Here is a 72,089-nt window from a genome sequence, read left to right as displayed (position 1 = left end):
AGAATATATTAACTTTGAAATATTTTTCAGCATTAAGCCTATTTAGTCTTAATCCTGAAGGATGGCAATTATTATATTAAAATGTATATATATATATATCTCGGAATCTATTAAAGTTAGAGATATGAAATTTACTATTTGGACTAATCATTTAAAATAATTAAAGCCGGGTTTCAGCGTTTCTAAAAGTATTTCGCATAGAAGGAAATAAAAGAGGCTGGAAGAAAACGAGTAGGGGTTGCAATTGTTATAATAAGATAGCCGTATCTTCAAATCACATAAGGATAGAGATTTGAAATTGGGTATTTATACTTTTGATTTAAAATAATTGACTTTGTGGTGGACAAACACCGTGTGCGTGGGTTTTCTCGTGATTCTTCCGCTCCGTCCTATTTTCTTCATTGCACCATTTCATTCTTTCTCATCACTTTCTCCTTTACCTTCACAACATAATTATAGGACGTAAAACGGATAGATTTCACGTAATATTTTAGCGTTTTCTGATATTTCCCATTGAAGGGAAGAAAAGTCTAAGTAAATGATGGGGTTGCAAAATGTAATAAGCAGTGCAGTGCCGTGGAAAATTAGCGCCAGGGCGATAGTGTACGATAGCGCACCCATACATATTGGGTGTGTTCAACAGACCAGTTGCCAAGCGTCATTATGGTTGGTGTGAAGCGTAAGATTTTCAAAAATAAACCCTACTTTTCCTACTTTCTCCTTCCATTTTACATATCTTTTCTTTTTTCTCCCGAATATTGCGCCCCCTTACTTCGGTGCCCAGGGCCGTCGCCCCGCTCGCCTCCCCCACGGCACAGCACTTATAATAAGATGGTCATATCTCGAAATCCCTTAAGGTTATGGATACACTGCGGGCTTTAAATTTGATATTTGAACTCCTTATTCAATACAAGTGAGTATTTGACGCAGCGTTTCCGGAAATTCCACTTTTAATGGAAGAAGGGGGATAAGTTGTATTTTCTATCAACATATAAAAATAACTTTGAGGTTTGTCCGTCTCAACATCACGGCAGAACGGGTGAACCATTTGAAATGTATTTTTGAACATAACACTTGAGTTGACATTTTTAAAAAATAATGTCATTTTGAAATGCGTATTCTAAGTGGAAAAAGGGTTTAAATTTTTCGCAAGAACAATGGCATAAACGCACGCTTTCCATGCAAAGAACTGATATTTTATATAGCCAGATATAACACAACACTAATAGTCAGTCTAGCGCTAAGCAGTGCCTTGGTGCTTGATTACAGAAATGTTATTTTAAAAACAAACGTATTTTGTAATAAAGTATACTTAAATGTCTATTAGTTTTTTTTACCTTGATCTCAAGAATTCTGCCGTATGAACAGTTTACTCAAATCTAATATTTGCGTGACCACCCAATTATGCGGTATATAGTTTGAGAAAATAACTGGCATTTGTTATGATTTGAAAATTAAATACTTAGAATCTAAGTGTATTATAAAGTAATTTGTTTTCATCATATCCTGCTTTTTCCGTGTCATATCACACTTTTCCTTTCTTATAAAATAGTGTAAGGTCACCTAATCATCAGTCACTAAATAGCAGTAATATATGCGAAAATAAGTCATATTCTTACTCATTCAAATTACTGGTCTAAACATTTCAAAGAAAGAGGCATAAGTATTTTTTTTTCAAATGCACTGTTTCCCAAATTAAATTGTACAATTGCAAATTACCCAGTGCACTGATGAGGTGATTGCTACTTATAACAATGACACATATATGGTAGGTTACTTGTTGTGATAGATACGGCCTGGTAGATAATCTATTACGAGGATCTTCAATAACCACTTTCCACTTTTCCATCATCTTTCTGAAGGCAGCCACGGCTTTATTGAAAATTAAAATACATAGTTTGGTTAGCCTTCACTTATTTAATTGGTTTTTGCTTCATGTGAGATATTTAGTTCATTGCATTTATCATTGTTATTTGCAAAATAAATTCTTCATAAAAATAACATTTCAAATTGATCTTTGAATATTGAAGGTGACAGTTGTAGAAGGCCAATGTCCTTCTCCATCATCTGCATATCAAAATGCAGATGAGGGGCACATTTACATATCAATATGTAAATAGATTATTTTGTGATATAATTAATTACTTGAATATTAGCATACTTATTGAATATTATCTAGGTATTATGATTAAAGATGTGTAAAACACCGAGCGTAGTACGGAAATATTAATACAATATTGTATTATATTGTATTTATTCATTTGTGTTATTTTCCTTTATAAGCTAGTTATATTGTATTTACCGCTTGCATCAAATTACTGAATCATTGTATAATATATAGCATAAATGGGGATGAAGGAAGAATGATATTAAAAGCCTCTACGATGGACTAATTAATGAAGAAATAGGCAGATTCTATGGAAATCTTGCATTGATTTTTGAACGCTGGAAGATGGAGCGAGCGCTGACAGAAGTTTTTTTTCTTTCTCCGACTTCTCGTCGCCTAGACTTCTATATGTGAGGTCCTCACAACTCACCATGTAAAGAAATCACTAGAGAGGGACTAAATAAGACTCATTATACACAGGAAGGATCCTACAAACTTCCTTAGTGGAACAACACTGACTTTGAAACAGTGGGTATAGACACACAACTTCTATTGTTTAAAAAGTTGTAAAAATTTTAGCTTCTACATGTGAGTTTTTAGATTTCTATAGGTGTGGTTTCTGTGCAGCTAGCTCAAGCGTCTCTTCCGCCCCCCTCTTCACCCATGACCGGTACGGTCTGCTAGCGGACCTATAATATTTTCCCAAGATGCAACATCAGTTTGAAATGTTTTACTCTATTTTGACTTATTTTCTATGTAAATTATTAATATTAACGTATTACGCTCAAATCGTTCTTGGAAATACCGTACAAAATTCCTGATTAATTTTATCAGCGTGTATCCTTTTCGTACAAGACATTTGGATCTTGTATTTGTCAAAAGTAATAATAATCAAAGATGTTTCCTCTAGCCCTCTCCATAAAAACATGGATGCCATTAGTAGCAGACAGCTTGAAGGACAGCCGCAGGAAATTGGGCTTACGTCTGCTTCTGAGAGAGATGACAGTTTATGTATAGCATAACAATGTATTGTATGAATATTGTTCTTTATTTCTGTGTATCATAACATGTATTTCTCCTATTTATCAGTGTGTTATAAGTGAAGATATTTATATTGTTTAAAAACTCTCATAGACTTCTGCTGGGAGCAGAAGGTTCCAAGTTGACCGTCATTTTCAAGGAGCAGCACCTGTCAAAGGGGCGAGGGTTGAATTTGCAACTCGATGCGGCTGAACTGGTGGTTTTTGCAGAGAAGACCACCCGGAAGATTGCCGGAAGGCACAAAACCTTTTGTTAGAGACTCGAAAGGGAGCGAGTTTCTTCCTTTCTTGGTTTTTGTGCGATAGATATACTTGTTTCAGTGGTGAACAAGTTAAGTTCATTCTTGTATCCGGAAGTGAGAACACGTTAAATATCGTCGTAAGGAAGTCGTCTTGACTTCTCTTACCTATCCGTTACTGCTAACCCAGGAAGACGTGTGGACATATTGGTCCCCGTGGAGATTCCTGTGAAATATCAGAAACTCGAGTGTGTAGTGAACTTTACTTTTACATATCACCTTCGAGTGTACATTGAAGAATGTGTTTAACCGTGCACGTATCTACAGTGTGTGAAACTAAGTCGTGCAAATTAACTACACTTGATACTGATTGCTAACCGTCACTTATAGATAAGTGGACATCTTATCAAAAACCCACCAGTATATATGGGGAAGCATTTACACTTCCAGTATGGCAGTGAAACACGTAAAATGAAACATCTCTAGTTGAGATATTGAAAAGGCCTGTAACGTCTTTTAACACAGTGCCTTCCTTGGACTTTTGTACAAGGTTCCAAGCATTTGTATTTGCTTGCGTCCATGGACATACCATATGTCCACTTCGAGAAACATTATTATCCAGCCTATTAACATTGTGAAGAACACTTATCCTCTGCAGTGAAATGGGAATGTGGAAGGACTTGTTGACGTTGAACTAGAACTGTGTGCATGAACCATTTGTCAACTATAGGAACTGTGCCACGAAATAACTATGCTATTTAATCAGTTAAATTTTGTTTTTTTTTCTATTAACGTGTTGATACAATATAAAAATTTGTGTGATATTATTTACTCCTCTCTGAGACTGTCAGAGACCATGAACTCATCGAAAATGAGGAGTTGAAGAAATCTGTATATCATATATTTTTTTTAAGGTCAACCAGACCTATATAATCAAGTTTTCGTCCTCTCCTCTTTTGTTGTTTTTTTTAATATAGTAAAGAAGCGTTGTATATATATATATATATAAATATATATAATCGTGTATGTGTTTTAGTAGTGCACTACCGAAAGAAATTAAAGTATGAGTGTATTGGAGTGTGAATATACATCGACAGCTCCCATCTTAATGTGTCATTATATTGGAAATAAACCAACATCTCTAACCAGAATATGTGTTGAACTCAATTTGCTGCAGGGTGAGTACCTACTACTAATGAAAATGTTTGTTTTCAGGAGTGTGAGACAAGGAAGCATTTTTCCTTGTTGTGTGTACGTCTGACCGGCTCTCTGAATGGGGCCCAGAGAGAGTATTTATGCCCAGAGAACCATTAATAACAGTCATGAGTATAGTGAGTTCTAAAACAGGCTGCTACCTGTTAAATTTAAACGTATAGTTTTTTTTCTTTTAAACCTTTTTGGTATTTCATAAACAACTCACTATAGTAGCATCTTGACCATGACTGTTACACAGATATCCCTGAGATCTGTTGTTCTCATTAACTAGACACTTTTATGCTCTACCGACTTACTTGTGGCAGTGGCGGCTCTTACAGGAGAGTATCCTTATCTCCAAGAAGGGAAGTAATTATACAGATGTCTGAAATTTGCATTTTATGTGAATTTCTCTGGTTACTTTGAATATTCCCAGCCACTCCACCTTATTTATTTTAATTTTATTTGTGTTGGTGTTCCTTGGTAACCTTAGTTTCGGCTCTGGCTACCCGCACCTCACAAAAAACTTGGCGCCAGCAGCGTTAAGGGCATAGAGTATGCTTCATATACTCACTAGTCAGAATACTGTTTATGTAAAATTTTCTGTATATGTTTGTTTATTCCCCGAAATTTCCAAGAACGGCGGTGTCTTGTGTTTTGAATTTATTTTGTGTTTTGAATATTTCGTATTATCAACATTGTGTTAGAGAATTCAGGTTTTTTTTAACTTAGGGGGAAGTAACCTTTGTAACATTATTTTATTGTGGTAAATGGTTGAAACAAGAGCACAGGCTCGAAAATTAGACAACATGGACAACGAGTTCGTAATTGAAGATTTCGCTCAGAGAGCTGACGAGCTTTCAGAAGAGAGTAGTGTTGTAGAAGCGCAGAGCGCTAACGAGCGCACGTTCAGCGTAGTGGGAGACGCTAACGTGGTGGAAACGGTTCCGCCAGTTACCGGTAGGGAACCGGAAGTGCCGTTGCGGGAGGAAAGGGACGAAACTACTGAAACTCCGGAACATATTGTTAGCACAGCCAGTAACAGTAGTAGCACTATGGGAAATATAAGTAATGAAAATATAGCAGCCATGCTAAGCGAACTTTTGCAAAGTAATAGGAGACTCGAGGAGAATGCTTGGAATTTAGAGAATAAAATGGTAGAAAATGCGACCCAGTTAGAAAAGAAAGTAGACGAAAGCTCAAAGGGTTTAGAGAGAAGTTTAGAACACGTCCGTAATGAAACGAGACAGAATAGTGAGAGGTTAGAGCAAAGAGTAGAGACTGGCCTGGAGCAGGTACAAAGAGAGACGAAAGACATGTATAAACGTCTCGAACAGGCTATAGAGTCCAGTAATGCTCGTCTGGAACTCCAGTTGGAGACTGTGAGTTCGAGACTCGAGCACAGTGAACGTGAGTTGACTGAGCGGCTAGAGATCACCACAGTAGAGCTTAGGGGGGAGATCGAAGGCGCTTGTGAAGAACTAAACTCACGCGTTCAGGAAACAGCAAAGACGTTCGATGAAAATTACTCTGATCTCACCGAAAGTATACAACAGGTCTCGTCTCGTGTCGAACAGACCACTATCCAACTAAATAATCAGGTCAGGAGAGTGGAAGTGAGTTTCGCTTCCCAACTAGCCAGGCTTAGGGGGGAAATCGAGCAGGAAACGCCACTCGAGGAAATTCGATCCGAGTGTAACGGTAGCATCCAGCAGATGCAAGATACCGTACAGGATGTGTGTACACAACTAGAAAAGAAGATGGAGGAATGGAAGAACTCCATACAGAAGGAGACAAGTGAGGTGATTGAGGGGAGACTCGCAAACATCTCTGTCTCCGCTACCCAAGAACGTCCTCCATCACCAAACAACACCTCGAGTCGCGACTTGCCCGGTTCTCAACCTGGGAACCTCGCTACTGCCCACGAGACAGACCCTGTTCCGTCAACGTCTCGCTCATGTAATCATGAGACGAGACAAAATCTAGCAACTGCATTAGGTCTCATACACAGAGATGTCACCCTGCCTGTGTATATGGGAAAAGAGACCGAAACTGAAACTTATAATTTTCTTCAAGATCTCGACCGGTACTTCGAGGTCACGGGAGTACCGGATGAGATGAGATTAAGTTTCATCCCTAGAGCTGTCCGAAACACCTGTTACCAATGGTTCCAGGTGAACAGAAGCAAAATTCACACGTATGACGATTTTGTGTATGAATTTAGGAATTGCTATCTAAGCGAAGAGCGGTTGGCTAACTTAAGGGCAAACATTCTGACATCTCACTTCGACAGTCGTGTGCACAAATCCCCTGCAGAATATCTGCTGGATTTGCTGCACAAAAACAGCATTTTGGAGCCACGCATGTCAGATGCGACGTTATTGAAGGTACTCCCACGGCACTTTCCCAATTGGCTATTTAGGGCAATAGTCTCGTCTCGCCCTAAAACCATAGCTGAACTCCTGAATTTGGTCCAAGAACTGCAGTCGTCGATGACGAATCGCGACCAGTTCTACCAACAAAACCCAAGGAAAGGGGTCAACATGCTCCAGGTGAGCATAGACGGCGAGGATAATAACCCCTCTGGCCTTAGCGGTAAGCACGTGGTTCGTAAGAAAAACAGAACACGAGAGAACCAACGTCCTTACCAGAGACGGAGACAAAACAACACGAACCAAAACAACCACCAGCGCTCCCCGCTCGAAACCAGAGCAGCGTAAGTGGTTCGTCTGGCTGGTCACGTGGGGGGAACTCCCACTCCACCCACAACAACGGTCGTGTAGCCCGCGGTAGGAGGGGCGGAATGCGCAGTATGGATGGACAACGAGGGAATTCCTTCCGTCGAGAAGACGAAGAGATACAATTACTCGAACGTTATGACCGTGCGCCCCCTCCTCCCATTCAGAATACAAACAATACCAGGAGTAACCAATCCTCATCTCCTTCTTCAAGGGAATGAGGATTGTCCGCATATGCTTGGAACAACGGTAGGATGGTCACGGAGAGAACTTGTACACCCGAGTTGACGAAATTAAATTCCAAGTATGTGCGAAATACAGAAAATAGTTTAGAACCTGAAAATTATGATAACTCTTGCGAAACCGCAGTGAAAGGAATTTTGGAAAATGAAGATGGAAAAGAAGAAGAAAATTGTAATTTATGTTTAGATATAAAATCCAAGAAGCATTTTAGTGAAGGCATGTTTGAAAATAAATTAACTTTACTCAGTAGGAACGGAGAACATATTGATCTAGATAGGGAAATTTATGAAGAAGCAAATGGCATATTTAAGAACTTGTTTGATTCCTGTAATGATGAATTACCTACAAATAACGTCATCTCACTACCAGAGATAAAAGTGTGTTTGTTTGGGAAAGAAGTAAATTGTTTATTGGACACAGGGGCAACTTGCTCTGCAATTTCGAAAGAAATTTGGGACACTCTCTCAAATAGCCACCCCCCACCCGCATTTTTGAGTGCGAAGAATATACGGGTTACGTCTGCTTTTGGTAGTAAATCAGCGACGATCATTGGCCAAACGCTGTTAGTCATTGAGATACAAGGGAAGGAATATCATACTCTAGGTATTATAATTTCAGGCCTGAACAGGTCTTTGATATTAGGATCCAACTTTTTTACCGAATCTCGTGCCGTGTTAGACTATGACACCGGCCTTCTACATCTCAAACATCCTTATGATGTAGAAGTGGTGTTTAGATCAGTAGATTGTGAGACCGAGGATCTAGTAGTTCGTTGATTGGAGTTGAATGGAGAGTGCCAAAAACCTTTTAGTATTATGGACGAAGTAGATAATTTTGATTGTAATTTTTCCCCGTCAGACGAAAGACGGAAGGCCATACGGGTTAGTGCACAGAATGAGCCTAAGACCTACAGAGAAAAGGCAGCTCGTGCCCCAAACTTGGACGATGGAAGATTCCCAAGTGCCCAAGAAATGGCAGTTCACGTATTCCCACCAGAAGAGTGGATGAAAGTGAAAACACGCGCCTCCCATTCAGAGATAGAGGAGTTTGTATCGAACTACTCAGATCTCTCAGCCTCCCAAAGAGAAAGTTTGAAAGCCGTGCTTCTCAAGCATCAAGCACTTTTTGATGTGAAGCCAGGTTGCATAGCTAACTACGTGCATGAGATTGGAGTAACGGACGAACGTCCAATCAAGACAAAACTCTATCCTTACCCGAAGAGATTTAGAAATTTGGTATCCAATGAAATTTCGAGATGGTTGGCCTGGGGGGTGATCAAGAAACAGCCTACGGCGTATATTAACCCTCTGGTAGTGACTCCGAAGAGCGACGGACGTATTCGGGTCTGTATCGATGGCCGAGCTCTGGCCAAAATATCTGGTGATCTTTCTGACAGACCAATGCAACCCCTATCTGTTCTCCAGGACATTTGTGACAATTCTTGGTTTAGCTGTGTCGATGCAACCGAAATGTTCTTACAAATCAAAGTTAAGGAAAGCGACCAAAAATACCTAGGATCCCTACATGAAGGCATTTCTTATGTCTTTCAGAAACTTCCGTTTGGGACGAAACAAAGCCTTGCTTCTTGCGTCAGAGCGTTAGATATGCTGATTGGAACTGAAGCTAGAGAGTACTGCGGCGCTTATGTTGACGACCTGATTTTAGCCGACAGGAGCTTCAATGCTCATATAGTACACCTCGACAGAGTGTTGGGTTTACTCACTGCGAGCGGCCTAACTCTCAGGCTGAAAAAGTGAAATTTCGCAAGGAAAAGCTTGAACATACTTGGTTTTCATCTGTATCAATCCGGTATCGGTAAAGATCCGGAGAAAGTGAAGTCGGTGTTGGATTTTAGAGCACCCCGGAACGTAAAGGAACTGCGTTCCTTCATTGGCTACTGCCAGTACTATAGATGTTTTAGTAGGAAGTACTCGGAAGTTCTCCATCCGTTGTTTCAACTACTGAAGAAGAAGGTGAGGTTCAAGTGGGAACCAGAACATCAGGCAGCGATGGAGAAGATCAAGCAGATCTTCCAGGAAGAAGTAGTGCTGAAGACCGTCCTGCCTGACAAACAGTTGATCTTAAAGTCGGATGCGTGTGACATTGCGTGTTCATCTCTATTGTACCAGCGTGATGATAATGATGATATCCGTGTCATTGCATTCACATCACGTGTGTTTAATGCGGCACAGAAGAACTATTCTGTGACAAAAAAAAGAATTTTTTGGACTGATAGATGGGGTTGTTAAATTTAAACAATATTTAGTAGGAACTAAATTCATAATTCGCAGCGACCACCTTGCGCTTAAGTTCATTCTATACTGTAGACTTACAAACCAGCGCATCACCCGGTGGGCGATGCTGCTCTCCAATTTCAACTTTGAATTTCAGTTTGTTAAGTCCAACGAGAATTTGAGTGATTATCACTCTAGGTACCCTCCTCACACAGAAGAAGACCTCAGTGTTGCACGGAAGCCTATCCTCCAGGAGTCGCTGATGTCCATCCTGACGGAAATTCCATGTGAGTTGAGGAAGATGATAGCCATACTACCGGAGATGCAGTCTTCAGATCCTGTCTACGGCAAGATCAAGAGAGATGTAGAAGAGAAGACGGACTCACCAAAGGTGAATGGTGCTTGTCACCGTTTTGAAGTGTTGAACGGGCGCTTATGTAAGCGTGACCGGGAAGGAGTCCGAATATGCATCCCAGAAGTGCTAGTAGTTCCACTGCTCGATTATTACGATACAGATCGAGGGCACTTGTCGGCTAGTAAACTACTACCACTTCTATCAGAATTCTCCGTATGGCCGAAGATGAGAGCAAGTGTGAGGAAATTTTGTGCTTCCTGCGAATTATGCCAGAAAAGCAACCCTCCCCAATGTTATCGTCCGGGACCACTGAATCCCGTCGTCGTTGAGAAGCCAGGCTACTTGGCCTGCGCTGACTGGTTAGGACCCCTAACCAAGGGAATTGGGGGAGTCCACTATATTTTAGTATTCTACGACGCATTTTCGAAACTCATTGGTTTGTATGCGTGTAGGAAAGCCAACACTACCACTGCAATTAGGAAACTTAAGGAGTACTTAAAAGTGAACCCTAGTGTGGAACTAGTCTTGACAGACAGAGGGTCACCTTTCCAGTCTAACCGCTGGAAAAATGAGTTGGCAGACCTTGGTATCAGGCACATCACTTCTACTCCATATTATCCGCAGGGTGAGATGGCAGAAGTGGCTGTAAAGGCGACAGTACGTTTACTACGTAAATTGTGCCATGATAACCAAAGATTGTGGCCCAAATACTTGGATAAAATTGAGAAGTGTTTAAATTCGGCGAAACACCTGACCACTGGCGTGTCAGCCTTTGAATGTCACTTTGGACAGTCTATGTCTAGAGACATAGCCAGGCTATTTGAGATCCCAGAAGTGGACCAGCGCCATGACGTGCAGTATTATATTGAGATTGCAAGGAAGAACCACAAAAAGAATGCTGCTGCACGAAAGCGAACCTTTGACAAGTCACACCGTACCGTAGAGTACAATGTGGGTGACCTTGTCCTATCTAGAGTGTTCCCCAAGTCGGATGCTCTAGCAGGTGTGTCGAAAAAACTCTTACTCCTATACTCTGGCCCGTGGAAGATTGTCGCTACCACCGGCAGGAATATGTACACACTAGCGGATCCAGTGAAAAATGAGGTCAAGATGACCAGAAATGCTTTTCTCTTAAAGCCGTATATTGCTAGAGAAGACACAACTCACAGTGGTACTGGTGCAATAGAGATGCAATCGGTCACACATTGATGTATCGAACCCCGGACTGGACACAAGTGTACATAGTGTTAGTGATATAGTGTTATTTATTTAGTGAACTAGTGTATTAGTGTATTTGTTTATGTATGGGAATTTATTTGATTCATGTTTATGTAAAGTTAGGGAATACTGAATTCTCTATATTTAGCTTTTGTGTACTGGTTTTTCAGCTATTGTATTTACTATGTGATTTACTTTGTTTTTTTAACCTTAGATATTTTGTGTAATTATATTTTCAGGAACAAAAAAATGTGCCCTCTTTATGATCTACGTCCTGTACTAGCAAGTACAGCACCTAGAATCATAGGGGGGAAAATACTGTAGAAGGCCAATGTCCTTCTCCATCATCTGCATATCAAAATGCAGATGAGGGGCACATTTACATATCAATATGTAAATAGATTATTTTGTGATATAATTAATTACTTGAATATTAGCATACTTATTGAATATTATCTAGGTATTATGATTAAAGATGTGTAAAACACCGAGCGTAGTACGGAAATATTAATACAATATTGTATTATATTGTATTTATTCATTTGTGTTATTTTCCTTTATAAGCTAGTTATATTGTATTTACCGCTTGCATCAAATTACTGAATCATTGTATAATATATAGCATAAATGGGGATGAAGGAAGAATGATATTAAAAGCCTCTACGATGGACTAATTAATGAAGAAATAGGCAGATTCTATGGAAATCTTGCATTGATTTTTGAACGCTGGAAGATGGAGCGAGCGCTGACAGAAGTTTTTTTTCTTTCTCCGACTTCTCGTCGCCTAGACTTCTATATGTGAGGTCCTCACAACTCACCATGTAAAGAAATCACTAGAGAGGGACTAAATAAGACTCATTATACACAGGAAGGATCCTACAAACTTCCTTAGTGGAACAACACTGACTTTGAAACAGTGGGTATAGACACACAACTTCTATTGTTTAAAAAGTTGTAAAAATTTTAGCTTCTACATGTGAGTTTTTAGATTTCTATAGGTGTGGTTTCTGTGCAGCTAGCTCAAGCGTCTCTTCCGCCCCCCTCTTCACCCATGACCGGTACGGTCTGCTAGCGGACCTATAATATTTTCCCAAGATGCAACATCAGTTTGAAATGTTTTACTCTATTTTGACTTATTTTCTATGTAAATTATTAATATTAACGTATTACGCTCAAATCGTTCTTGGAAATACCGTACAAAATTCCTGATTAATTTTATCAGCGTGTATCCTTTTCGTACAAGACATTTGGATCTTGTATTTGTCAAAAGTAATAATAATCAAAGATGTTTCCTCTAGCCCTCTCCATAAAAACATGGATGCCATTAGTAGCAGACAGCTTGAAGGACAGCCGCAGGAAATTGGGCTTACGTCTGCTTCTGAGAGAGATGACAGTTTATGTATAGCATAACAATGTATTGTATGAATATTGTTCTTTATTTCTGTGTATCATAACATGTATTTCTCCTATTTATCAGTGTGTTATAAGTGAAGATATTTATATTGTTTAAAAACTCTCATAGACTTCTGCTGGGAGCAGAAGGTTCCAAGTTGACCGTCATTTTCAAGGAGCAGCACCTGTCAAAGGGGCGAGGGTTGAATTTGCAACTCGATGCGGCTGAACTGGTGGTTTTTGCAGAGAAGACCACCCGGAAGATTGCCGGAAGGCACAAAACCTTTTGTTAGAGACTCGAAAGGGAGCGAGTTTCTTCCTTTCTTGGTTTTTGTGCGATAGATATACTTGTTTCAGTGGTGAACAAGTTAAGTTCATTCTTGTATCCGGAAGTGAGAACACGTTAAATATCGTCGTAAGGAAGTCGTCTTGACTTCTCTTACCTATCCGTTACTGCTAACCCAGGAAGACGTGTGGACATATTGGTCCCCGTGGAGATTCCTGTGAAATATCAGAAACTCGAGTGTGTAGTGAACTTTACTTTTACATATCACCTTCGAGTGTACATTGAAGAATGTGTTTAACCGTGCACGTATCTACAGTGTGTGAAACTAAGTCGTGCAAATTAACTACACTTGATACTGATTGCTAACCGTCACTTATAGATAAGTGGACATCTTATCAAAAACCCACCAGTATATATGGGGAAGCATTTACACTTCCAGTATGGCAGTGAAACACGTAAAATGAAACATCTCTAGTTGAGATATTGAAAAGGCCTGTAACGTCTTTTAACACAGTGCCTTCCTTGGACTTTTGTACAAGGTTCCAAGCATTTGTATTTGCTTGCGTCCATGGACATACCATATGTCCACTTCGAGAAACATTATTATCCAGCCTATTAACATTGTGAAGAACACTTATCCTCTGCAGTGAAATGGGAATGTGGAAGGACTTGTTGACGTTGAACTAGAACTGTGTGCATGAACCATTTGTCAACTATAGGAACTGTGCCACGAAATAACTATGCTATTTAATCAGTTAAATTTTGTTTTTTTTTCTATTAACGTGTTGATACAATATAAAAATTTGTGTGATATTATTTACTCCTCTCTGAGACTGTCAGAGACCATGAACTCATCGAAAATGAGGAGTTGAAGAAATCTGTATATCATATATTTTTTTTAAGGTCAACCAGACCTATATAATCAAGTTTTCGTCCTCTCCTCTTTTGTTGTTTTTTTTAATATAGTAAAGAAGCGTTGTATATATATATATAAATATATATAATCGTGTATGTGTTTTAGTAGTGCACTACCGAAAGAAATTAAAGTGTGAGTGTATTGGAGTGTGAATATACATCGACAGCTCCCATCTTAATGTGTCATTATATTGGAAATAAACCAACATCTCTAACCAGAATATGTGTTGAACTCAATTTGCTGCAGGGTGAGTATCTACTACTAATGAAAATGTTTGTTTTCAGGAGTGTGAGACAAGGAAGCATTTTTCCTTGTTGTGTGTATGTCTGACCGGCTCTCTGAATGGGGCCCAGAGAGAGTATTAATGCCCAGAGAACCATTAATAACAGTCATGAGTATAGTGAGTTCTAAAACAGGCTGCTACCTGTTAAATTTAAACGTATAGTTTTTTTTCTTTTAAACCTTTTTGGTATTTCATAAACAACTCACTATAGTAGCATCTTGACCATGACTGTTACACAGATATCCCTGAGATCTGTTGTTCTCATTAACTAGACACTTTTATGCTCTACCGACTTACTTGTGGCAGTGGCGGCTCTTACAGGAGAGTATCCTTATCTCCAAGAAGGGAAGTAATTATACAGATGTCTGAAATTTGCATTTTATGTGAATTTCTCTGGTTACTTTGAATATTCCCAGCCACTCCACCTTATTTATTTTAATTTTATTTGTGTTGGTGTTCCTTGGTAACCTTAGTTTCGGCTCTGGCTACCTGCACCTCACACAGTGAGAGACGAATTAATGGAATTTCTATTTTTATATTTGAAAATTCGATTCGGAATACATTTTCAAAATATATTTTTTTGCAGCCAATTGATACACCCCCCTGTATTTTTTCTCCTACCTGACAGCCCTAAGATTCAATTCCATCATTCAATCTGCATTTTGATTTTACGAAGCTGTGAGTATCTAGTGTCAACACTACAGGCGGAGGGCAAGGAGGCGAGTGCTTCCAGGTGAGTTTATGTATTCCCTTGATATGTTGTATTATACTGCAGGTCAAATAATATAAAACTATCCTTTTCGGTGTTCCAAACAAAAAAATAGCCCCCAGAATTTCCTGTGCCCCTCCACTGCCCCCTCGTCCATGTGAAATTGAAGCCAGCGTTGTTATCACTATGAGTGTCTTCCTAATTTATTCACGAAATTTGAGAAAACCTTATCCTCCAACCCCCTGACGTACTTGATTGAAAATTGCGCCGTAGAGCAGGGTACATATGCCAGGTAGTAATGCCGGATTTACAGTATGTATAAGCTATAGCTCAGGGCCCCTCTCTCTCTTTGGTGGCCCCCAAAAAATTAAAGGAAAGAAAACTGGATGTACATTTCGAAAATATAAGATACGAATAGTTACAAGAAAACCTTCCTAGCCTTACAGGAACAGTGTTTTGTATTCTGTAAGCTCTTATAATGTAAGTGATTGGAACTCCTCTTGCTAGCCTTCTTCTTAAAATATATCACTAGTTTGCTCAACTCTGTATATAGAGTGCTTACGTTCTGCATGGATTGGTTGCATGGCAACATGTAACATGCAGCTTAAAACTGTAGTGCAGTCAATTTGTCATAAATAAGGAAGAGCTGAACATTTAAAGGGTCCCCATTACCTTCAATAGCTTAGGGCTGCATCAAACCTAAATCCGGCCCTGCCACGTACAATGCTAAATAGGTAAGGTATATCTGATGTGGTGAGGAAATTTCCAGTACATTTTTTACAAAAAGAAATTAAATATTTCCATGTTGAAATGTAACATAGAATTGTTCCTATTATCAGCAGGAATGTCACTTTGTGAGAAGTGTTTTTTTTTTAAATCGTCACCAAGAAATTAAAAGATTCATTAAATAAATGTGATCAATACAACCTAATAATAAAAGTAGTAATGAAGATGTACGAAATGACAATTTTATCATCTCAACTTATAATGCTTTTGTTTTCTAGGATTATGAATTCTTTTGGTAACTTTTATCTAATGTTCTGAAATACGTTGAGTTCACGATTTATATGTCCATTATTCGAACCCACAAGGACGATCAAACACCAGTGTTCAATTTGATGTTATATATAAGCTGTTTTTCTTTTTGGATAGAAGAAGTGGAACAAAAAAAATAATAAAAGGAAAAGATAAAAAAAATGTTAGCACATTTCTGCAATACAATGTAAGTTGTGAAAATTATGACAACCAATGAGGGAATATGGAAGTTGATAGAGCAGAATTTTAGGAGAGAAACCAAAGTGGCAGACAAGCTTTTATGCAACCTATAAATCGCCGAAGACAAGAAAATAATTTTTTTCGGCGCCAAATGATTCTATACATTGCAATATTGTGGAAACATTTATCCTCTTTACAAAAACAATATAATGAAACTCAAAAACGAACAAAAGTAAGCAATAATGCAAGACAATAGGTTGTGGAACTAATATTTTTCTTCTTTCCCTAAAAAAAGAAAGAAAAAATAAATAAAATACACTCTAAAGTACATGTATCAAATACTGTTATTCTTTGGTGTTTGGTTCATCTTTTATCTGGAAGCTTTTTATAGCGATTTTCATGGTGTTTCCCAAAATATAATTAAACTTTAGATTTCACTGAATGTCCGTTCGCTAAATATTTACTCTATATATTGCAGGTCACTTTTACACCTAATAGTTCATCAACAAATGTTATTGGTAAAAGTCTAGTTTTTATTATCGAATAATAATAAAATACGCTTATCTTTGTACTTTTTCCAATATACTCTCAAGTGACAGAAAGAATCTATTTTTGGAGTTTTAGGTTGGATTAAGTTACCATCAAGGAAGTCATGACAAACATTACCGGTACAAGTAAATTTACTGTCAGTTTCAAATTTTTAAATTACGTTTACTCCAACTTCTTAGATCAAATCAATAGATTAACACAGTAAACAGTTTTTACGAAGTAGAACGTGTATTTTACCAACTTCGCGATAACACATGAAAATTCTATTAGGAGATTTGAATGCGTTGGTAAGACGAGAGGATATTTTCAAACCGATTATAGGAAACGAAAGTCTGCATAAGGAAAGTAATGACAATTGCATTAGACTCGTGAGCTTTGCAATGTCTAAAAAGCTTATTGTGAAGACCACGATGTTCCCACATCCTGACATTCATAAATATACTTGAACCTCACCAGAAGGAAAAACACACATTCAAATCGATCATGTTTTAGAAGATAGAAGAAAAGAGACTAACATAAATTATGATCGTCGTTTAGAGGAGCCGACTGTGACACTGACCACTACCTGGCAGTAGCGATTATACGAGAGATTATCGCTAACAAAGGAAATTTTCAGCATCTGAAACGAAAAAGCTTAATTTCTAGAAATTATAAGAGTCTCAGGTTAGAAGGAAATACCAGATTGAAGTGACAAATAGATTCTCGGACTTAGAAAGTTCGGAGTGTACTAGTGTTGAGTATACTTGGTTTAAAATTAGGGATAACACTAAATTCTCAGCAAAAAAAAAAAAAAGTACCCAGGGCCCGCGGAAATACCTAGGAAAAACAATAGTTTAATCAGAAATGCATTAAACTAGCAGAGAAGAGAAAACTAGCAAAACTGCGTTGGCTACAAAATCCGATCGATCAAACTACACAAAATCCCCTTGATATTAGGCGGGAAAGAATCAACCATTGTCTCTATTCACAAGAAAGGCGACAAAAGCGATTGTAATGATTATCGAGGCATATCTCTTTGGTAAAATCCTATAAAATCCTCTTAAACATACTGTCAGCAAAATTGATCTCATATGTATATGAAATTATTGGAGATTATAAGTGCGGATTTGGGAGAAATCGATCAGCTATCAACCAGATATTTACTATTCGCCAAATACTCGAAAAGAAATGGGATTACAACATTCCGGTATATCAACAATATATTGATTCAGAAAGGCCTACGACTCAGTTAGAAGGTAAACGTTGTATAATATTCTTACCAAATTTGCAATATCGAAAAACTTAGTTAGATTAGTTAATATGTGTTTAAATGTATATCAAAGTAAAGTTCAAGGAGGAAAATACTTGTCCACTTGTTTTCATCTCGTGAATGTCTTGAAACAAGGAGATACTTGTACATTATCTCCATTATTATTAATTTTTTTCTAGAATATACTATAAGGAAAATCAAGAATAGCAACCAGGGACTAAAACTGAATGACACTCACAAGGTTATGGCTTATATTGATAGAGGTAAATATGATAGGGGATGATATGAGAACAATGGAAGATAATGCAAAGGTTTCATTAAATGTCTGTAGTAGGAATGGCCAATTCCAGAACTTTTACTTTCCGGAATCCGGAAAGCAAAATCGAAAAAGATCCGGAATTCGGAAAAATTCCGGAATTCGAAAAAATCCGGAATTTAGAAGATTCCGATTTCGGAAAATTACTGAATTCGGAGAAATTCCTGAATTTTTCAGAATTTCGGATTTTTTGAATTCCGGAATTTTCTAAATGCCGGATTTTTCCGAATTCCGGATTTTTCTGAATTCCGAAATTCTCTAAATTTTCGATTTTTTCCGAAATCCGTATTTTTTCGAAATCCGAAAATTGAAATTTCCGATTCCGGAAAATACATTTTCCGCAATCCGGATTCCGGAAAATTTTGGCTATCACTAGTCTGTCGAGACATGGGTTTATAATTAAGTGCAAAGAAAACTAAAGGCAAGCAAGTTTGGCGAGACCTTAATACTGCAAATTATGGCTACGTGAAAATATCAAATGATACTTTCGACAAAGTGGATACTCTTAAGTATCTAAAATCAGCATTAACAGGGTAAAACCATATCCACGAAAGAATTAAATGTTCACTGAAAGCAGGGAATTCGTTTTATTATTCAGTCCAAAATCGTTTGTCTTTGCGAATCCTTTCGAAGAATTTGAAGCATAAAGTATATAAAATGATAATTATGTCTTGTACTATACGGCTGCGAAACTAATCTCTTACTTTAAGAGAAGAATACAAACTGAAATTATTTGAAAATAAAATTCTAAAGTTCAGAAGTAGCCTTCTTTGCGAATTCCTCAATATTGATCGATGTAGGTGAATAATATGTTTAATATTTGTATCTAAAATTCAAAATATATTTTGACTACTACATATTTTTGAAATTGTAGTAATTACTTGCTTTCTTAATGCACGAAGTTCCGAATTTAAGATTACTTTTTATTAATCTAACTATTAAAACGCTACAATAGCAGCCCCGGGTTCGATTCCCGGCGGGAGCTCATGTGGTTCGGATTCCACGTTAATCAGTAGGTCCACGTCTCACATAGCCTCGCTGCTGAAAGGGACGCTAAACTGAAATTCAACTCAACTCAGCTACAATAGCAGCAAAATCTTTTTTCTTTTTTTCTTTTTTTTAAGAGTGGTGGGTAGTAACAGTACTTTACTTATTGAATTGGAAATTGATGGACATCAATATAAGTAAAACATTTGTTGATTGCTGAAGAACTTGCAATCAATGGGTGTAAAGAAACGGCCACTAGATGGTTTCACCCTCTCTCTTGGCCAGGGTAGTGAGAGCATCAATTATTCGTTATTGAACTTATAGTTGGTTAAGGAGCTGTGAAACAATCATTGTTATTATACACTAACAAAAATAAAAAAATGAAGATATTAAAAAACAATAACATTAAATAATATATCAATAACTAGCAGCGTTCACCCCGCTTCGCTGCGGTCACCCCGGAACGCAATAAACTTTGTTACTTAGATAATTTTTACTTTTTCGCTTTCAAGTGATATGATAAAAACCATAGAAGATTGCAGTAAATGTTAACATTATATCGCCTGTCATTTATGTTAACCCGCCCCGCTTCGCTGCGGTCACCCCGGAAGTTTTCGCTTTCAAGTGATATGATAAAAACCATAGTAGATTGCAGTAAATGTTAACATTATATCGCCTGTCATTTATGTTAACCCGCCGAGTGACACGGTCATGCGGGTTGCATATAAATACGTTTATTTTTACCTATGATGAACTAACAAAGGATTTGTACGTTATGGACACTTGAATGGTCAATTATCTCAAGACACTGGTAATTAAAAATTAAAGTGATATGATAAAAACCATCTAGGGTCCAAATCCTAATAACCCCCCAAAAATAAAAGAAATTGGTTCAGCCGTATTAGCGTGATGAGGTAACAAAGGATTTGTGCGTTCTCTTTTATATATATAGATAATAAACTAGTAATGAAAGGCGCTCATAGAAAAAGATAACAAAAAGATGCGGAAAAAAGAAAATCTCTGAAACTAATGAATAACGTAGAAAATATATAAATGGATAAATGATATGAGTGAGGTGCTCGTAACGCCACAACACAACATATAGATGTTAGTACAAACAAATGCAGATTACAATTCTGTCCTGGGGCGTCTCAGGACTAATGAGAAACATTGGGTAAGCCCAGATTAGTGTTATAGAGAGACAAGTGCTATGATGGAAAAAGATGTGGAAGATGTTGACGGATGAGTTGGTGACGGAAAAAGGTGGCATGGTGGTGATCTGCTGGAAGAATGCGGATGTATATGGAAAGCAAAACTCTGAGTGGTGTATAGCAGTACTTAGATTGAGATTCTTGTTGTAAATCAGTAAATATGGTGTCAAGAAAGATATCTTTACGATCATGGAGACTGGTAGTTATGAACTTATGACGCAATTGTGCTATGTGTTGAAGAAGCGGAGGAAAGGTAATTTTTTCATACAAGTCAGTATTATGATACGGAAGTTTGATCCTAAATGCAAGACGAATGGCATGTCTCTCTAGAATTTCAAGTCTATTGTAAAATTTCGGAGACGCTGAACACCAGGCTATGTGTCCAAATGTAAGTATACTCCGCATAAATGCCTTGTATGTGTTAAGCAATAATTTGGAATTTAGACCCCAGATCTGGCCAACAAGACGACGAAGAAGTTGTAAGCGGTTCTTTGCTTTAATAACAAGTTTCTGAAGGTGGGGTGTCCATCGCAACTTATCGTCAAAAATGATTCCTAAGTATGTTACAGTTTTAGCTGGCTGAAGAAAGTGATCTCCCACACGTATCTGTAGTAAATTTGGATTTCTTCTAACTTTGCTGCGGCATTTAGGAGGTAAAATAACGAGTGATTGTGTTTTGTCTTCATTAACTGAAAGTCTCCATTTACTACACCAATTCAGAAAGCTAGTAATTGTTGTCTGTAAGTTTGTATTAATCTGCTGTATCGTGTTTCCCAGTGTAAGAAAAGCTGTATCATCAGCATATTGAAAGAGATAAGTGTTCGGTGATGGAGATGCTAAATCGTAAGCATAGAGTATGTACAAAAGAGGAGATAGACTGGAGCCTTGCGATACTCGTGTGTATGGGAAGACTGGATGTGATAATGAGTTGTTTATGCTGACATAGGTATTCGGTTGGGTATAAAAGAAAATATAACTCGGAGGTATGTAATAGGAAGACCCAGTTTAAGAAGTTTATAAAATAATCCATAATGCCAAATCTCATCAAAAGCTTTTTCCAGATCCATTAAAACGAGACATGACGGAAGAGACTTGATCATTTATGCTATAATGAGGTCGAAATCCAGTTTGATGGGGAGGTAGAAGTTGTAGATCCATAATATATGGATGTAAACGAAATACGAGTATTTTTTCAAAGACTTTACCCAACGTGGAAGTTAACTGGATTGGACAATAGGACTGTACGGAATGCGGTGGTTTGTTGGGTTTCAGAAACATACAGACTTTAGATACCTTCCAATCGAGAGGATACAAACCAGTTCTAAGGATAAATGTATATATCGATGCTAGAAATATGAAAAAAATGACCGAACATTCTTTAAGTAATCTGTAAGTTATTTGGTCAAAGCCTGGGGTAGTACTACGTTTCCGCTTGGTGATGGACTGTACCACCGCGGAGGTGATTTCACGAGTCAAAGGATTATCCGCTTCTAAAGTGTGCTGGAATGAAAGTTGAAGTAATTGTGCAATTGCCTCTTCAGAAACTCTAGGGCTTAATTGATGTGTGCAAGGCGGAGGTGTAAATACTGACTGAAGATGTGTGGCTAAAGCATCTGCTTTATCTTGATCTGTATCTAGAGATTGATTATCCTGTATGAGAGGATAAGATGAACGAACTGTCTGTCCAATTAGAAGATGAAATTTTTCCAGTATTTCGTGGGATGTGACTCTGTATTCAATTGATTGCATGCCTGAACTGTCCTTTGCCATCGTCATCGACATCAAATGCTCTGGATTCCGCGTTTGTTCGTATTTTCGAAAGTAAGTGCGAGACATTTTGACGAGAGCCAAGTACTGCGGAGGTAGCATAGGTTGGTATGTTTTGCCTCGTTATGAAGGTATGTTTCTGTTGGCGCTACTGGTGATAGCTGCGCTAATGCTATGGACGGTATTATTAAGGTCGGTCTCTGATGTCGGTGGTACAAAGAAGGCAAGAGCAACATCTATATCAGTACGAAACTGATCCCATTTCGCCTTGTCATATAACATGATAGTTCTCATAGTTGATTCAGATAGTTGTCGTCTCTGATGATTGATAACGACTTAGCAAAATCGCCTGATATCCAACCTATAACCTTTGATTTCAAACCTTTCATTTACGGTTTGTGATTTCACGTTTAACAGAAACAAATATTTTAAACTATATGTACTTTAAATAAATTATTTAAGTAGACTCTTTTTTAAATATAAAGTTTATTTTTTAAAATTATTGTTCAAAGCCTTTGTATTTTAATAAGCCTTTTCCAAAATCAATGCAAATTAAGTGTGCTGCCATCTTTGGAGTTCTTTTAAAATATACTTTTGTGGGCGTTTATATGTTTGTGGCCAATCCTTTCGACAATGAGATCTCTGAAATTACAGGCTCTGGAAACATGACGTTTTCACTGATCGATTGCAAATTTTGTGTAGATTGTCCAGTTCTAATTGAATATTTAAAAAACGTGACCATTATTTCTTTATTACATTTTTACGGGTACACTGGAAGTGTTGAAATTAAAAAAGAAAAAAGTAAAGCATTTTATCATACACATTATACATTCCAACACCACATAATTGTATACAGGGGTTGCATACATCTCAGGCGTTTGCTTCATGGCCAAATAATAATGAAAAACAAAGGATAGACATTTCTCCTCTCTAACAGTAAATTGAATCTTTATTGTTTGGAGTGTTTTGCCCAATGAACACCATATATCACTGGCATAATTAATTGTGTGTGTAATGTATTTGCTTATTGCATATTGCATGCAAGAAGAAAGAAAACACTGATCATACATAAATTAAAAACTCCAACCGGAAGTAGGCTCAAATCTTGCAAACGGTGCGAGATATTGAAAAACACACACACACACACACAACTAGATACATTTGCACAAAAATATCCTGGTGTTAGAAATAGTTGATGGAGAAATGATCCGAATAAATTCCTTCAAATTGGAAGCAATATAAATGTCAGTGGAATAACAAAAACCAGTGGTAGTGATCAGTCTTTGAAAAAAAAAAAGACAAAATTCGTTGGATTAATTTCTGACCCCTTAAGCCCCAATTCTACGACTGCTTCAAGTTCGAAAATATTATTATTTCCCTTGTTTATCTTCATTTTAATATTCCCACGCAAATAGCAGCTTACGTATGTATCAATACGCTTCTCATTTTCATACCTCCATTCTCAGCGTCGCTTCGTTGATTAATTCGATTGGGTAGAAAAACGTGATGAACTAAGAAATCTGTCATCACCATCACACCGAACACGTATTTCAGACTTTAACCGTTTCTGATTTTGAAAACGCTGTTGCGTACACTATAAATCATTATTACGGCCCCTTGTATATTACATTAACATTAACAATCATATATAATAATATTCTGCAAGTAATAAGTGAAAACTTGTTGTGACTCCTACTGAAACGCTGGAATGCGAGCGGAGCGATCAAGAAAAGTTTTACCTAATCTATTTCTTTACAGACCGACAACAATATTGATTCATTAGGGCGCCAATACTTTATCGGGGCGACGCATCATATAATTTTTCCATAATACTTTTTCTTCTTCTTGCTTGTTCGGCGCCCTCTTGTTATCAGCTTCCGACTTGCCCTCCCTAGCTACGGCTCTAGTGCGTGGAAACATTCAAACTTGTTTTCATCTAGGGAAGTTGGTGGCCGATTTGGAGTTTAGCGTCCTGTTTAGTAACGAAACTACATTGAGACGTGGATTAACAGCATAACATGGAATCCGAACCATGTGATTTTCTCTAGGGAATCGAACCTGTGACTCCCGGGTCAGGAAAGTGTGCAATGTAATATAAGATGGAAAGGGGTAACTAAAAAATATATTAAGGAATAACATAGAAAATGCACGGTAGATACTTACACCAGGATTTTAAAACAAAAGACATCAATAAAATGAACTTAAACGTGATATGTACTGTATTCAAGAGGATTTTTTTTTTACATTATCCAATACACAATAGTATTTGTGAAATTTACGTACAAAACAGTTGTCCTATCTACTTGGGTATAAAAAGACTGTAAAAAATGTTAATTCTCTACTATAACCATTTACATGGGAATTTAGAACAAATTTACGTTGAATACTAAATTTTTTTCTCTAATTTTATAATGCATAATCTCAAACATATTCGGTAGAGTTTATAGGCACACGACACATAATCTGCATTGGTTAACGCTGATTGAAGGGAACTAGTCATGGGATATTTTCCTTCTTTGGAGACCACTCAAATTCTTTTCACTGTGTGAGATTGTTGGGAGGGTCAAGCAACCAGTACACGCCTCATGGTCGTCTTCTAATGACAGCTTCGAAAGTATTTTCGATGTTTTCAACAAAGGCAGAAAATCATACTTGGGTTTTGTTTGTTGTTCTTTCTCTGAATGTTGAAGTTCAAAAATCTTGGTCTTCAAAGGAAACGACAATGTTTTCCTCTTTGGGCGTGATATTAGAGGCAGAGAGAGATTTTCAGCATTCCCTAACCTATTTTGCATTGGGGATGTTATTTGAGAGGAACTCTCTTCCTTTCTTCTCCAAGAGAATAGTTGATCATTACTCCCTATAGAATCTTCACTTTTGAAGTCCGCGTGGTGCAAAATGTGTATTTTCGTTCTTTCTTGATTTGAGATTGGAGGTAGAGAATTTTTACAGAATTCACTTTTGTAGAGTTTTTCCAGTTTTAAGGAAGCTTTGGTCGAGGGTTTTAACGCCTTCAAATGTGTCTGGAAGTTTCTTTCAGACTTCACATGGTCTTCACCTATATCCGGTTGTGCCCGTTTCCTTGGTGAGATGGGCATTAAATCAGTTTCTAGTCCAGTAGAGGATTCATTTTTGAAGTCTTCAGAACGCCAAAGCGTTGTAATTTTTGTAGCACTCTCATTGTTGTTATGTCTTTCCAAAGACGAATGTAAATATTCTACAGCTTCTGAGAGTTTAATTTTTCCTTTATGTGCTGCTGAGGGCCTCACCTTTATTGTATGATCATCTGAAGCATTCTGTAAATCTATCTCAGACCGGATTCGAGAATTCTTTTCATTTTTATTTATATTTTTGTCTACTGTTTGTTTGCTCTCAACTTTCTTCAAATCAAAATCTGTTGTTTGCTTCATTGCCATTGGTTTAGTGCGATGGAGCGACATCGTGCTTTTATTTAGGATTTGAGAAGTATTCTTTACAATATCTAATTTATTTTCTTGGCTTTGTCTCTTTGTTAACATTCGCTTATTTGGTATTTTATTTTCAAATGAACTTGTTAGCATTCGTTTGTTTGGTTGTTTGTCTTCAGATGAATTCGTTAACATTTGCTTACTTGGTGATTTACTTTCAGAGAAATTTATTGATGTTCGTTTGTTATTTGGCGATTTATCTTCTACTAGATTAGTTAACACTCGTTTAATTGGTAATTTATCCTCAAAGGAACCTGTTGACATTCGTTTCCTAGGTGATTTGTCTCCAAATGGATTAGTTGACATTCGTTTATTTGGCAATTTATATTCTTCTGAATTACTTAATGTACGTTTATTTGGTGACTTATTTTCCATTGAAGAATCTTTTACTGTTTCCTCTTCTAGTGACATTTCTCGAAGTCGCTTGGCGTTTAAGTATTTTTCTCTATTTGCCATCTGATCCATGTATCTCTTAATTGATTGTTCTTTAAAGGACTTTTGTTCGTCTTCTGTATTAGATGCACTTCTCGATTTGAATAAAGCAAATCCTATTCCATGTGAAAGATGTGTGTGCATTCTTTTATTTTCCTTCGGTAAAAAATGATCCTTAGATAGTATTTGAAGAAGTCGTTTTGAAATTTTTTCGTCGCCATCTTGTGTTGGTGGTGATGGTGAAGAAGTGCTTACTTTTTCATCCTTATCTGTTGATGAGGTCGGTTCCTTTGATACTCGGTTGGTGTTAGGTTCATCTTCCATTATTTTCAGTAAACAGTTACTTCCAGTGTCTGTTGGCTGTCTAACTTCTTGTTTGCGTCTGGTAGCCTGATCAGTGTTATCAAAACTATTATTACTATTACTGATGCTAGCATCACTGTTTCTGTTAAGGTAATCAGTGTGATTAAAAACAGATTTCATCCCCGTATAAGATGATTTTATTTTTGTTGAATACTTGTGTCTCTGATCACCATTATTATTGTTGAGAAACATATTTACCTTATTTCTTACGGTGATTGGAATATTGCCAAAAACATTTCAATGTTACCCTATAAAAAGAAAAGGTATTTTTGAGTGAATTTTAATATTTTGCAATAAACGTTGACACAGTAACATATAAGTATTAACTAAGAAAGGAAGCCAGTCTTGAAACTTATTAGGAAAGAAGATGTCGTTACACAGAAGATTTCGTAGTGTTTAACAATTGATATCCTGATGTTATTAAAACAAACAGCAATAGGAAAATATTCATTACGATTACAAGAAAAAATAGAACTCTTAAACAGAGTGGTGTATACAGAATGTCATTAAGATTGGCTCTTAGAACTCAAGTTCATATTACAAACACCGTGTGCGTGGGTTTCCTCGGGGTACTCCCGTTTCCTCCCACTTTCTTCATTTCACCATTTTCATTCATTACTCATCATTACCGTCTCCTTTAGCCTAACCGGCATAACCGTGGGACGTAAAACTCAAAGATTTCATTTCATTTTTCAAGTTCATATTGCTTCAGAACACAAGCGATGTTTTATTCATATCCTAATATACCTAGTAAATTTGTATTTCCCCATAAATCTTATAGGAATAGAATGCTATATAAAAGGCAGTGACTCCTTTTGCGTACGCCACTGGTTAAACAATTGAACACAAAATGATAAGTGTATTGGAAAACCTTATTTTAAAATAGAAATAAAATATAACTGTCACTCGATACTTGTCATGTAGACTTTGGGTGCTCCTGCTGGATAATTTTAAGGACTTTTGTCTACTAAAACTCCTTCATTCGTTCATATATTTACCTTGTCTGCCGGTCCATTCGGAAGACCAAAAATCTCAAGAGCTACTTGATGGATTCCTGTCATTTTCGACCGCGATCTAAAGTGTCAAAAGCTACGAATTGAGATATGGCATGGCTAACTCATTTGTGCAGAAGAAAGTACGAGGAGCAGTGTTTTCATGGAGGTGAGTTTTCTGGACGATTTTCTCAATAACGAGTCATGATATTCTGTTCATATGTCATAAATAAATATTTAACTAATAACTCTATAATATTGTGTAAATTATTCCTCGCGTAAACAGAAAATCACAAAAGGTAGTTTTCTCTTGGCGATGAGTTACTGTTCAGACAACTTTATCCAAAACGATACTGGTGATTTTGGTTATAATTCATTATTATGTTTATAATGTTGCATAAATCCTCCCACAAGGAATAGTATACTCTTGGGGGTGAGTTTTCTTTGACAATGTCGTAAAATATCGCTCATGTGATTTTATTATTATTTTATAAATACATATTTTATTAATAACTCTGGCATATTGCATAAGTTATTTCTTATGGAAAAAATCTACAAGGAATTGTTTACTTCTGAATGCGTTTTCTGTCGGTGAAGTTTTCCGAAAATGCCTTAGAATTTTGTTCGTATTTCACAAGAAACTGTTTCATTAATAACTGCAGCACAACATGTTTTTTTTTTTTTTTTTAAATAAATAATTGGAGTGAAAAAGTTTACAGCAGTGCCCAGTAGCCTTTTTTCTCTTAAAACTTATGCACATGCAATAAATTTAACTTAATCTTTGACAACACTGCGTATATCTCACGTCATTTGTAAACAATGAAATTAATTTGCAATCTTATCGTCTGCACAAAAACATTAGATTCGTAATACACAACAAAATCCTATTATTGTCTGTTCACTCTAGGATGGAAGATTGTTTACAAACAACAATTGTAGTGCGAGCGTCAAAACCTTGCTTCTCACCCCTACATGGTTAATTCATGGTTGCCAGGCACATGAATCTCCGAACCGAATGTACCTACTTCTGCACAGTCATGGACCAAGTGCTATTACTACATAAATTGCTGCTTTTGAGTTGACTGAGATATTAACGTTATGAAAAATTGAGTTAGTTATTATGTAATACAATCTTACATATAATGCACACTCAATTTTGTACAAGTGTTCTTGTTCGAAAGTGTGCGAAAACCTTGTACGCCTGGCAATATTGGAAGATGGCAGTTTGTGTTGTAAACAATAAACAGAGGTAGCGAAGATCGTTAGGTTCGCTGGACAGCGTTGTTTTCATGATAAGGCGACAGAAACATATTGTACTGATTGTAAACAAGGGCTGGGAATTTCGATGCGAGTATAGGTGGAAATATTCTCCCCACATATTGCCTGTTGTTGAAAGTTTGCAATGTTGCAAACTGCTAAGTGTAGAATTTAATACTAATTGAACGAGCTTTGAGAAGGATTAGTATGATGCAATAATTATAAATACAAACAACCATAGACTTAAAGTATTAGGAAATAAACCATGCTGCTGTAAGAAGAATATAATACACATTGAATTAAGTGTTCAAAGTACAATATAAAGCGAATTTTAACATTTAAACATTTTAAAGTGGTACACATTTGCCCTGTTTGGGTGCCCTTACCAGACACTGTGCAACACGAAAAAAGGCATTAAAATGCCTTTGGCGCGGGAGACCCGGGTTCGATTCCCGGCGGGAGTTCATGTGGTTCGGATTCCACGTTAATCAGTAGGTCCACGTCTCATATAGCCTCGCTGCTGAAAGGGACGCTAAACTTAAATTCAACTCAACTCAAGGCATTAAAATAGGTATATCGAGCGTGGGCATGAACGCGGCTCTGGCCGGTATTCCTTATTAAGGTTTTCCTCAGTCCCACGAGGTGAATGACTAGATAGTAGCTTCTGTAAGGCAGGGGCGGATCCAGGACGGACTTCTTGAGGGCGGTGGGTTTTAATACTGCTACTTAGAGCTATTTTTAAGAGCTCCAAACTCTGAGATTGGGTTTTATTTCAATATATAAAATGAGAAAGGTTCCTTTCCTGGGGGCAATCGCCATGATCGCCCCCTGGATCCGCCACTGCTGCAAGGCCAGAATTGGGCCAAACACCGAGGCCCCAGAATTGGCGGAAAATATATTCCTTCAGAATATTATGTTGTCAACACTTCCACAAATATTATGGTGGTGGGTTCCGACACCCCTTTTTCGTTTATGTGTGTTTAAATTCATTATGAAGTAAATGTAGAAGTGTTTCTTTCATTCTCTTTCTTTCTTTCTTATCATCTTTCTCATCCTTGCTCTCCTTTCCCCACCTTCTTAAAATATGAATACTATCCTCCTGTAATATTGTTTCTCTCCACGGCCCAACCGGTTTAAAGCGACCAACCTGATATAGTTAACTATTAGCAGAAGTGTACCAATAAATTCACATTAGAGACAGCGCCGTAACTTATATTTTTTTTCTGGGGGGCAAGCATTAATATGTGTATTTGGGCCTCCTAGAAAAAGTTGTCATTCTCATTCTCTTTCTAACTTTTTCTTACTATTTATGCCCCCCGGAGCCTGTCGGCCCTCCCTCACGGCAAGGTCTGCGGGGCCGTTACTTACGCCCTTGGGCCCATTCCATACATGACAAATTAATTAAGGGGACAACATTGACAAATCTCAAAGTCATACGAATAAATGTTATTTCTAGGGCCCCTAATAATAGACGTTTCTTACTGAAGTGGGCACAAGGCTCACTTTTGTTTTATTTACCTTTTGTGCGCTGCTTTATGTAATGTAGTGAAACTGTTTAATGCTTCATTTATAATTTCATGTACGTATTGTATATGGATTAAGAAAATTTCGTCTCCAAATGGGCCCCTTCGAACGGCGGGGAACCTCCCTGGGGGGAAGATGCCCCTCCCCTGTCCCACACAAGTTACGGTCCTGATTAGAGAAGAAGTAAACTCTTTCGAAATTTACGCAACTTGCAAATACCAAACCCTACTAGTGCTAAAATTGATGAGTTAGTTCCACTGTTACAACTGCTATAAGGGGAAAGTAGGGGAAGGACTGCTAAGATTCGCTGGCCAGGTTTTGTGTCAAAACACAGCGCCAAGCTACAGTGAACGGACAAAAATAAATATACTTTGGCTTTAATTTCAACTTTAATGGGTCTTAAGTATAATTGCAGTCTTAAACTATCTATAACTAGAGCTGGATTATAATATTTAAATGCACTTCCAATAGTTTCTTCCTGGTGTGGTCTGAAAGTTTAGAATCCAGCTTTTTTTAGAATTCTACGCACCTATTAATAGTGGACTAAATACAGGGTGGCTCAGGAAAAAAAAAACTCGTGAGATTGAATGAGTACCTTTGCAAAAAGAAATAAATGCTTTCCGATGGTATAGAAAAAATACACACACGTCATTAATGAGAAGATCTGTATTCATGAAAATTACAGAGAATTACACAAAGTGCTGAAAATGTTCTTCTCTGGCATCAATGCATTTAGTGCATGCCTTAACATGGTGTTGTACACTCTATGCAACTCTGCTACGTCAATTTTTCGAATTTCACTATGGATATTGTCCTTCAAGCTTTCTAATGCTCTAAGCAACTACAATCCTTTATTGAGTGTCTTTTCCTCTGTGAATTTCTCTGAATTAGTGAGAGTGACGTACGGAAAGTGTGACAGATTGTTTCATCTTCTTGAAACAAGATATAATTGCCTTCCAAGGGAGTCAGCTGTTCGTAAAATTCTTTAAAAATTCCAATATACATCTCAGTATTTACTGTTGACTCAAAAAATATGGAACTCGCAATTCTGCCGATGGACATAGCACAATAGACTCCAACCTTTTCATCATGGAGAGGCTGTTGATGAATTATGTGAGGATTTTCCACGGACCAATATCTGGTGTTCTGCAAGTTTACATGCCCTGACAAAGAAAGCCATGCTTCATCACTCATGAAAAACAGCATCGGATCCAACAGATCATTTGCAACTTGTTTGAAGAAGTCACGTAGAGTAATCAATACGTTTGGCCTTGTTTCCCTCTTTAAGTTCTTGGACACGTGTCATTTTGTATGGCTTCATTTGTAAACTGTGTAAAACACATTGACACCTACTGCGCGGAACACCCACTTCTTGTAATAACTTACATTTTGATTTCAGAGGGCCTCTTGGCATCTGCACTTCGATATCATTTCCCACAGAAGGTGTACGAACTAACGGGGTTTGATTCTTTTTGACGTTTGCAACTGATTCTGTTGTTCGCTACTTTTTCACCAAACCTTGAATATTGCCTTTTGCAGGAATATGTACACCAGGAAACTTGTCTGCAAAAATTTCCTGCGTCTCCTTAAAAGAACTGGTAAACAGAAACGCCTCAACTATTGTTATTCTCTGCTGAAGGGAATACATCTTGCACATTCGTCACACATTTATCTGCATCTAATCTTCACGGTGGGTAGACGGGTTTTAGGATTTTTGACTTTTTGACTTCAAAATTTATGTTACTCGATTCCACACGTCCTACTTTGTCTACACACTAAATTTCAACTTGCGCAAACGAAGGGGTCCAAAGTTATGCCAAAAATATAGGGTTTTAAGACTTCTGACTTTTTGACTTCAAAATTGATGTTATTCGATTGTTCACGTCTTCATTAGTCTACACACCAAATTTCAATTTGCGCAAAGTAAGGTATACACAATTATGGGGGTTAAATGTTGCAAAAATAAGGGGTTTTGGGACTTTTGATACAGTAGAAAAAAAGATAATTGAGATGAAACTTATTCTTGAGACGCTCTTGACACTGAAGAATAACTCACATGTTAATTATCTTCCTTTCCGGAAAAAATTCTTGCTGTTTATTACCGTTTATGTTCTGAGGATTTTTAAATTGAAACGGAAAGTGATAGTAAATTTCAACTTCTTCCTTTTTCAGTAGCGAGATAGGGGTGATTATGTTGTCCTTTGGAAGCTGAATCGATTCCCAAAACCAGCTGTCGTTATTGCGATCTCCCGAAACAACAGCCAATCAATGATATAAAATGAAACAGTTTACTTTTAGTACTTTCGGTTTGAATAGAGCATTAACTGACTAAAATGGGTCTACTATTGGGACGCTGAATCGAATCCAAAAGAAAAAATAGAAACGCTTCTGAATATTTTCTACGGTAATTGCTTTATGGATTTCAATATTGAAACCGGAGGTAGTATTTATCTACCACTTAGATAAATACTAGAAAGATAGAAATGGAGATTATACGTTTTTTGAAAGTCAAATTGGTTTACTAAAATAGAAAGTCGATATCTACTACCATTTTTATTGTGATCTATATACAAAACCGGAAATGGTGCTTTTTCGTCTTCTTTAATAAGTAGAGGTTTAACTGACTACAAGGAATCATTTCTTCGGATGCTAAGTCGATTAAAAAAAAAAAAAAAAAAAAAAAAAAAAAAAAAAAAAAAAAAAAAAGCTTCTCGATGTCCCATATCGTTACTGCACAGAGAAAAATCCGTTCTCCGGACAGCTGTATATTGTACAAATATACGGTATCCTCTTGCTTACTATAGAAATCAGTACGGAGCATACGTTATCCGTATGCTACATAGGCACTGCCCTTAGATGTTACATCATGCCGTTGCAGGATGTCTGACATCTAACAGTTTTCCGTATATCACATGAATATACTTATGTTAACATCGTCAGCTATATGTTATATACATCCATTTGTATGTGAGATCCTGACCGCCTATATTGATTCATACGGAAAGTACGTATAGATGGAACACTTATACAGAAAGTATTATAAAACATGCATTTTCAGTTATACGTCTCCTGTATGTTAAGTCCAAAAACTACAGGAATTACGCATTTAGCCTATCTTTTTAAGTACGCCACCCACAGTTTTTTTCTCAGTGTGCTCTATGGACTTCAACATTGAAACCTTTAGTAGTATTTGCCTACTACTTCATGTTTAGTAAAGAGATAAGGTTAATGATGATATATTTACTTCAGGCTCTAAATCGATTCCATAAACCGTTTGTTGTTAGCTACTACCGTTTTAGATTTGTGACTACTATTGATGACACCATAAGTGGTCAATATCTATCATTTCCGGTTTAAATAGAAGTGGTCGGAGGAGATGAAAACTATTCTTCGGATGCTGAATCAAATCCCGAAAACCGCCTGTTCAAAGCTATTACTGTTTTTGTTGTTGTTTTGTTATTATTTTTGTTGTTTACGTATGAACGGACGGACAGACAAACGGACGGATGTAGCCGTCCGATAATACTTCTGATACTTATACATAGTACTAAACCAAACCACAGAAAAGCTCTGATCTATGTAGGGTAAGTTTCGGTGAATCCGGACAGTTCTGATGTTTCTTTTACTGCTACCCCGCTAAACGAAAATATCCAATACTTCGATATATTATTTAATGATATGTTGGTATGCATTTGCAATTGAACTAATTTTCCTGGAATGGCATGTCAAGAAATAAAAAATAATTTTCTGAAAGTTGTCAAAATCTTTGACTTGCAAATTTGGAATGGTGAATCGGGACAGTAGTTGGCGATTCCGGACACTAAACTCTGAACGAGGATATATGCATGATAGGTATATTTTTAGCTTACTATCTTGCTACAATAACATTCTAACATGATAAGTACTGAATATAAATACTAATACATCATAAATACATACAAATTACTAACATAGAAATTTCTATACTAATTACTGTTGAAATTGTAAGCTAAATGCACAGTAGTGTAACTACCACTATATCGTTTAATCATTTAATATAGTAATCACATTTGTTTCCATTAGAATTACATTGTACTATTATTTTTTGTAGAAAGAACTAGAGTATTAGTAAAAAGTATAATATGTGTGCACTGAGACTAGCATTTATTTTTCTTGCGATAATGACGTCTGCCAGTTTGGTGAAGCACTAGTTACAATTCTGACACATTGTCCACAGCTAAAATACAGTTCCTTATCATCTCCCACACATCTTTCATGAAGCCAGGTCTTACACACGGTACAGGACACCCAGGAGCCGTATTTGGTTGATGATGGTGCATAATAATTCTTCCTATAAAATCTACAGTTTTTTCATCCACACCTTCGATTGTGTTTGAGGAGACAGTTTGAAAAAAAACTGCGTTTCGTGATACTTAATCTTTTAGCAACGACGGACCTTTGGGATGTGGTTTTGCGAGAAACAACAGCAGGAAAATATAGGAAGTGCTTAACTGAAGACTCTGAAGGCGATTGAGACGTCTTTTGAGATGAGCCTGACGACACAGAAGAGGAATTGTTTGCAGTTGCTGGCAGGTCACGTTCATTCGACAAAAGAAATTCATATTCCAGAACTTGTTGGGAATCAAATGGGAATATACCAGATGATGCAGCCATTCAGTAGTGTAGAATTTCTGAGCACCTTATGATTAACAGTTTGTAATTTAGTTGTGTTGGTAGAGCCAAAGATAATTTTATAACTTTTTCTGGTGATTCCTCGGAGTCCATTTATGGCAAAAGTGAATAAACGGTAGATATAAACAATAGACTTCATGTACTATTCCACACTCATGAACGTCAAAAGCAAGAGAGGAGAGAGTGTTCTGAATCCTCTTAGTTCATTAATTACATTGTCTGGATTCACCTTAATGTAATAAACGTGTCCGGATTCACCCTTCCATAAACGTCCGGATTCGCCCGTTTTGAGCACTGTAAACTTGTGCACGCGTAGAGCAGGGGCGCGCAAAGTAATAAAATCTTTCCATTATGCATCTAGTAAAGTAGGGTTTCCGCTTCGATATATGTCTTACTTAACCATTTGCTGACAACCACTTCTGTGTAAAACCTTAACATACTCCACTAGAAAGTTACATCAGATCAGAAAACGTGCATGAACTTTCCTGTTTCTTCTTCTTTCTCCCACCGTCGAAACTACGTATAACAAACACAATTTGCACTTCCTACTCAGCACTGAACTGCAGGAAGGTATGGTGCTTCAAATAGGCGTTACAACAAGTCTCCACATTACACATGAGAAGAACAGTATTATCGTAAGCCTAGAATGACCGAATTCAGCGACTGTCCGGACTCACCCAAACTTACTATATATATTTGGCATATAGTTTGGGGTGAGTTATTGACCCCCATTCGAGATTGTGTAGTTACAAAAGGGCATTAGTATGTGAGTGTTAAGATAAGTAGAATCGAATAATATTAAAACCGAACTCAAAAACCTAAAAGATCTACTTACCTACTACCTACATATTTGACAAAAATTTCGGTCCTTAGTTTACGTATGTTGAAAATTACAGAGTATGATGTTTAGTAGGACATATACAATGGAACAACTGCCAATTCGAAGCCAGAAAATAAAAATTCCTAAAACTTCCTATATTTTGGAAAAACTTTGACTCATTTAATTTTGGACTCCTTAGTTTGTTGCAAATTCAAATTTGGCGTGCAGAGTAATTAAGACATGTATAATAGAATAACATCATTTCGAAGTAAATTAAAAATCCTAAAACTACGTATATTTTTGTGAAAATTTTGATCCCCCCATAACTGTGAATCTCTTACATTGCACAAATTGAAATTTGGTGTGTAGACTAACGTATGGAGAAAACTTTGCACAAAATTATAATCCGTATGGCACACTGAACATCCGCAATGTGGTTGTGTTCTCTGAATATTAAACAAGAATGACATCTGGACTTTAATTTACAAACACATTTACGTAATATCTACTGGCCTTACGACAATTGCGGGGAACGTTTTGCATGGGTGACGCGAAACACGATGTATCAATTTCATTCAAGCATTTACGGATTCGTTGGATAAGACCTGCAACCGATGTTGGGTGATAATTATTGGCATACACTTGTCTCTTTAAATTTGCCCAAAAGCCCTTAATAGGCCGAAGTTAAGGAACATTAGAAGGATCTTGATCTTTGGGTATGTAGCGAATACCATGGCTGCAAGACTTGCTATAGCGTAGTGGCAGCCTAAATCTGGCCAAAACACCAGACTGTCCCTACAATGATACGTGTTGATAAACTGTTTAAACTTTCGGCAGACAGAACTTCACATAACATTCAATGTTTAGCGCAAGACCGGTGGTGAAAAACTGCGGTTTAGAGAGTCTCTTTTCACTCATCGCAAGCCATAGCAACATCTTTTGTGGATATTTTGATTTCGGAGGAAAACGCACTGAATCAGGCATATCACCAGTTCCTAGATCGTAGTACGATTTTGGCTGCCACTCGTGACCGTCTTCTGTAAAATAGGTCTCATCGTCCATCATGCAGAGATATAATTTTTAGCAGTGAAAGTTTTGGTGACCAGAGTTCTTAAACGTTGTTTCTGAATCACAATTTGTTGTTCCGTAACCTTCGGCATAGTTTTCAGTTTACGTCTGGTCATTCCCATTTTCTGTAAAGCATCCTTTACTGTATTTTTATCACAGTGAAATTTCCTACTAAGTTCTCGGTACGATTTTGCCACCTTACTGCAGTAGCTCGTCGAAGTTGTATTAACACATTGGGATCACTTAAAGTCGATTTCTCTTCACTGCCGACCATATTTTTCACGTTCATACCCTTCTCTACTTTCGACACAATATTATACACCGTTCGTCTTGAATATCCCACACTCTGAAAGTGTTTCACAAGGTCTGACTTTTTAACATTCGGATTGTCTTTCCAATATTGCACGATTATTTTACGACGCTGTTCCTCATTTAACGCCAAACTCATTTCGTTGTGCATCATTCTTCTCCTGCACTTGCTAATGCACAACAGATACACGAATCTTCCTGCATAGCTCATATCGTGTGCCACGGTACACTGTTGTCAGGGTTTGCAGTGTTGCAAATTTTGTGCAATTGTTTTTTGACCATACGTTAAATAAGATGTGTAGAATCGAATAACATCAATTTTGAAGTCAAAATATCAAAAGTCCTAAAACCCGTCTCTGGCCTTTTACGGGTTTATACTGTCGTGAGTATGCAACAACAATGAAGCCCCTTCCTACCTAGCTGTCACAACACACAGTCAATAGCAACAATTACTGGTGCGACTGTGCAGACAACAATAAGGAGTTTTAATACATATATGCAGGCAGGCGTTACTACGTGAATATGTAACTAGTAATTTAACTGATTATATTTTCGCCTTTATTCTATGTGGTCCCCTGATTACCTCCCAATAAAAATATTCTATAAAATTACGACGAAGTATTATTATTATTGTTGTTGTAAATCTAGCCTACCTCGTAACTCGTACGACATGAGGTAGATACTACCTCAATCTCTCCGATAAATCTGTTGTAATTCCAATGTTTGTAATATTAGTATGTTACTACCTGTAAAATTTTTCTTATGTCTGTAACATTAGAATGAGATCACAGATTTATCCAAAGCTAATTTTATAAAAGTAACGTACTTAAATTTCGAAACATCTCATATTTGTAGTACTGGGTGGGAAATGACCCATCTACAAGGATACACACAATATATATATATCAGCGGCGTAGCGTAAGGGAACGCCTGTATGCCCGGCATCCCCTGTTAATAAGAAAAAAGTACGTATTTCATTATATTTATAAATTGTTTGCTTATAATTATCACAATTATTTCCACTGCAATCTTGTGGATGCGCTCTCCCGCTTTACTTTGGCAAGCGGAAGCTACGCATGCGCATCACTCAGATGCACATTTTCTGTCTTTCCTATTGTTGTATGCTATGTTCCTCGGGCATCCAGGCCTACTGCAAGCATAAGGGTTTTCGTCTGCTTTCTGTCGAATGCGCATGCCCAATTACTCCCCGCTCTCCCTTTGCAACCCAACATTTGCTTTAGATATAAGCTGGCGTATGCTCAAGTACTGCCAACTCTATATATTTTGAACTAAGCTATGTTTTCTGTATAGAACGTACGACCGTTGTCAAGGAAATAGAACAAAACGTAAATAGTTAGTTCAACGCCATTATGAAGCATGTCGCTTATGAAAGTGATAGTATAAAAATAGTTATGCTTTAAAAGTAATTAAATGCATCGTAATTGTAATAGTAATTAAAAGCAAACTAATAATCTACATCATAAATACATATCATGTCCTAGAATGTAGCGAAATATTCTTTGAGAGGACTCACATACACAAGCATAACTATAATGCATTCTGTAGAATCACGGTCACCGATCCGGTAGGCCACCCTCTGCCCTTCACAAAGTTTACTTGTGCTCTTCCGTATCTGGATATCTGACAATGAAGTAGATACACAGAAATAGGCCCCCAGAGTTGCTTTAAGTGCTTTCTATTTGTATCTTCAGATGATATAAACACTCAGGCCCATATTCACGAACGGGCACTTGAGGTCCGGACCCAAGATGACAAATTTCTAGGGGTGACATTAAAAAAAAAAAAAAAAAAAAACGAGATTGAAGTATGGTATGCGGAGAAAGAAGCTGCCCACGACAAAGAAATAAAGGGAATTATACCGAAAACAATATTTATACAAAAGTGGAGCCGGTTTTCCTCGTCACAATGCTAGTGGCAGAAAAGGAGCTGAGACAATTGCTTATTGGCGTCTAACGTAATCTACGCATTTGCTATTGTATGCCCCACCAGGCGTGCAATTACGGGAGCCTGGGCCCCTAAATGTTTTGGCCTCCTAATTATTAAGAGTAGTTATTGATAAAAGAGATCGTGACGATTGGACCCCCTAGCATATTTGTGCCTCTCTCCTAAACTTTAATGGCTGGTTGTGGGCCTTAATGAGCAGACTCAGCCTGTTAATCTTCTATTTGTGCTGTGTAATCGTATGGGATGGTTGCAAATTATGCCGTGCTAAATATAAAGCTTCTGCAAGTTGTTTAATGAACATGACTTTACACTCCTTTCTTGTGATAAATTATTGGCTCACCTCTCCCTGGCTATGCCCTTGCGTTCTGTACTAGATTTATGCTTTTGATTAGCAACATTGATCGTTAGCGGTCAAGAAAAATTGGCGGTATATATATATATTTTGCGTTGTGATTTGAAATGAATATTTGTTTTATATTTTATTGTAGTATGAAGAAAATTACATTTATAACTAAGAGACAAAACTGTGGAAAGTGTTCGGCTGCTACAAGGTATAGTACCTTACTAACTTTTAGCAAATGATGACTACGATAACAGTACCAGACACAAATTTAATTTATTTTTTGTTAACAACTACCATATCTCGGTTGACTCACGAGCAGCGCTGCTCTCTGAAAGGGAGACAATCTACCCCAAAGCTTTCAAAAAAAAAAAAAAAAAAAAAAAATCAGTCGCGAATATTTTAGTCTTCGTGGTTTTCTTGGCTTTCTGGGTGTTCTGTAGGGAATAAAATGTTATGTTTTGTCTGCATTATGTTTGGGGCAAAGGAGTCAGAGTGGTGTTCAAACGGTATTTCTGATTTGGGTAATTTCATGAAGAAAGCTCTAAAACATGAGTCATCGAAACAACATTTGCTGCATAGTGAATCTTTTCACTTGTTAAGGAAAATACACATTGAACACTCATTGCATTGTATTGTATTATATCAGACAAGTGACTAACTTTGGCATCCCCATTTCGGAATACCACGCTACGCTACTGATATATATATATATATTGTTGAGGCATGTCATTGATTTTATTCAAAAGATATTATTTTGGTAAAGGAAAGTATATTTAATAAAATTGAATGTTAAGAAACTAAGTGTTATCACGTAACGTAAACACGTGTGTGTGTTTATGTGTTGACATCAATGTTGTGTGTATGTAATGAATGTTCTACGGCTAGACGCTTGCTCGTCAATTCGTAAGATATTGTAATTTGTATTTGTAATGTTTTGAATTGTCATCAGATTGTCACATTGTAACATTGACACACTTTGACTGTGATATAATCGTTGAGTTCGCAGAAATTTGTGAGTCTGAGAATTTGATCACGATGTAATTCGGGTGAAACCAACGTTTTACCAATAGCTGAGATATACAGAAAGTCGACGAGAAGGAATTCCAAGATGTCTGGAATCTTCGTATAAAACCTTATAGTTTTTAGAGATTGGGATCAGTCGGAGGAGTCTCGAGGAGCCGTCTTTGAGGATCAGTCTTCGAGCATTAGTCTCTGAGTTGAGTCTAAGAGATTAGTATACGTCGAGCAGTAACATAGTCGCTCATGTCACAGTAGTCACTTCTCTGTGATTCTACGTTCAGTATTAGATCAGGAGATCTAATAGTTCAGCAGACCATTATAGTAGATAATGGTACACAATAGTCAATCATTCTAGACTATTGGCAGCAATATAGAGATCGTCCAGAACATCGATAGCAGTTCCAGTCATCAGCTGTATAAAGGTACGTGTATCTCAGCTATGTTTGAGTTCATCGTGGTTATCTTCCTAGCTGCTTAAAGATATGTGATCTTGCGATTATATTCAGTCGACGATCAATCACAATAATACACAAGCTTAATGAAAATACAAAGTTTTAGTTCAAAGTCATTTAATGTGGTTTCTGTCCGTCATCCTGTACCTACTCATTCTAGATGGTGAGTAGCAGCGATCTTCGACCGTCATTTTACATTTCATCCCCATGCTATATAGGCACGACGGTGGAAGGTTGTTAATATATATCAGGTTACGTGTTAATGTGTCAGTTGAAGATAGGGAGAACTCCATGTCCATCAGGCGACAAAGCATATATTATTTGTTTATAAAAATAAATACAAACAAGAAATATACATAACATACAATTTGACAAAGTTTCTTTGAGTTCTGTAACTGATCTATACATAAAATTAATAACTCTAATGTACAGTATTTTTAAAACTTTTACGAACTATTTCCTTCTAATTTGTTTTACAATATTTTTGCGTCTTCTGTTTACAAAATGCCATAATTTATACAATTTATTTGACTTATTGAGAAAATCCGATCTTCCTATGATCTCACTTTTGATGTTTGTAAAATCAAGAAGTTGTACTATATTTGACGGTCATAAAAATGTAAATCCGTCAAAATATCATTGCATGTACCAGTATCCGTTTGCCATGATCGTCATTTTGCAATACTTGCTCTGATTACCGAAACTAGTAGAAAAATCTTTCTCAACACAAGCTTATATCTGAGTTGGACTAACACTACTTTTTTGTTAACTGACTTCTATCATCCATTGCGTTTCCCACCCTTACATGCCGGTAATCGGATTACAGCTCTGTGGAACGATGTGGAGAACTTTCTCATATTAGGTCACTATTTGCAAGACCAGAAGCGAGGAAAAGGAATTGTGTGTGAGTATTTGTGGTTTGGAGTCTGCACTTCATTAGTGCAGTTTAATTAGCCGGATTCTATTAATTACGTCCTTTGACAAAGTTCCTCTTAGAGAAGACCGCACTATTTCAAGAATGTTGACCTTCAGTTTATAATAGGCTATTCCCATCTGGATATGATATAAGGATATTGCAGGAATTTACGTGTTGCTCAAGCTTCTTGATATTAGTAAACCTTGTAAGTAGCAGAGTTATTTTTAGTTCCTCAAATAGTACAAAATTATTTACAGTTTCATATAAGATAATCTTTTAGCATGGTGTTGAGAGTCAAAAAATTGAAATAAAAATATGCAATTATGAGTAATCCTGCTTCGAAATGTGTGAACATTTCTTTACTATTAGCAGATGGACTGAGCGTTTGATTATTTGTGAATAAAAGTATAGAAGAATATGAGATTTTTCTGTTTTATCTTGTAGATTTTCTTCTATATTGGATTGTTTTTTTTTTTTCAATTCTGATGAGGGAAAATTACAAGCTTTCCTTTTAAAAATGCATCCCTTTTCACGATTTTCTGGAATAAGTTATACATCAATTTCTTTTACTGCTTGCCAACACTGGATAATTGGAGTAACATACTTTTATTTCACAATTGTCTTTATGTTCTTGTAAACAGATCTTTTGGAAAAAAGATCTTCAATTGCTTGTTTAGTATAGCTCATTTATGTACAGTACATTCTAGAAAAGCCTTTGGTAGAGACATCCGGTTTACATTTATCAAGATCAGTTTTTATGATATCTGTGCAAATTGACTTTGTGGTAAATAAACACAGTGTGTGTGGGTTTTCTCGAGATTCTCCCGTTTCTTCCCACTTTCTTCCTTTGGTTCACAATCATCGTCTTTTTTAAGCATAGCCAGCAAAAACTAAAAAAATTCATTTATGATATCTGCTACATTTCTAATGATAAATTCCCCGTGATATTCAAAACAAGGTGTTGGTTATCGTGATTACCTAAAAGTTCCTTCCTTCCTAAAAGTGGAAGTCTCGGTTCCTCTTTTGAGAAGAATTTTATCGAATTGCACTGTAACATGTTCTTTAACATAAAGCTTATAATTGATTTTATATTTGAAAACTGCCCCCCCCCCCCCAGCTACAAGATCATGTGTATTAAATGAAGCCATTTAATCTTCATTCTCACTCTAAATTTCTAGTAAAATACGGTATGCATCAAGAGTTGTAATGTTATATATAATTCGTTAGGCGGTGCGGTTACCGTTTCCTACTGCATAGATTCTTCGGTGGCTTTAGCATTAAAAATCTAGAGAATTCTAGAGAATCTATGTGGTATAAAGGTAACCAAGAAAGTTCTGTCGCTTTTTGTGGAGATCTGTGTTCAATTGACTCTCACGCCGTGAGTTGAATGCGAATGGAGATAAATCGAAGGTCAGTTATTGATATGAGTATATCCAACATACTACCTACTTGTGGTACTTTAGTTACACCGTGAACTTGCGTAAGGACAGAGTGAACATGGGACCTCCCTAGAACGTCATGAGAGCGTGTATGCTGCACGAGTTCAAACTGGGGTCAAACACTGCTGCAGCGCGGCGGAAGATATGCCAGGCCTTTGGTGAGGACAGCGCAGCGGTGGTTTAATAAGGTTAAGGGCGGTGACGAAACATTCGAAGACGTATATGCCAGAAGACACATGTACAAAATGAAGATCTTCAGCTAGCAATTGAGGCGAACAGTGGCCAGACATGTGAGTAACTGGGACTACAATTCAGTGTGAGTGGATAAACTATTCGGCAGCACCTCCATCAACTTGGAAGCACTGCAGTTGGGTGGATGTGTCCCACATGCTTTGGCTCTGGGTCAGAAGACAACAAGAACAGACACCTGTGTTTCTTTGTTGTCTCGTCTGAGGAAGGAGCCATTCCTGGACAAGGTGTTGACATGTGATGAGAAGTTGGACCTGTACAAAGCTGCATGGCGCCGTCATCATTGATTAGCATCCCATGAACCGGTTTCAAAACAGCCGAAACCAGCACTGCACCAGACGAAGGTCCTTCTGTGTGTTTTGTGGACCGATCGCGGCATCGTGCATCGGAAACTGCTTCCAGCTGGTCAGAGTATTAATCCAACTGTGTACTGATCGCAGTTGAGCCGTGTTTAAGAAACACTCAAAACTCTGGAGCCAGCACTTCTCAATCGCAAAAGGGTCTACCTGTTACAGGACAACGCTAAGGCACACGTGAGTAGGATGACCGGGACACCATTCTACACCTTGGATGGGAAACACTATTGCATCCATCATACTACCCAGATATTGCACCGTCCGATTATCTCCTGTTCCCTTCCTTGGACAATCACCTTAGAGAACGCCAGTTCATTCTCTTGTAGAGGTGCAAAATGCCCAGCAAGATCTACCGCGATGGAATCCATGGCCTTCCAGAATGTTGGCAGAAAGTCGTCAATGCTGATTGGGACTGTTTTTGAACTTCTAGGTACGTCTTAGGTGACATATCGATGTTCGAACGTGGTGGTTGGAAAAGCGACAGAACGTTCTTTGTTACCTTATAATTGCTTGAAGTCATATCTCTGATATACGAAAAGTAGTTTTCTAGACAATCTTAATTCAATATTCTTGTCAAACGAAGCTGTACTCCAAACTTTTGAATCGCAACTTTGAATAATTAAATTTGAGATTTCCAGTTTAAATGAAACACAAACTTAAAAGGCAGTTTGTGTTTATTTCCGTATAGTCTAAAATCTTTTACACATCTTTTTCACTTCTTTCATGTTCGATATTGCTCTTCTTTCATTATAAATTCACTTCGTACACCCTTTTATCGTACAGCATAGGTGATTTAAAAATGTCGAATCAGTCGTTCACAAACTGTATATAGTCGGCACTTGTAGTAAAATCATATGATAATATTTTACTGTTTTTGCTGAACATTAGTGGTATTTGATAATAATTGTGCAGCAAACTTTACCTTTAAATTTATTTTATATTTACCTTTAAAAATTTACAGAATGTAGGTCTTTTGCTAATGTTGTTTGTAAGTGATCTTCGATTCGCGTGCGAAGTTAATTAATTTCTTCACTCCTTACTAAATTTCGTATCTGCGAGAGAAAAGCCCTCATCTACAAAATGGCATTTTACCAGTTTTGGCACGTAAGGAGCATCTGCGAAAACAAATATTTCTCATGAATCATCATGCACATTTTTGTACATCATCATGCGGATAGTTATGCCCAGTTCTTCGTATAAAGAACCGTTTGTGCATCCTAAGTCGGAAATTTGGGTAACTACTTTATAGCTAGTGTTTTCAAATGTTTTTGTCACTGTCTCCAAGGCGGACGTAGTCATTAATTTGTCAAAATCAAAATAAATTGTTTGAATCCTTTTCCCACACAATCCTCGGGCTATTGTTACACATACTAATTAATATGCACACAAAACTTGTAAAGTAATTAAGTCCATTTATTTTAAATTAATAAACAGAAAAAGTTGTAGAAGGAAAATCAAGAAATAAAGATAAAAGAGCTAGTTGCACAATAATTGCAAACTGATTTGTTGAGGTTGAAGCTCGATATAGAATTCTATAAAATGGATTACTATCTTTCAGATGTGTTTGCTTTATTTTTCACTAACGTAGTAGATTAACATTTAAAGAAAAAACAGACACAACGAAATTGTATTTGTAGTAAGTAGTTAAACCTTTCTGAGTGCGAGTGCAGTTTCATTCCCCTTCGTTTTTCATGCTGGAGTAGCATACTTAAAATTGTGACTTTTGAAATTTGTTATTTGTGGAGAAAGAGGAAGGGGGCAAATTACGTCATTGCATGGGGCGACAAATTGCCTAGGGCCGGCCTTGATGATGTGTACATACAATACATGAATATAGTAGGATGACATAATTTGAAGTAATGCGGGGTGTTTCAAACTGAATTTTAGGATTTTGAAACTTTGTAGTATCTATTACAATTGACTTACAGTTATAAATATTATCAAATGAAAGAGCAACTCAAACAGTTTTGCACGCACGCATGCACGTGTATTGTTTCCTCTGTCTGCCGTTAGAAAGAGCAAGTAGCAAAGATGGACACTAGAGAGCAGAAATCTTTTTGTGTTTTAATTTTGCAAAGACTGAATCTGTAGTTACAGTGCAATCGTCTGTGTCAATTGGATGTTTTGTGCCATATGGCGGAAAGTTTATGGGCCTTTCTCACCTATCGACTCCATGGTGCCGTGTGACGAATGAAGCTCACATCGAACACTTGTAGGTGTTCTTTTACTTGATGTATTTTTTATAATTGTACGTAAAATGTAATAAGTACTACGAAGATTTAAAACCCCAATATTCATTTTGAAACACCCTGCATTTCTCAGCAACGGTATTGGAACTAAGATGTTAAAAGGAGAGAAAATTTTCCTTATAAAGTGATTGCTTACAACGACGATATTATTATTAGTCGAGATTATAACTACTACAACAACACGAGTTACTAGTCAAAAAAAAAAAAAAAATAATAATAATAATAAAATGTATATACAATAACCCTTTCGGACCTAGGTGGCCAAAGTGGCGCATACGGGTGTGTCACTTTTTTAATCGGTTCCTATGTGGACACTAATTAAGATTTTTTTTGTCAAATATGGTTGGACCATAGTTTATCATATTAGTTTCTTTTTCTTCTGTGTATCGAATTTCCTTCTCAAATTTCACCCCAGTCAAAGGTTCGAGAATTTTCGAATTTCGAATTTTCTTCATTACTTTCTCCCCCTGTAGCTTGATTCGTTGTAGAGAGACCTCCTTAAGACTTGTCAGGTAGATACGTTAGATGAATACCTAATTGTTGATGTTAATTGGACGGGAGTGTGCGCAGTGTTGCCAACTACGAAAATTAAAATTTCCTTAAATTTGGACAAACAATTCGAAATTTTTGTTTATAAATCCGTACCTATACGTCCGAGTGCAAGTCAACTTACGCCAGTCGAATATTTGTCCTTACTGAACAAACGCGGGCACATATCGTTACAGTGAGTACTTAGGGGGCGCACGAAAAATTCAGATTTAGGTTCTAACCCTTGATTTTTCCATACTTTTCTGTTTACCGAAATATATTTTTGGTAATTAGAAGCTTTGTTTCTGAAATATCGCCATGATACTTGTAGGATATATTAGTGGTGTAGCAATGTTTATTTTAAGCAATGTTTTCGTCTGTCTGGTAGTAGTGTTGCCAGCTACAGAAAATTTTAATTCCAGATTTTAGGGGGAAATTAAAAAAAAATTGTTTTGTCTCTATTATTTCCCTTTTGTTGGCTACATCGGAACAAACGTACCAGTATGTGAAAATGTTGTCTTTGCCTTTTACAACGCACTATAGAAAGTTTCAATAGGATAATTAGGGGAAGTACAGTTGCGGTTTACAGTAGGCCTTGTTCTCTAAGAAAAAAAAAACTGTGATGTTTTTAAAGGTAGATAAGATATGTTTTAATGACATGCTTACTTTATTAGATATCGTTACGATACTTGTGTGATATATTATACTGATACCAAATCTTATTTTAAGATAGTTTGTATGTGTCTGCTAGCACTGTTGCCAGCTACAGAAAATTTTAATTTCCGATCTTAGGGCGAAATTTTGAAAAAGAAATCTCTTTTTGTCTCTATTATTTCCCTCTTGTTGGCTACATTCGAACAAACGCACCACTGTCTGAAAGCCTCGTTATTAGCCTACACAGCGCACTATAAGAAGTTTCGGTAGAATAATTACAGTTGATTTTTATAATAAAGTTGAGGTTTATAATAAACCCTGTTCTGTAAATGGTAAGAAAATTGTGAATTTCTAAGGTAGAATGAGATTTTTTCTGACAATACAACACTCATTATTTAGTTTATTTAGCGTTAGAAACTGAGAATGATGCAAGTGAGGAAAATAGAGCAGTGTACATCTAAGGCTAATACTGTGTAATAATGTTGAGTAGCTATTATGATCATGATATAATTATTTCGAATTAATGGGAAGAAAGTTACAAGAGATTGAAACTTTGATTTTTTTCAAAGGTAATTTATTTCGGAAAATTGCTTATATTTAACAGGTTGACTATAAAGGCCAGATTGTGTGTAACACTCTGTGGGGCCAAGTGATAAAAAAAAAATAAATAAATAAATAAAAAAAAATGCGAAAATAAATCAACATAGTACGTCCATTTTTACGCCATTGTTATAAACGCCGGTTGCTTTCTAAAGCCAGGCTACGAGTATCGTGTAACATTGTGGAGCCAAAAAATTATTATTATTATTATTATTATTATTATTATTATTATTATTATTATTATTATTATTATTATTATTATTATTATTATTATTATTATTATTATTATTTACAATGTTAACAAGTGGCAAGTGAAACTCATATATACTGGTATCGCGGCTTGAAACAGCTGGTGAGGTGACATAAAAGTGGTTATCACAGCCTCATGAGTGATAGTACTCGAGACCCAATTTTGGGTCTCATGGCAGTCAACCTGTTTTCATAACATACCCAATTACATGGATGGTTTTCAATTGATGTACGGATCATGATACCGTTTAGATCAAATTTATATCTCAAATACTTCCGGAGACTAGTACGGATCTGACCATTGATATAGACTGTAACACTTCTTAAAATTATAATATTGGGAGAGCGTGTAATTTTAACTGATAAAAATTGTTGCTTTAATGTTTTAGAAATAGAAAGAAAAAGAAAGGCACCAAACATCATAAACATTTTTCTCAAATACTTCATTTTTAGCTGCATATCAATCTCTTCTATTGATGTTTTTCACGTCTCTGGAACGATTTAAAATATTATATTGCTACAAAGGGTAGATTTAAAAAAAAAAAATCTACTTGTTTCATTGTGGTACTTATGCAAGCAATTTTCCGAAATAAAGTCTTTCGAAAACGAGAGTCAAATTTTCAATCTTTGGTAACTCTATTTTTATTATTCATTCGAAATACATCATAGCATGATCGTAATATTCAATACTAAGGTCCTTTAGACGTGAATTGCACTGTCAAACTCACTTGCTTTGTTACTACTGTAGAGACCTCCAAAATATGAAAGCTTGTGGTACTGAAGAGTTCTCAGTTTGTAACATTGAGTAATATGTCTAGTGATGGAAACACTGTGTTGTTTTGTATATTTGCAGTTTAACGTATATATTTTGTTATAGCCTATATATTAATCTGACGTAGTGCTATTTCAAAACACCTAACCAACAAGACATACTAATGCTTTCATTTATACATTTATTTTTATTCTATTGTAAGTCTACCTCCTTGCCACCTTGGAACTATTTAGGACAAAAATATCTTTAACTCTTCCGAGATAAATCACCTATAATTGACTATCCTTCCTTGAAGAAGCCATAACATTGATGACGACTTATGAGTGACATAAATAAAGATTAGGTTATTTTTCAATGAACCACAAAGAAAATTATTTTGCGTATTTTCTAGGAACGTGACGTATATTACATGTGAAACTGAATACATATTTTTCATAACAGTTATTTCAGAAACAGTTCTTCTCAAGAAATCGTATTCGTTTGTCTATGTCGAAATAGAAATTCTTATTCACGAAATAGATGCTTATCTCTGATAATTCTTACCTATATTGCTCGGAATGCGAAACCCGATTTCTGTCAAAAGTAATTCCGTCATCCGAACAGCACAGTGTTTTTTTCCTGTGTATTTCTATCACGCAATTGAGGTCAACTTGGCTACTAAACGAAAGAGAGAAAGTCAGAGAGAGAGAAAGAAAGAACGTTTCCGGTTGTTGTCTTTCCGGGTATGCACTTTTACATGTAAATTCAAGTAAATTCTTTGTGAGTCCGTGAGAAGTTCTAAGTGATTTTGGGTTCAGAATTGCATGAATGTTATATTTGTCATGGGTTTAGTAGTAAGTCTCTCCAGAGTTCTGATAAAATGAAATGATTCAACAAAGTTACAAATTTACATATTGCAATTTCAAGCAATCATTTCCAACTGAACGGTCTGTGACGTCATAGTTTGTCGCTCCCTTATCAGTAAACCACGCGGATAGGGGAGGAAGATATCAGATAACCTGATATTGATAAAAGACAATGGTAACAGACGAACAAAAGCATTGATAGCCCGTTCGATTGTTATGCAGATGTACTATTTGTGAATCTATGACAACACATATACTGCCAACATTTGCTTATGCCATTTTCTTCGTGTATCTTGGTGTTTTCTGTTTCCTGTTTCTTAGATTGTAAAAAGTTGATTTAAAGGCTATAGGGCTAAATTTATGAGTAAACGTTTAAAAGGAAGTACAGAACTAAATGAAAAGAGTATGTTGACTTTATATCTCTGTTATATTTTGTAATTTGTTTCATAGCTTAAAGGAGAAAAGTGATAAAGGATTTGGTAGATTTGTTAATTAGGAGCGAGGAAAAAGATCCTCAGAAAAGTTATGGAGAGAATGATTTCTATCAGAATTTAATATGAACTATGATCAAACTATGAACCCTATCATTGGAAGTAAACACTCATCTACTGTATCGCCGTGTCCTCATATAATGATGATACAAAAATAGATAAATAATAAAGTTGGGGAAATTGAATGTATCTAAAGAAAAGTTGCTTTGCAACACTAACACAAATAATAGAAGTTACAGTAAATTTAATTAACCAGTATGTAATATGAATCCCCTTGAATTTTGAGTTTTGTTTAGTTAGCAATAATAATCGTAATTATAATAATAAATGAATATACTATGTGTGCTTAATATCCTCATGGAGTAATAAAACAATCATTGAAATGTCAAAACATCAAAAATCATACTACTTGAATCACAAATTATTTGAAAACATAACGGGTGAAACTAGAGTTTAAACCCGCATTCTTATGAGACTGTGGCACCGATGCACCACGGCTAGCCGGATTCAGTGGAGTGGTACGGTAATCCAGTTCTCTCGATGGCCGCGGTAGCTCAGTGGCGGTGCCCTTCCTGCTGGTCTAGTGGCTAACACGTGCGCCTTAGTGTACTTAGGTCCCGGGTTCGATTCCAGGTGGGAGGTCCTTTGTGATTTTAAGTGTCCTCGATATTTTTGTGTTCATGTCCCTGTCGTTCAAGGTCATTGGAAAAGCCAGTTAAACGAGTAAAGCAAGTAAAATTAGTAATAAGTAGTTCAAGTAAGTTGCTAAAACAATTTCGGTGAGTCAGTTAACTTTTTTTTTTTAAAAAAAGTAAGTAGAGCGTTCATCTCTGGTGGATGTGGTCTGTGGTTCGATCCCAGTGCGCGCCGAGTGGGCCTTGGGGTGGACAAACACCGTGTGTATGGGTTTTCTTGAGGTTCTTCCGATTCCTCCCATTTAATTCATTCCTCCATTTCATTCATTTCTCATCACCATTGTCTCCTTTAGCCTACCCGACATAATTGTGGGACGTGACACTGAAAGATTTTATTTCTTTTCTTTTAGTTCTATATGTGATCATCTTGAGTAATGAACTGTACGTCCACTAACTGCATCAGATTAAAGTTCAGTATCACTTAAATTGTAACAACCACACTTCATACTTTTAATGTTGCATGTATTTGTAAAGCAAAATCAATCTATCAATCAAAAACAAGTCTTGACAGATTGCACTGATACAATAAAGCAATGAAATCTCGCACACGAATGAAAAACAAGAATAAACACACGATGCATGTAGACATTGTACTAGGGAAATAGTGTTTTAGCATAGTAAGAAGTTAATTCCGTATGACTCGTCTCTGTTCGTTCGTCTATGGATTAGAATTAAAGCAATGTAAATATTTTCTCAATTTTTTTCCTGAATCTGTATTGAAAATGTAAATATTTATTAAAGTAAGGTGAATTTATACTGGCAGCATAGAGGTATGAATATATGTAGGTTACATAGATATACAAGTAGTCACGTAAGTCTTCTTCCATCAAAGTTGCTAATGTGTGTGTTTTTTGTCCACGTAGTTTTGGGCGATTCTCGATATGTTTATTTATCTCGAATACAAATCGAAGCTGACTTCCTCGATACTGTAGTGGCTCCAAAAGTGTCTTTGTTGCAGTGGTACTGGGTTCGGTTACTGGTGGGAGAGCATTGAAAGCATTGCGATGGTTCGAATTAAACTTCATGCCCCCATCTCATGTAAGCACAGTAGTGAAAAGAGACTCTAATCTTGTACAAAGAAACAAATCTCCAGTAGTGTTTTGTGTTTTGTATCCCACTTTAGGCAGTAAATTTCGTCTCATACAGCCTCAGTGCTGAAAAATAATCTTAAACTTCATTCAGCTAATCACAATAGATACGCGTATAGATTTTACCAAACGCATGACTTTGGGGTGTCAGGGAAAGGAATTTCCCTATACCTAACGCATAAAGCAATTATTTGACACCTATTCTGGAAATATTTTTTCTATTGTAAACATGAAATACAAAGACAAACTGCTGCCCACCTGTACTGGGAGCAGGTACTTCTATTACATAATTGTTCTATAAGTATTGGCAAATATGTGAAAAATTATAATAGACATATAATGGACGATAATATCCGTCCATATAGGGAACAAGTGGTAGAGGAATACCTTAAACACGAAAAGGAATACCGTATGGAGTGGCCACCGCTCTCCAAAGATTTTAACCAGATTGAACGTTTCTCGACACCCTTTGACGTCGGATTGTAATCCGATATCCATCACCCTCGACTCTGAGTGATATCCGCCTAGCGCTTGTGCAAGAGTTGGATGTATTACCATAGGAACTGCTCGAAGGAAACACTCTTTAACATATAGCTGTTGGTGGTGATCAAATCCAATACTAAAAGTTTCTGGTGATGTCCAACAGGACCGATGTGTAATCAGCAGGATGAACTCATGTGAGGTTGGTGCCGTACATTCGCTACATGTTGTATTTTTGTATCATTTGACCTTAAGTGTGGTCCATGGGTACATGTTCCACTCCCACACTTTCGATTCCGCAGATCTGCATTGGTCCTTCGTCTTCATTTATGCGTCACTTTCCTATGGTGTCCCTTAACTTTTCGACAGGAGTATATATGTACCCGTGTTTTAAGTATAGTGTTTCAAGTAATAGATGGCTGTCGAATTTCAGATCATACTAACTTTTTGTACTTTACATCTCCAAACAGAAAATGGTTGGTAAATACTTCATAGAATAACGTCGTCAAATTCGATCAGAAAGTGAAAATTGACTTTTTGTCATTTTATATATATAAATCATTTTGAGGAATTATGCAACCACACACAACTACGTAATTTATTATCGAGATTTATATAGGAGTTGTGTGTGGTTGCATAATTCCTCCAAATGATTTTGGTTATTATATGAAATTGATACTAGTTTGCGGTTATCATAGAAGTGAAAACTTTAAATATTTTCCAGCAAGAAATTACTATTTATTTTTACATAGTACATAGTACATAAGTTTTTTGTTGCTACCCTACCTAAAAAAAACTTTCTTGTAGATAAAACTACGTAGTTGTAGATGGTTACATAACATGAAAAGAAATCTTGCTGAAATGTTAATTTGCAACAACAACAACAACAGAGAAATAATAAAAGAAACTTTTAAATATTTTCAAAGAAGAAATTACCATTTATGCTTAATCAGAACTTAGACATACCTCTTCAAACTCTGGTTTCTTTTATAAAACTCTTTACACGGATATTGCAAACATGGATATTTAGTGATTCCAAACAGTTACTTCACTGTTTATGATAGATCCCATTGTTTTCAGATCATGAAGCTTTAAACTTCATTCTCCATGTTTTCAACAGTTTATAATTTGGAAAAGTATGTTTTCTGCCCTACATTTATGGTTCTTTTGAAGTCCTTCACATTACCATTACCCCATCACCAAGAACACCATTTTTTTTTTTAAAGAAAAGTATTTGAGTGCCTAAATTTCATCTTTGATCTTTACAATATTTCTTCCAAGACGTCACTTCTGTTCTTCATTTCCTTATTTTCACATACTCACTGTTTATAATACAAATCAAATATTGTGTATAAGGGGCGGACCTACGGAGGGAGAGTGTTACATCGGCTCCAGACCACTACAAAACTTCCTAATTCAGCATACATTTGTACACTTACTCAAAAAACTATACTTGTTTAAGATGATTGATGTAGTATATGAAAATTTGATCTTGCACTTCATCTGTACTCTTTTTCTTATAAGAATAATCCAGTTCTATCATCTCCTTCTCAAAATGTGGGTGGAAGTATTTTACAAATGCTGATCATCTTTTCGGGTGAAGAATAATACCCGTTCAATACTACTGTACATAGAAGTAGTGGCTTGTAGTATTGGACCTCCCCCCAAAGCTTAGATCCCTCCCAATAAAAATTTTTGGATGAGCGCCTGGAATGCAGAAATGGCTGTTATGGCATTATATTGAATCATTTTTAGGTTTGCATGCTTCTATTTATTATTATTATTATTATTATTATTATTATTATTATTATTATTATTATTATTATTATTATTATTATTATTATTATTATTATTATTGTTTCGGTTATCTTTCCCCTTTGTCTTTCTTTCAACACCACAACCATTCACGCTTGTCTGGAACCACAGACTAGAATATACAGACCGCAAACTCAGCGAAAAACTGGAAACTTGGCGACAGCAGCGCCTCTAACACGCGACGACGGAACTAGCCAATTGATCTGACGTGACCTACGTGGAAATTTTGGAAGTAACCTCAGATTAGATTTTTGCTCCTTTAGGTGCATTTGGGGAACAGCTTTTTCTGTTGACGTACTTCGCGGAATTTAGATATTTTCAAACTGAACTCTTTAAAAGAAAGAAAATTCTACTAATAGAGGGTTATTCAAAAAGAAAGAACAGATTTCAACATTTATTTCTTCCAAACTACAAAAGATAGAAATATGATTTGAACGTTACTTGATTAAGAAAAGTTTACAATTTATTGTTAGTAATTATGGTGTGCATTCAATATGAGCACCGTGTGTTACACGACAAATGTCAAAACGGTGGCTAATGCAAAATTCATACCTTTTGTTGTGGTCGTCAGGATGCAATGCTTGCAATAACTGCAGTTTGTATGGCTTCATGTGCAGACGATGTTTTAGAACTTGCCATACCGTTGGTTGAGGAATGTTAAGTTCTTTGCTTGGTCGTGATGTGGATTTCTTTGGGCTCCTTTCTTAAAGCGTACGAATACGCTCGACATTCTCGTTTGATGTGAGTGGCCCGTGCTTTTCCCTTTGCAGATGCAACCATCTTCTACGAATTTTCGATGCCACTCGTAAATGTGCTTATGATGCGGCGGTTGTTTATTAAATTGACGGTGAAATGCTCGCTGAACTGCAACAATGGACTCAAGTTTTGCCGATTGTAGCACACAAAAAGACTTCTCCTGTGGTGACGCCGCAATTTAACTACAGACAAACAACAAACAACAGCGCCAATGCGGCTGTAATTGGAACTTCTATCCGGGCTGTTTAAATTGCAAAATTTTCTTAATCAAGTAACGTTAGAATCATGTTTCTATCTTTTGTAGTTTAGAAGAAATAAATGTTTGAAATATGTTCTTTCTTTTTGAATAACACTATATATATATATATATATATATATATATATATATATATATATATATATATATATATATATATATATATATATATATATATATATAAACCTGGAATGGAACGTCTATACTCGCCGCGACCTTATCCTGATAGCCGAGATACGCAACTTCAATTCGGGCGACTCCGCGCACGTTACATAGTTCTTCACATTACACACGTCAAACATCACTTAGGAGATAAATTCAAAGAGCTAATTGAGTTCAAGTATATAAAAATGTTAATACAGAAACAATATTTAAAATAAAATGTACTAGATTTATTAGTAACGGGTTATGAAAATGACGTCACGACTCAGAATCGGAAAGAAAGAAGGAAAGAAAAGAGTGAAAAGCCGGTAGCTAAGATGCGAGTCTCTTGCAAGTGTTGCAAGATTATAAACTTGAAAAATCTTATATCAAAAATAGAACACCAGTAAAATTAGTTAATTGATCAATGTTAGAAATTGTCCACAATGGATAGGAAATAGCTTAATATTTTTATATGATATATAAATTAAATAGAGCTGCTACCCCGTAAGAAACTTCTATGCCTGCTGATAAATGAAACAAAAGAAAGAACGGGACTCACATGTAACTTCTGCAATTTTGTGCAGAGAGTAACACTGCTCTGCCAAATATCGTCTTCGCGCGTGCGTTCGTGTGGGTACGTGAGTGTAGTGAAACTGAAACCATGGAGAGTGTTAAGCGCGAAATTGAAATCATGGATGAATCCGAATTATCATCTTCTCAGTATTATCGCAAACACGACGAAGGGAAACCTCTTTAAAGTCAAGCAAAGTAAATTGTCATCAATGTGTACGCTCGACTAACGGAGAAATAGGCAGACAAAACTGTTGAAGAAATTGTTGATATGATTGTTGCCGGCTCGCAGCTGGTTTACTCATTGCTAACGTAAAGTTGCTGTGCTTTGATAAAAAAAAAAAAAAAATCTATTTTTAATTTATTATGTGGGAGGGTGGCTGCTCGTGTGTTTCTGTTTATGATTGACCTTTTCCAGGTAGATATATGAGAATAACTTCATTTATCCTTTCTTACCTTATTCAACTGAAATGAACAATCAAAATAGTTTTCATGCTCTCGAGTTTTAATTGTGAGGATTACAAATACATCACATGTGAATTTCCAATACATTTATTACTATTGTCGTGTCATCATGAATTATTAAAAGGAAATAGACCAAAAAACATATTTTTCGTTAGCAGCAGGAAAACGACGAGAAATCACCGCTCCGCGCATATCAGCTGAGACCCAGAGCAGCGCCAGTTGAAACCCTAGCGATTGAGAACCCAACCAAAACACACACACATACAAAGGCTTCCCTGGGAAAAGGTTCGCGCGCCAACATGTACTAATGCGCTTGTGATTCGGCTCTCAAGTTAACATTGCGTTTAGTATAGAAAAGAGACAGTACAAGAAAAAGTGAACATTAGTTGGCACTACATCTAACACTGAGATGCGAAGCAGACGAAAACAATCCGCCGGTTACTATGACAACCCATGACGCCATGTTGCAAGACCGATGGCAGCGCCATCCACACACGACAACATCCGGCCCACCGAGAGCGTTGATTGGTTCTTTCGCTGTGTAGATGATCCAAACTGATGTCAATAGCGCATATAGGAAGTTGCTTGTCTGTACGTATTCTAGTCTGTGTCTGGAACCCCGCAAATCCCAAGATTGCTACTGACATTACTTAGGTTTGACTATTATCATTTCTTTTTGATAATAAAGGGAAGTTAATTAGACCTACATTTTAGAAATGTTATACACAACGCAATTAAGACGTCAAAAGTCAATTCTATCTCTTCAGATTAAGTTAACTAGTAAACAGGCTACATTGAATTATCTGGGCTATTTTATATCAACATGGAGATTGCACCTTTAAAAATATCTTCATTATCTTAAATAAATTGTACTCTTGCGTACTAAGTTCTCTACGTACAAACTCAAGTTAATTATACTCACCGTTCAGTTTCAGTCCAGTCCACGATCTGTTGCTAAAGAATTACATGATTTATTTTCTCTAAAGACAACAATGCAAATGATAAACTATTAATGTGGCTTATAAAAGATGCAATGTTGTACAATATTATAGTAAAAATAATTTTAAAAAGCCAACAAAGCAACTACGTTTGGACCACTCTTAAGTGCGATACTTAGGTATCAAGGTATCAAGGTGTAATTTAAAAATGTTCCTGATTGTTGAACCGTATGTCAAAATGTGTGACAGCAAATTTCTGTTTGATTTAAAGTCGACAATAGTGTCAAAGTTATGTTCAAAAACGCTCCAGGATTAACTACTTGCGCAATATTTCTTAGACATAATTCTGAAATTATTCTAATATTATATGAACTTTAATATATTTGCTGTTGTGATATGAGGATAGTTATTTTAAGGTTCTTAAATCACCTTTAGATAATTTTTCCTCCTCCCGTTGGACAAACCAGAAAATTATTGCAACTTTGTCTCCACCACATTTTAATTTTTGTGTATATTTTCAAAACATAATCTTAACAGTTGTCGTACTTTCTTATTATTAATTAGTGTTTACAGCGCAGTTAAGCAATTCAGAATAAAACTTATGTTATTTAATTATAACATATCACAGATGTATAGAAGCCTCTAGACCATTGAGAGCTCAGATATTCTAGAAACACTCTTCGACGTTCTGCGTTCTGTCTCACATAACTTGGTTAACACCATCTCTAATTATATCTCTCCACGATTTCTGCTTGCTGCTATCACCTTACACCATTGCTTTCAATACACATTTTACACCCTGGAAATTTTAGATATGCTTGTTTCAATTAACTACGCACTCACAATATAGCCTTGAAAATCAGATAGGCCTCTCATTTTGCACTTATAACATATGTTCTATTGCACACAAATCCGTACCTCTAACACTGTAACCAACTTATGTTCGAGGTCTCTGTTTGGGCGGACATTTGTTGTAACCACTCCGTGTTCGAGTCGCTGTTCGTGGTTCATGGTCCTACAAATAAGTATTTTCCTGATACCTGAACTTACCTGGATAGGACAATGAAGGACCTTTCCAAGAAGGGTTACAAATTGCTTCCAAATCGCTCGTCGGTCTCAATGATGAGACGAGCATTAGGCACCGAGAGGTTCGGGTGTCTTGTCTCGAAAACCTCACGGACGATCAGACGGTCATCCAGACCATAACGTACGCAAACATCACTCACACAAACAACGAAAACACACTATACTTATTTATTAGAACATTATTATATGAAAAAATAACGAAGAGGAAGGAACACAACACTGAACACAGAATATGTATGATAATTTCTATCACTAAAATCACACTTTGCCTTTCTAATGCACTGTAGCCCTTTATATATATAAGATTATAATTCAGATTTCACTTCAAATGCTTCTCTCACACAATTGACGCACTTGGGGGATTAGCACTGGGGAAAAGTTGTCGGGACAATTCCATGTATAAATCCAGTTGCAGCGCCAAACAATCCTGAAGCGTAAAGATGAGTCTTCAGCAAATTAAACAAGAAATTCTCCAAAGTAGAATGCTGATGTTGGAGGGCGCGTGTATAACTTTTAAGCGCACAAGGTTTGAGAACCTGGGACTTCACTAGTTGGGGCTAGCCGTAAGAAAACGTCTTTCGCCGGCAAATAACTTGTACCCCTTAACACAGAATCATACTTGATTCCCGACTCAACGTGAGTGGCTGCTTCTAAACCTGGAGTCAAACTCCCTGAGCACCAAAGCTCAAGGTACGGACTGCAATGTTCGACTGAAGAGTGTTGGCAGTTCATTCCAAAAACCACTCAGTTAAATCACCTGTGTGCACATGCAAACAGAATACGGAAAATAATTTATGTTAATCTTAGTCAACTGCCCACAATGGACAAGACACTGCGATAACTCGGGCGTGAGAAAGTATAGATAAGGGCCTGCAAAACCAACGCAACCGGCGTCACTCTGGTCACTTGAATACCTGTTCTGGTCTAGTCTGCTTAATCTATTGCAATGTTTCATAAGCGATTAAAGAAAGCACTTAATTCAGTTCCCAATAACTATAGAATATATACTGTGCATATAATAAGTCAGGGAGAAACACTGAGAAGGTTCGTCGCTGACAAATATTCTCATCAAAAAGCAATGTTTTAAATATATATATATATATATATATATATATATATATATATATATATATATATATATATATATATATATATATATATATATATATATATATATATATATATGAGAAAAAGAGATGAAAGACTTCTTTGTCCAATTGTGTGGGAAAGAAGCAATTCCCACCGAAGAAAGAACTTATATGCGTCGCAGAATAAAGTACAAATCGAAAATAATAATCACTCTTTACGAAATATACAGGGCGTCCACAAAAAGTACTTCTATAACCTGGTAGCGGTTATAACACCACAGAGAGCAGATCTATCAGTGGGCTACTCAACAGCCAACATTATTCCTACGTTGGAATTGGGCGTTTTGCCGAGCATTTCCCAACCAATTTAATATTTCAAACGTAACACGTATGAAAGAAATGAGATTGCGATTGGGAGTACGAAGTTGAAACTATTGGCTAAATGAAAGTAAATTGTTGGGTGATTAACATACACTTTACAAAATAGTTTGGCCAACGTGTATTTCAACTTTACTTTTACATTACTTATTTCGAATCATGCATACCATTAGCCTACCGAGTATGCTGTTAGGGACTACAGCGCTTCGTGCTATTTGCTAACACCGAACACAGTAGAATAAAATATACTTGAAGCACGTGCATGCTGAATTCTGCTAGCTCACACTGGATTTCAACTTTACTTTTACATTACTTATTTCGAATCATGCATACCATTAGCCTACCGAGTGTGCTGTTAGGGACTACAGCACTTCGTGCTATTTGCTAACACCGAACACAGTAGAATAAATTATAGTTAAAGCACGTGCATGCTGAATGCTGCTGGCTCAAGCTCACACAGGATATTATGTGTTGTATTACATAGGTATTACCAATATTTCGATAATTCCCTGTATATCTTTTACCCTTCATGTATAGAGAGTTCTTTCTTTATATTGTTATCGATAAAAGTTAGTATGCAGTAGTATTTGTAGTTTTAACCTCCTCGGTCCCTGCGTCGCCTCCAGGCGACATGAAATTTAGTAGTCCTTCAGTCCCAGGAATAATAATAAAAAAAGAAGCCTTTAGTCCCAGTGTCTTCTCACGACGACATGAAACACTACATTTTCCAACAATTAGTTTATAAATTTGTAACGAAACTTATTGTTGTTGGCTGTTTCTATTTTTAGATCATGGTTGGAATTATTTAGAAAAAAAGATTTGGCAACGTCGCATTTGTTTTTACCTCAGAAAACATAGTGAGAAGTTGACTCTTGGTGAAGACAGAAGTTTTGCCTCAAGCAGACATGGGTAAGCTATTATTTCGAGATTTAATTAATTCTGCAATTGCATGATTTTCTCACGGCATTGTAGTTAAATGTTCATAGTATATTTACAAAGAATCAAAAGATCAAAAATATTACTAAAAGTATCCAGAATCATGTTGCAAGTTTTCGTGTCTTCTATAGGCGACATTGGGACCCAAGCTTGAAACACGGAAATGAAGAGGACATTATACTTTCAATTCTTGCACTTGCATTTAGGGAACTTCAGGCAACAATAAATTCATTTTTCTTATTTATTTTATCTACATTCACTACTAATAATGTTCGGAACATTGTTTTGGAGTTTACGACTTCAATCATGAACTAGTATTATTCCGAGTTTCTTTATGAACTCTTAAATTCACCATCTATTTAATTTTGGAATTTTGAACTTTTATTAAAGGTCTTTAATATTTTAAAATACGGGTTGGGATAGTGGATAGGAAATATAGGTCTATCTGAAGAAATCAAGCCTTGCCTTATTGAAGGTATGATCCCAGTATTTAAATGGTGTGACAGAATTTATACAGAAAAAACTCTCGATCGGGATGGCCGAAACGAAAATCGGACCTGAGTCCTCGCATTATTCGCCATTTAGGGCCCAATCTGTAAAGTTAGTTTGTGATCACTCTCTCTATATATCTCTGTAATCATTATTGTTTTGTTTTTAAATTTGATAAACTGCTTTCACATCTATACATGGTATTAATTACTTTTTATTTCTTTCCAGATTCTAAGAAATTCGTTGACTGGGTAATGGATGAGCTTGATGGTGATGTATCAGACTATGATCTTACTGATGATGAATATAATGATCCAACTTACGTCGAGCCACATAGTGAAATAGGGAGTAGAAGTGCTTCTGAAGAAGAAGATGGCAAAGATCAAGATGGAAGTGAAAGTGAAACATATTTCAGTGTTCCTGATTCAAAACGGAGAAATTTTTGGAAGAGAACTGAGGACTTCAATCCACTGCCACCAGCACCCGAGCATATTGAAGATGAACAAAATCCGGTAAATATTTCTCCTTATGACTATTTCAGTAAGTACATACCTGAGCAAATTTTTATTGATATGTGCACCTACACTAACCAGCGATATTTGAGTGATACAGGTAAGGAATTAAAATGCACGGTTGAAGAAATGAAAACATTTATTGGCGTAACCATTATCATGTCTTATCTAAAACATCCCAGAACAAAAATGTATTGGTCTGGAAAAACTAGAGTAGAAGCTGTAGCTAGTAAAATTACAAAAAACCGATATTTTCAGTTGAGGCGTAATTTGAAAATCAGAGACGATTCTTCAGTGTTACAGGAGGAAAAATGTGCAAATAAGTTTTGGAAGGTTCAACCTATAATCCAATCAGTGCAAACAGGTTGTAGGTTAAATCCAAGATCAAGAGACATATCAATAGATGAACAAATGATACCATTTTGGGGGCATGTATCTACTCGCCAATATGTGAAAGGTAAACCAAATCCTTGTGGTATAAAAAACTTTGTTGCAACAGCACCAGATGGCCTTCCTTTGGACTTTTTCTTATACCAGGGCAAAGGTGACAAAATTCTTGATGATGACAAATTCAGTTATTTAGATATCGGTGGAAAATCGGTAATTAAGCACTGTGAAACTCTACTTAAAGGTGTCACCATTTACATGGACCGTTTTTTTCCCTCAGTTCCACTTCTTGACGTATTGCACTCCCATGCGGAATGCCAAGGTACAGGCACCATTCAGAAAGGAAGAATACCGACCAATTGTTCTTTGAAACCAGATCAAGTTATGAAGAAAAATAGAGGGTCGATCGATCAAGTTGTGAGAAATGATGGTCAAATTGCTGTCGTAAAATGGTACGATAATAGACCAGTGACTCTCGTATCATCAAAAGAGGCTTCAAATCCAATCGATATGTGTAAACGATGGTCAAAGAAAGAGAAACGATATGAAGAAATTCAGCGACCTGCAGTTATTAAATCATATAACAGAAGTATGGGAGGTGTGGATCTTCTTGATAGAATAATTGGCATGTACAGAATATCTGCACGTATTAAAAAATGGACGGTTCGAGTATTGATGCACTTTCTTGATTTCTCCATCGCAGCTTCCTGGATTGAATATAGGCGAGACCAAATAGCATTACAAACTCCGATGAAAGATATTTTAGATTACCTAGATTTCAGGCAGAAGATAGAAGAATGGCTTATTCAAGATGATGGACAGGAAGATACTACTGATCCCGAATACGTTCCTCCTCATTCAGAATCAAGACATCCACGAGCCATCGTACCGCATCCATCTGACGAGGTACGAAGGAAAAGCGTTCTCCATCTTCCTGAATTTCCTCCTTTAGTTAAAAAGAACCGATGTCGCTTACCAGGTTGCTCTTCAAACTCAGCTAGAATAAGATGCTCTACGTGTAAAGTATTTCTTTGTTTGCAGGAATCAAGAAATTGTTTCCAACTCTATCATCTCCTCTAAACAAGGGTAAAAACTTGTGGGTTTACTTAGTGCACTAAACACAGACTGCAAAATTCTAGCACAAATGGTGCACAACATATACTGTAACATGTTTATACTAAAAGCAAATTGTTTTTAACACCAATAAAATGTTGTACAAGGAAACAGCATTAGTTCTATGTGAAAAATCGAAAAATACTTTAGTATTGATTTTAAGTGTACTTTCGTACTTTAGAGTCCCAATGTCTCCTCCAGGATACATAAAGTTCTCCGCAAACCACGTGACCTAAAAAGTAAAAAGATCCATTTTCTTACTAAGACAAATGTAGTTATGTAAATTTTAATGGAGGAAGTAGTTTTTTCAAAACTTTTTTTTCCTTGGGACTGAAGGACTTCAAAATCTCATGTCGCCTCGAGAACACATTGGGACTAAATGAGTTATTTTTTTAAAAAATTCCTGGGACCGAAGAGGTTAAGGCGGTTGCAGTTGTGCTCGCGAATGATTGATGTATGTTGAAACAGTGCTTCATATATCAATACCAAAAACAAGGGAAGACAACCAAAAAGATAAATTTCAATTGTAGTATTCGCTTGATTGACTCGATATACAAGTGAAAAATTTGAAGAAAAGTTTGACGCGGAATCCGAACGCCTAGCACATTGCACACATATGGTTATACGTATACGTATCTCCAGCGCTCAGATGAACTGTATGCTTTGTGGTTTAGTTCGCTTGCGGAAGCTATAGTGAAGCATTTCGCGTGATTTTTCGTTGATAATTTTATGTCTTTTCACATTATTCTACATTATATATATATATATATATATATATATATATATATATATATATATATATATATATATATATATATATATATATAATACCCTTAAATGGTTTTACCTTAAAATCCAGTGAATAGTTAGAATCATTTAGAAAATTCCGGTTCGTTGGGTTCATTAACAGATTAATTCAGTTTCTATAATTTTCAAGAGAAAAAATGAATTTGAAACCGAATAGGGTTCTGGAGCGAATTTAATACGGATTCCAAGGTATCGCTATGTAGTTCGATTCCGCTATGGGTGTAAATTAGGGTGTAGAAGAGAATTAGTTTTGACGCAAAAAGAAACTAATTTTGAACGAGTTTGGTTTACCAAAACTCTTTTATACTGTACATACGTCCGTACGGAAGACAAAAGTCCTCGGCAACTACTAATGACTTATCATCAATTTTGGCCAGAAATATAGAAATCGAGTTCGTTGATGGAAGTGGTATTTAAACCGGAAGTGGTAGAAATAACCCAATTCTGGCTTTTGTATTGATCACTATAGAGAGAAAATAACATATAGTAAGAAGCAGTCTCCTGCAATCGATTAAACGTTCCAAGAATATATTTGATCTCTATCTTTGACACTTTACTAAAAATAGAAATAATAAAAATCCACTATAACTTACGCTTTCAATGTTGATCTATATAGAATAGATGCGTTTTCTTTTAGTTAATTTGCTTTTCTATCAATAGGTACACTTGTGTCCAGGAGCGGGTTAAGGGTGGAGCCCAGACTCCGGGGCTCTTAGGCTCAGGGACCCAAAAATCCCTATCTTTAAGACTAAGATATAGCAATCAACTTATTATATTATAGTATATTATACAGGGTCGTTCAAAATTGACCGGGACTTTTATTTCTTCTGAAGAAACAGATAGCACAAGAAGCACAAAACTATGTCACCTTTTCAGAGTATTCTCCGTGTGCGTCGAGGCACCGTTGCCATCGTTGTGACAGCTCCCTGATTCCTTTGGTGTAAAAAGAACTTGGTTGTTACCGTAGCCACATCGTTCCGCAGTGCTTCATCTGTCGTGGATTTCTTCCCTCCCAGATGGTCTTTAAGGGCTGCAAACAAATGATAATCACTGGGGACTAAATCTGGACTGTAGGTGAATGGGGCAGAACTTCCCAGCGCATTTCGGCTGTTCACAGACCGTCATGCGTGTTCACTTCTGATCAAATGTCAGCTGGCGGGGAACAAACCTTGCACAGATTTTGCGGAAGCGTAAGTGGTCGTGAATGATTGTCTCAACACTCCGGACACTGATATTCACCTTAGCAGCAATATCTTGCACTGTTACTTGCCGGTTCTCAAGAATCATTTGCTCAACACGTGCGATATTCACTGGCGTGACTGCAGTCGGGTGAATGTGTCCATGCGCTTCGTTTGTCACCAGCACCCGTCCTTCGCGAAACTGTTCACACCATTCGTATACTCTTGTCCATGACATCGTTTGTTCACCATACTGTGCTTGCAATCTTCTGAAAATCTCAGCTGGTTTAACTTTCTCCTTCACAAGAAATTTGATTACACACCGCTGCTCTACAGAACACCGCTGCTTGCCGCCATGTTCGCTGCAACTGCTGCGCATGCGCCAAATACGTCATGCCGGGCTCTAGTTACGGTACTCTAGAAGGAATACATTTCGTCACTCGCAAGTTTCATCATGATCCGGCTATTCATCGATTATTTACGTACGAAAATCCCGGTCAACCTTGAACGACCCTTGTAGGCTTCAGACCAATGCTAATTTTTCTCCCGCTCGCTACGCTTGCGGTATCGCTTTTGAAACTCGTTCTTCGGATACTGAATCCACACATAAAATCGTTTCTCGTCTTCTGTTAACGTTTTCGCTCTACGGGATCATTATTAAAACTGTAATAGTAGATTCTTTATTGTATTCGTTGCTATAGAAGAGTAAAGTCGGAGATGGAAACTATTTTTGCATTACGGATACCATATTATTTTAGCATCCTACGATTATACTCCGAAACGAAGAAAGACGCTGATGACTGTAAGAATGAGCGAAATGGTAAAAAAGAGGAAATGGGAGAAAATGGGATATCCCAGAGAAATTCCATGAACATGGTATTGTCCAACACAAAAAATAATATTTATACTTGTTATGCATCCCTTGTTTATAAGACTATATATATATAGTTCGTATTAAACCAAAGTAGATCTCATTCGTTTAAAAGCTCCTCCACTTCCAATATTACTTTTAATAGAATATGATTTTATTGAATTAGTTTTTTATTTATAAGTTTCATACATTTTCAGATAAATAAAATATTCTAAATATAATTTTATTAAACATATATAACTGCATAGCTTAACATTAGAAAAAAAGTTTAAGTTAAACACCGTTTTCCACCTATTGCACTGACATGTAGCTCCATAATTTGTAACGTTTCCTGGGAGGAAGAGTATTATTATTTGGACTACCTAGGAAAATACATTTTTGGGCTCTTATATTAAAATACACAATAAGGGCTCTATAGAATTTAAAGCATTTTTTGTTACTTCTAGAGTCCACAGTTGGCTTTACATTGAAGTAGAACCTAGATTACATTTATGCTTCATCTAGGGAAATATATATTGTTCAAATGATGGGGCGGCAGTGACATCTTAAATTATTTTCAATTCTTTTTTAAGTGGTGTTGTGTCCCATTCCATGCTTAATTAATCAAATGGAGGGAACAAAGTTTGATACAACTTAAGGCCTTACGTAATATATATTATTTTATGACTAGATATTTTACTCAAATGGGCTCAGATCACATTTTCATTTGTTTTTTCTTTTTTTATGTGGAAAATCTATCCCATGCTTCGTTCATACATTTATGTTCGCATCGTATCATATTAAGTGAGGAAAAGTTTTCTTGAAGTGGGACCCGTATAGAACGGCGAGAAGCTTGAATAGAAATGGAGCTGCCCCCATACGTCAAGCGAGGACACTACAGACGCTCTTTGTGATTTAGCGAGTTCTCATTAAATTGCAGGTAAATCAATCTACAGTACTTTGAATATATTCTGTGGCCCAGTCATTTTCAACTTAGAGGAATCAAACCTAGAAGAACTCAAATTTGTATGTTCCTGATATAAAACGATTCCTTTGGTATGAAGGATGTCATCATGTCATTATTATTTTTTCTAACTTATGCTATCAACTCTTAATATAATTTTTTTCCATAGTTTTACTCAAAAATGTCTTGTTTTCTAGGGTGGATTCGACCACCAATATTGGGATTTAACATTTTCCATTTTCCACGAAATATACCACTGTACTATTTTATTACTGAGAGGTACTGTTCTCTTGATAGTTCTTGTAGAAGGATCGTAAATGAAGTATGCAATTTGCGTTTTATTAAATCCTTTTCATAGGATTACTCCTTAAAATGCAAACCAGTATTTAGATACAATTATTGCGATGGTGCAGTTATCATGTAAGATAATTTTGTGACTTTACACACAAAAAGAATATTGACGAATCCATGAAAAAATTGTAAAATGTAAAGTTTGGATAGTCCCAGGATTGAAAATCATCTTTTCTACTCATACTGTGATATGGATTGCATTAAGTTGTGCAATGTAAAACAAACATATGTAGAATGTAGATAAATCAGTCTGGGACAATTGAATAAAGAAAAGTGGCTATTACACTGCAATTGTAGACTTTAACGGTGGTGACTCCAGGAAAGAAAAGGAATGCCTAACAAGGTGCTAACTTTCTGATTTATGTTGTTTTAAGTAAGAAGTAGGATCTTCATTAAGTGAAAAATGATATAAATACATATGAATATAAGCTACTGAGATTCTAAGAGGGAAAACTTTTAAAAGAATCGTATTTTTCCTCCAGCAGCCAGTTACTGTTAATTTAAAAGGTGTAAGAGTTATTTCAACATAATAAAACACAAACATTATTCTTGCATTTTAAAATTTCAAATTTCTTTTCCTGGCATAAGGTAGAACTGCTATAAAGTTAATTTACAATAGTTTTTGTGTCTAATTTGAAAATAGAGGAACGCTTTTAGTTTAATGTTCCACGATTATGCACCAAGGTTAAGGAGACGATGATAATGGATTGATAAAATGGTAAAATGTAGAAAGTGGAAGAAAACCCACGCTCACGGTGTTTAACCACCACGAAGTCTAGTTTTCGGGATCTGGAAGGGACATGGGACAATTCACTTCAGAAATCAAACAACGAAAGAGTGCATGCGCAACAGTGAAGAGAACTGACTTGTCTCTCAGTGTTTATTTATGCGTTCATTGTGCAAATGTTTTTAATAAAAGTATATATTTTACAATTCTTAAAAGGGATAGTATGTTTAAAAACATATAATTAAATCTTCAGTAATTGCAATTAATTTCTAATTATATTTTATTTGAAAGGACGAATTACTGCCAGTCATTACTAGAGACATTTAGATTTTTCTGTGATACAGATGATTCATAAGAACGTCACAGTAAATCAAAATGGAAAATCAAAGTGTCTATTTACAGTCGGACCTTGTAGTGACCCAGCTAGTCAAGCGTGGTTTGAGGACTATCAGGATGCACTAAAAAAATAATTTCTCCAAATTTACTCTATAACAAGAATAAATTGTACATTTTAGTTTTATGATTAGTGCCATCTACCAATAATGATGGAAAATCAGCAATTTGAAACGACTATATTACACAATTCTTCCTAATTTATGCTGCCACTTTGTATAAGAAAACAAACAAGTGAAATTCTCATAACCAATGTCTCATAACACTCATGGAAATATATAAGTTGAATATAATGTTCTTTCATTACTTTCAACTGGATGCTCTGTGACGTCACATATTGGTTCTCCACTTTTCAGTAAATTACACTGAGAGAACAAGGAATAAACATGAAAACTAGCTTGAGAAATAACAAAAATGAGGAACAAGATACCGATTTTGGAAACGTACTTCTTGTGGGTCTAAGATTATTTGTACATTGTCAACATTGTTTATTCCATTCTACTATCACATTATTTCCTCTAATTTTGTTCTAGTGTTTCTTCCTTGTCATTTCTGTGACTGAAAAAGTGTGATCCTATGTTGTAAACTGATCAGTTGAAAGGATTTTAAGCAGTAGATGGAATAGATACAATACGAGCAATTATTCGCCAACAGTGAATGAACTGAGAGAATGGAATACTTATATGACATTTTTCGACAACGAAGCTAACGAATGTAATACAATATAAGAATATATATATATATATATATATATATATATATATATATATATATTTACATCAGCTAATGCTTCTGGCAACAAATACTATTCGAAGCTTTCTTGCACCCACTGGAAAACGTGAAGTATATTAATATTTATTTGCATATATTGTTATTGTAGACTGTTCCCATAATGCCCACCGACTTCGATTTTACAAAATTTGAGAAATAAATTTCACTTTTTATTTAGTGGTCAATTTGAAGGCATTTTGTTATACTACCATTAAGAAACCCATATACATCATATTGCGAATCAATCATTATGGAACAATCTCATGTGTGACACGCAGCAGTGGTACCAATCTTTGAAAGTTTCATTTACAACTTTTTTCTTTTTTCTTTTTTAACTGATTTTGTGAGTAATGGTGCATTCAGTATAAAGGTACAACAAGATATTCTCTTTCTCTCTCTCTCTTCCTGTGTGTGTGTGTGTGTGTTTGTTTGTTTCTAGTTTCCGGCGTAAGCGTGTGGATACTACCAGGTATACTTTCGTGTGTACAAATGCTAGTGTGTGTGTGTGTGGCGCGGGTATATGAACTATTAATTGGGATCGCGTAGTGGAACTTATCAATATTAGTACGTACATACAAACGGCTGTTACTTCACACGATAACTTTGGACGAATGCGAATTTTTAAATTCTGCTTTTTGCAATAAATAAGTAGAGTGATTCCTCTCGAGGGAGTTCCCCTAAATGGTAGCCCCTACCATGTCCAATTAAATCACAAATTGCCGCAATCGTTTGCACATTGTTTGTACACAAATGTATAGGCCAAATTTTCGTTTGTACACTATTAGGGGCGCCGCCAGAACGAAAATAATTGGGGCTGTTTAACTGGTAGCCCCCCCCCCCACCAACATGTTCTATTCAATCACTAATTATCGCAATCGTTTGTACTTCGTTTGTACAGAAATGTGCAGGCGAAATTTTCGTTTCTACACAATTAGGGGCGCCGCCAGAACAGAAAAAAATGGGGGCTGTCTAAGTGGTAGCCCCCCACCATGTCCAATTGAATCACAAATTGCCGCAATTGTTTGTACTTCGTTTGTAGAGAAAAGTGCAGGCGAAATGTATGTTCGCACGCAATTAGGGGCGCCGCCAGAACGAAAAAAATTGGTGGCTGTCTAAGTGGTAGCCCCCGACCATGTCCTATTCAATCACAAATTGTCGCAATCGTTTGTACTTCGTTTGTACAGAAATGTGCACCCGAAATTTTCGTTTGTACATAATTAAGGGCGCCGCCAGAACAGAAAAAAAGGGGGCTGTCTAAGTTGTAGCCCCCCCCCACCATGTCCAATTCAATCACAAGTTGTCGCATTCGTTTGTGCATCGTTTGTACAGAAATGTGCAGGCGAAATGTTTGTTTGAACAAACTTAGGGGCGCCGCCAGAACGAAAACAAAGTGGGGAGCTGTCTGAGTGGTAGCTCCCCGTACGATGTCCAATTGAATCACAAAGTATCGCAATCGTTTGTACATTGTTTGTACAGAAATGTGCAGGCCAAATTTTCGTTTGTACACTATTAGGGGCGCCGCCAGAACAGAAAAAAATGGGGGCTGTCTAAGTGGTAGCCCCCCACCATGTCCAATTGAATCACAAATTGCCGCAATTGTTTGTACTTCGTTTGTAGAGAAAAGTGCAGGCGAAATGTATGTTCGCACGCAATTAGGGGCGCCGCCAGAACGAAAAAAATTGGTGGCTGTCTAAGTGGTAGCCCCCGACCATGTCCTATTCAATCACAAATTGTCGCAATCGTTTGTACTTCGTTTGTACAGAAATGTGCACGCGAAATTTTCGTTTGTACATAATTAAGGGCGCCGCCAGAACAAAAAAAATGGGGGCTGTCTAATTGGTAGCCCCCCCGCCATGTCCAATTCAATCACAAGTTGTCGCATTCGTTTGTGCATCGTTTGTACAGAAATTTGCAGGCGAAATGTTTGTTTGAACAAACTTAGGGGCGCCGCCAGATCGAAAACAAATTGGGGGGCTGTCTAAGTGGTAGCCCCCCCCATCATGTCCAATTGAATCACAAATTGTCACAATCGTTTGTACTTCGTTTGTACAGAAATGTGCAGGCAAAATGTATGTTCGTACACAATTAGGGGCGCCGCTAGAACGAAAACAAAGTGGGGGACTGTCTAACTGGTAGCCCCACACCAACATGTTCTATTCTATCACAAATTATCGCAATCGTTTCTACTTCGTGTGTACAGAAATGTGCAGGCAAAAGTTTCGTTTGTACACAATTTGGGGCGCCGCCAGAACAGAAAAAGGGGGCTGTCTAAGTGGTAGCCCCCCACCATGTCCAATTCAATCACAAATTATCGCAATTGTTTGTACTTCGTTTGTACAGAAACGGGCAGGCGAAATGTTTGTTTGTTCACAATTAGGGGCGCCGCCAGAACGAAAACAAAGTGGTGGCTGTCTAAGTGGTAGCCCCCGACCATGTCCAATTCAATCAGAAATAGTCGCATTCGTCTGTACGTCGTTTGTACATGAATGTGCAGGCGAAATGTTTGTTTGTACAAAATTAGGGGCGCCGCCAGAACGAAAACTAAGTGGGGCTGTCTAAGTGGTAGCCCCCGACCA

General features: G+C 36.7%; 1 protein-coding gene across 1 annotated transcript; it reads right to left on the bottom strand.

Moving 5' to 3' along the window:
• Positions 1-24,449: 24,449 nt before the first annotated feature.
• LOC145666595 (uncharacterized) lies at positions 24,450-57,521 on the bottom strand. Its single transcript, XM_081733996.1, has 2 exons — positions 57,468-57,521; positions 24,450-26,755 (listed from the first exon to the last, which is right to left on the bottom strand). Exon 2 carries the CDS (start codon positions 26,697-26,699, stop codon positions 24,741-24,743), a length of 1,959 nt encoding a protein of 652 aa, XP_081590122.1. The 5' UTR covers positions 26,700-26,755; positions 57,468-57,521; the 3' UTR covers positions 24,450-24,740.
• Positions 57,522-72,089: the final 14,568 nt, after the last annotated feature.

Source organism: Thermobia domestica, chromosome 12, assembly GCF_964235325.1.
Source record: "Thermobia domestica chromosome 12, izTheDome1.hap1.1, whole genome shotgun sequence".
Lineage (NCBI taxonomy): Eukaryota > Metazoa > Arthropoda > Insecta > Zygentoma > Lepismatidae > Thermobia > Thermobia domestica.
Note: the sequence above shows the minus strand (reverse complement) of the source record. Positions and strands in the feature narration are given on the sequence as shown.

Coding starts and splice junctions, on each gene's coding strand:
- LOC145666595 (XM_081733996.1), bottom strand. CDS start 26,699: ATGTTTCTCAACAATAATAATGGTGATCAGAGACACAAGTATTCAACA.